We start from the raw sequence: 70,228 nt of genomic DNA on the forward strand, positions 1-70,228 counted from the left end.
GCTTTTAGTTCTTAGAAAATCATACATTCACTTGGTATTCCTACTTCTATTTGGAATAGAAATACTCTCATTTTTCCTTTCAAATTGGCTTTTAAGTATTCTTCCATTTTCATTTGGTTTTGTTTCTTTTCTAAAATTGGGTTAATTGCCTCTCTAAGTGTTTTTCCTTTACAATTTCCATCACCATAATCATCAATCTTCTTTCCAAGCTCACAAAGCATGAACAATTTCATGCTTAACTAAATTTCATCTTAGCTTTAGGTCAGCGTTCTTTTCGGTCGGGAATCGTGACATACAAATTCGTGTTAAAAAAATTGTCCTATCAGTATTCATTTTTTTCCTAAGTATCGGGATAGTCTAATCATCCTTTAAAGTTTAATTCGATTTCAAGTCAAAGTGCACATCGAGTTGGAGTCGTGTTTGCTTAAATTGGAAATTCAAGTCTGCTGTGTTGTATTCGAATTTTCGAGAACAAATCGAGGAAGAGGTGATCGGGTTTAAACGACCCACGCAGTTGAGGCCGTTAATTCGAGTTGGGTTCTTCAGAACGCAAGGCTGCCGGAATCTTGAATCAGGAACACGTGTATCTCAGTTAGATAATCGGTAAGGGTTAGTTTGTAGGTCGTACTGAAACCAGCTACTAGAGGAAGAATTGATGGTTAGGACGTTCTTAACTGCTATAACCAGCTTATCGATTGGAGGAGAAGATTAATTTTTAAGGATCGATTCTCAACACGGAATTGACCGAGTCTAAGGCTAAGACTTATTTTATCTGTTGCAAAATTCTGAATTTATTTTCGAATTTATTTAATTAATTGTTTATACTGTTTCAATTATCTAGTTTCTAAACATTTCAAAAATCCCCGATTTACTTTTATTTCTAATTTTTGCAGGTACGATTGGAGTCGTGGGCACGACTATTGCCACGACCTTCGACACAACAGACAATCTGATCATAAACTATACACGGAAGTTGATTATCGCATCCAATCTTTGTGGACTCGACCCTACTACCACTCTACTACTAATTAGAGTTATTTTATAAGAATTATATTTAGTGGTTTCGACGCCCATCAGATATCCAGAGATCGACATTCCTTTTGATGTCGTCCAGCTATGCTAGTTTCATCAGCATGGCCCTCATAACCTGTTGCCTTTTCTTGTTGTTTCCTTTGTTCAAAGTATTGCCTTTGCCTTGACAATAACAAGAAAAAGGAAAGCATCAAGTAGGAAATAATTTCCACAAAAGTAGGTGGCAGTTTATTGGATTTTATGTTACAGTGCTTGACAGGTAGGAAAATGATTGATAAGTAACAAATAAAAGTAAAAATAGAATAAGGTTGTGTACCTGTTGTGTGTAGAATTCCTTGACTGAGATTGTGGAGAGACAGGAGAGCAAAAAAAATCAGAACCAGCCACTAAACTATCAAAATCTGCACTTAGAATTCAAAACGGAATCCACTATGGGATATGATGGGAATATTCTAAGTAGTGTTTTCTTATTCCCTCAAAAGATATAATCTTTTCACTTTTCGAAATAGTACTTGGCATTTCTATAAAAAATGGAAAACTATTGAAATAATTATATATGCATTATTTAAATTGCTGCAAAACAAGTAATTAAAAATATTTCTGAAAATATTCTTATAATTATTGAATTGGATCCGTCGAGTTTATACAAAGTACGTTTCAGTTATTGTAAACTTTATTGAAAAAACAAAAATTAAAAGTCACATGTTTTCTTTTCATGTATGTATATTTTACTCTTCAAATGGACAGAAGGACCAAATGTCAAAAGAACACGAAGAGACCCTAATCATATGGGAAATGCCGATAAAAAAATCAGATTGACGCAATCAACAAAAGAAGACTTTTCTGACATTATAAAAGAAGAAGACGCGCGAAAAACGCCTGAAAGGACAACAGGCTGTCGGCCAAGGACCATGTAGGACCTCAATTTGAGGCGTGCTTAACGGGCAATTATTAGGTTGTATTATTAGGGTTTTTATTTTACTTTTCTACCCCTCTAAGTTGCCTATATAAGGTAGCATCCAGTTATCAAATAAGCAGAGTAAAAAGTTTCTGAGAATTTTCAAAGTTTATAAAAGAGACCGAAAGGAGGTCTGTATCCTTGGAAGCTCCGGCTTCATTTTACCAAGACGTTTACCCTTAACCATACCACGAAGTTTTAAACTTCATCCATCATAAACACAAAAACAAAGGCCTCACGTCAACTTAAAAGACCATCATCTTCATCAACAAGTGATCGACGAACAAAATCCAGGTTCAGGTACAACTATTTATTTTATGTTTGCATATCATATGGAAAGCATGAAATCCTACAGTATATTGACTGGAAACCTAAAGGGTTTTCAAGATTCTCACTGAAAGAATTTTTGGATCCTCCCTAGGTATAACAATGTCATGTACTGAGAAGATAAATTAGTAAAACACCAAGAAATTCTGGAAGATTTTAATGAAACAAAAAAATAAAATAGAAACCAAAAAGAAAAAAGATAAAACAACAGAAAAATGTCTGACCTTAAAAGAATTAGACGAATTTTTTAGAAATAAAGAATTAATACACAGTAAGGATAACAAAGATAAAGGAAAAGAATTTGTAATAAAGGAAGACGATAAAAAGAAAGAATGGAGAGATGATTATGAAAGTTTAATAATACATTAAACACATTCCAAGAACCCAAAACTTGGTTGCAGATAGGTTAGCCAAACTCAGTTTGAGCTGAAAAACAAGCCTTCAAATTAGGCTCCAGACAAAATAAGTGTTTTGCTACAAGAAGAAAAAGACAATGGATGGTTTAAGTAGTTGATGTATTTCTCTTTTTTCACCAAAAAATACATTAAAATGTCTTTATTATCTAAAAAATAGAAATAGAAACGAATAGTAATACAGAATCGGAAACAAATAGTAATACAGAATCTGATAAACAAATAGAAACAAATAAAGAAACATGCCCTAGAGGAAAGAATAGTACATACATTAAGGTAAAGATACACAATAAAGTAGTAATGGCCTACATAGACACAGCTTTCTATATAGAGAACCATAATGAAATAAAACGAGGAAAAAGAAGAATATTCATAAATTATAAAAAAAAAAAATGAATGATGCTACCATAGGAGACGCCTATATAAGCTTCCTAGAAAAGATTATATTTTAGCATAATTAAAAGGCTGTAACTGGTTTAGTACATTAGATGCTAAGTCTGGATATTGGCAGCTAACACTTCATGAAAACACAATTCCATTAACAGCTTTTAGTTGTCCACCTCAGAAACAATATGAATTTATAGTATTACCCTTTGGACGAAAACAAGCCCCTAGTATATATAAGAGATTTATGGACAAAAATTTAGAAGGATTAGAAAACATAAGTCTAGCTTATAAAGACGATATTATAATCTTTATTAAAGTATCAAGAGAAGAACATCAAGAAAAATTAAAAGTTATACTTTAAAGATGTGTAGATCACGATTGAGTTTATACTCAGAACAAACTCAAGCTATGTTACAGGATTTCTCAATTATAACTCAAGGGGAGCCGTAATCAAGGCAAGCTTATCAGGTGGCAACTCAAAATTAGGAGCTACATGTTTAAAGCCATTTTTATTTCAGGACACAGCCGGATACACTGACGAGGGAATGGCAGCAACAATAAAAGCAATAAAAGCAATTTTGGACCAAAAGTTGAAAGAAAGCCAACTAATTGAGAATCAAATCAAAGGACTAGAGGAAGCGCTGAAAGATCTTGGAGGATCAGCAGTAGACCTACCAAGCCCAGCAGAAGTAGCAACCCAAAGTACCACAACAACACCACTTTGTTCATCATCACTAGTAATTCCATCACACTTTGACTGGCATGAGTACGGGCTAGGATACAGCTGTGTGCCTCACATCCAATGCCCACACAGTTTACGACACGGGCATGTCACTTGGCCATGTGTGCCACAATCACACTTTGATTGGCATGAGCATGGGTTAGGACACAGTGTGCCTCACATTCAATGCTCACACGGCTTACAACATAGGCATGTCACTTGGCCATGTGTGCAACAATCACACTTTGAATGGCATGAGCACAGGCTGGGACATAGCTGTGTGCCTCACATCCAATGCTTACACGGGTTACAACACGGGCATGTCAATTGGCCATGTGTGCCACACGGCCTGGCCACACGGGCGTATGTCCCCTGTACTGTGAAATTTTTTTATGTTTTTCCGTAAATTTTTTTAGTACTTTAGTCCCAACTCACTTTTAATGTTTATTTTAGGCCTTAACTGCTCCTATAAGCTATTATATGAATGTATGTGAATGAATTTCTATATGATGAATGAGAATTAAATATGAAATGTTTTGATTTATTGGGTTAGTGGTGTTACATAAGTTTTAAACCTTAAATTTTGAAAACTCTAATCCCAAATATCAAACTCCAAAATCTCAAATTCCAAATTTTAAAATTAAAACCCTAAACCAAAACCTTATAACTTAAATAAAAAACTTGAGTCGGGATAATCAGAGAATGGGATATACCCAAGCCTGGATATACCTATACGGGATAACATCGAGATATCACTGGAATGGGATATCCTTGAGTGGAATAAGTACGACAAGAAGCTACAAATTCTGAACTGTAATAAGAAAGTGCATGACATCTTGGGAATAGCTTATTTCGAGAGAGTATATGACAGGGATAAAACCGGAGCAAGAATAAGAAAGAGAATTAACAAGAGAATAAGAAAGAGAATTAACTACAGCAGGGCAATTAAAAATCTGTACATGATATCCTTGGAAGCATCAGCTTCATTTTACCAAGAGGTTTACCCTCAACCATATCAAGAAGTTTTAAACTTCATCCATCATAAACACAAAAACAAAAGGCCTCACGCCAACTTAAAAGGCCATCATCTCCATCTTCATCATCTTCTCCAACCATACTTTATTAATTGACACCGTATAATTTATTAAATGATATGGAAGAGAATTTTTTTTTTCTCCACACATTTATTGACTTTTTTATATGTTTTATAGATCAACATACACTTTAAATTCTCCATAAATATATATTACAATTTTTACATTTGTATATTTTTAAAATTATCATATTCTTCATATAATAATATTTTCAATATGAATATAATTAAAATTTTTATTTAATGTCAAATTCTCTTACTATATTTAAATAGTCAATTTGGTTTAAGTAGTATTTTTTTTATTCCCTAAAAAAATAATGTTTTTATTTGTTGAAATAATACTTAGCATTTTTATAAAGAATAGTTAATTATGCTGAATTTATCAATTGACATGCAAGAGAAATCCCCACATATTGGTTCGCCTTTTTTTTTGTCTTTTATATTTTGTAACACTCCTTAACCCCAAACTATCGTCGGAATAGGGTTACGAATAATTACCGGACCTATCAAACAATTTACATAAAATATCTATGTTCAACCCATCTAAACACATTTAAATATGCTCAAAACTTGCTAAATTTAGACATTTTATATATTATCCAATACTTAATTCCAGTCACTTATCATATATTATCAATATGATTCAAATTCATACTAAATTAGTCAAGTCATATTATATACCATTATCAAACTAAATTCTACTTATTTCATCAATACATTAACAATCCAAAACGACACATACATAAAGCATCCTAGGTACATGCCATTACCAACTATTAACATGTTTTACCTCATTGAATTCGAGATCGACCAGGGATGCTGATTCAACGATCTAGCTTTAATTTAACCTGCGCACGGAAACAACCGCACGCTGAGTATGAACTCAGTGGTATTTCTATAATCCGAACACTTAATAAAATGAAAATATAACAAATACTTAAAAATCATATGTCATATACAATTGTATAATTATACAAATCATAGATAAATCATTTTTAACTCATTCGATTTTTATCATCTATTAACCCAATTAACTTTCGAAAATAAATTCACAATCATTTAAATAATAATATTTTCCATTCATATGTCTCATTTATACTTCTGTTCACTATTCAATATCAGTAAATAATTTTCAGTATCGATCAATTTTTTTTCAGTTTCATTCAGTAACAGTCAATCATTCAATAACAATTAGTTGTTTAATAATATGCAGTCACTCTTTAACAACCAATTATTCAGTAATAATCAATTATTCAGTAACAATTTTTTTTTTACAGAGTAGCAGTCAGTTATTCAGTAGCAATAATTATTCAGTACCTTTATTTACCCCTATTAACATGACTCGGACTCGGATGAATACACGGATCCAACCCACACACCGGATAGCATATAGTGTTTCATCGGCTGGAGCTGGAATACACCGTAATGGTAACAGTAATAGTAATAGTAACAGTAACAGTAATAGTAGTGGTACATAGAGTACCTTATCGGAACAAATCTGGAACAGTAACAGTAACAATAACAGTAAGGTACGGAGTACCTCTTCAGAACGAATCCGAAACAGTAACAGTAAGGCGACACTTATAGTGTCTCATCGACACAAAGTCGGAATATCCCTGAATACTTCTAATCCTATGGCATGTCAACTATATCCGACTTAGCCCAATACTGTTAATAGGGTTTCTAATTCATTTTTCAGTTTCCAATAGTTTCACATCTCAACAATCATATATATATATATATATATATATATTCATAATTTGATATAATTCATTTCAGTTTTCAATATCAAATATTCAAGTTTTACAATAATCACATATATTCGTATAAAAATTCAATAAATTTAACTCATACCTAATCAATCCATTTCAATCATATAACACAATAATTCTCACCTCAATTACTATCATAATATTCAATCAAAATTCATCAATAAATAAATAATTTCACTTTTCAATTCTAACCGATATCTATTCTAATTCAAATATTCATCTCAAAGCACTTTCTATACATACTAAGTAATAAATTCAATAATTAAATATTAAGTTCGGATTGTAGAAATACAAACCGTAATTTCTGGACTAACCCTCGTCAATTTTGCCTTTTTCTTGCTTAGCCGAGATTTTCGGCACAATGTTAGCTACGAAAATTAAAACAATTAAAAATTCATCAATATACAATTTCATTTTATTTATTCCAATTTCAACTCAATATTTACATAACTTCTAATTTAATCCCAATTCAAACTAACTTGTTTTCTTTACAATTTTATTATCTATTTTTCACTCAACTATCACTTAAAATCAAATTTCAACTCTCTAATTTCCCATAAATCCCTAATTTCAAATTTCTTTCAATTTAGTCCCTAAAGCATAAAACTTATGAATTACTTTACAATTCAATCCTCATTTCACTTCTAACTTGAATTTCTATCAATTTAATCCCTAATTCATCATTTTATTCAACATGAACCATATTTAGAAATCTAATAACTTTCAAAATATCAACTTAATTTCATCAAAACCTTATTCCATAGTTTCTAAAACATCAAAATTAAGTAAAAAGAGCTAAATTGACTTACCTATTAAACTTCCAAACCTTCAAACTCAAATTCTCCCTTTTTCTTTTCTTTCTCCTTTCTTTCTTTCCTTCTCCTGCTTTTCGTTTGCCTATTCTGTTTCTTTTCTTTGTTTCATTTCTTTTTCTTTCTTTATTTGCTATATATTTATATTTATATATAATAATAATAATAATAATAATAATAATAATAATAATAATAATAATAATAATAATAATAATAATAATAATAATAATATCCATATTAAAAATCTATTTAATAACAAATATTGATTTAATGCTTGTATGCATATATATTATTACACTTGTACTAAATCATTTTTATACACTTGTCTTTCTTTTATTTATTTTATTTATTTCATAAAAAATCTATTTACTTAAATAAAAGCAATTAAATAAAATATACTACAATTGTACAAATATATGTATTACACTTGTATATTTTATTTACCATACATTTGTTTTATTTAATTTATTTCATAATATAATATCAATTTAATAATAACAATAACATTAATATTTTCTTAAATAATAAATAAATACATACATATATTACAAATGTATGTATAATATTTATTACACATGTATTTTATTTTTATCACACACTTGTCACAATTTAATTTATTTATCATATAAATATCTTATAATATAATTATAATAAATTAATTTAATACTATTTATTACTAATAAATATATATTTTATTTTAATGTATGTATATTTTGGGAATCGAAACGGCCATCCCGCCCATTTTGTCGAGATAAATAAGATGCATTCTATCATAACTCGTTCCTGCCAAGAAAAAAAGTGTAGCACCGATAAAGCCATGAGATATTATTTGTAAAATAGCTCCGTTGAGTCCCGTATCAGTTATCGAACCAACTCCTATAATTATGAAACCCATATGAGATACGGAGGAATAGGCTATTCTTTTTTTAAAATTCCGTTGACCAAGAGATATGTCGCCTCACTTATGCTAAATGGCATAAGTACCATTTTGGTCCTTTTTATTTTCTTTTAATCTATAATTAAACTTTCACACTTTATTCAATTTAATTCTTTTATCTAATTATCCTTAATTAAGCTAAATTCACTTAATTAAACTCTAATTAACCACTCAATTAACTTTTTTTTATATTTTTTATAAATATTTACGAATCCTTTTTTCAGGAACGGAGACTCGAAAATACACTTTTCCGATAACCGTAAAATTCGGGTCATTACATATTTAATCTCTAAAATTTTAATATATGTATATATTTTACATTTTTTATATTTATACATTTTAAAAATTTATCATATTCTTAATATAATTGTAATCCAACACTAAGACAGGGCTCAAGGCATTACCGGAACTTTACACTTTCAGTATACTAACTCGGGTCACAAAATTTCATTTGAATTTAAAACTTTTCAATCATGAACATCTCATCCATTGTATAAGCCTTCGAGACCTATAACTTATCAAGAGGCAGTGCGGAACAAATACGGGTACGTTCGATTAACCTTGGGCTCCTCAAAAGAATTTTCCTTAACATAAAGGGACACATGCCCGTGTAGGTGGGCCGTGTGGACTCACACACCCGTGTATCTTGGGGCACGCCCATGCCCTTCAACCGTGGGCAACACTGACTTATCAACACGGCCATGGCACACGCCCATACTGCTTGCCCATAGACGACACTGCCATTTTAACACGGCCATGGCACACGCCCGTGTAGCCTACCCATGTACAACTTTGAGCTAAAATTTTAAGTGCAGGGGACATACGGCTATAGCACACACCTATGGGAGGGAATTGTGTGTCACACACGGCCTAGACACACGCCCGTGTGTCCAACCATGTGGACTTTATTAGGCTATTTTCCAAGCCTTTAGTCACCCCTATTTACTACTTGTGCCTAGTGGTTACCAAGTTTGAGAGAAAACATAATTTTACGCTTGTAAATAATCTTAATGAAAATAGTTGTATGGAAACCTCATATCATTGGTTTCATACATAAATGGTTATTTCCTCTTTAGTGTCATGGGTTCCCATGTTACATTAATCCATCCGAAATTGGCTCATTCATGTAACTCATTGCCAATTGATAGCAACCCATCATTTGTAATTAAAACCATGCATAAAATCGTAAGTCATAGTCTACTTAAATTAAGCCAATTTTCATGGCCATATACAAAGAGATAAACATATTTTTACATGCCTTTACTCGGCAAATCAAATGACACATATAACAAAATACTCAAAAATACTATACATGCCATTGAACAAAATAAATAGAGTCATTATACCAAAGTTTGTTTAGTTGATAGTGTGTTGACTCTCCAATTGTCTTCCAGTCCTTATGAGTCCTCGAGCTCTGTGAGACAGGGAAAGAGAGAGGGGTAAGCATTTTCATGCTTAGTAAGCTCGAATAACCGGAAAGTAAACTTACCGAGCAATTAGCATACATCCATACTTAAATCATGAAATCATCCATTATGAAATGATTTCATATCACATGCACTTAATCAATGAGTTAGTCACATAATCATGTATCATGTAATTTAACTAGATGAGCTCATCATTCAACATTACATTCACATATGTATACCACGTTAATCTCGTTGATTTTCTAGGAAATCTCGATGGAATACCTATTATCTGTCAATTTATACGAATGATCATTTCATTTTTGCACTCCCGTGAACCTCACATCTTATGGCAGGATTACCAGTCTAGGCTAAATCCCCCATCATATGAACTCATAAGGTGATGTCGAGATTACCAGTTTAGGCTAAATCCCTTATAATGATAAACACCTTTAATGAGCTTGGATCTGAATTACCAGTCCAGGCTAAATTCAGACCCTAATCGGATTACCCGTCCGGGCTGAATCCATCATGCACACATATTCTTCAGGAGGCTTGATCATTCAAGGAACACCCGTCCGGGCTAGATTCCTTTTCATACTTGAGATCACGGATTACCCGTCCGGGCTAAATCCTTACCGCAACACATGCAGGATCTTAGTTCACATATCAATGAGTGTTTATCCACCAAATTCCCTTTTTGTCAACCTCAACCGAGACATTTTCCACATGTTATCATCAATATATATTTCTATGATATTTCATGCCAATAATAAATGCAATCGTCAAGTATTCATAATTCATACAATTATGCATATTAAGGGTTTACTTTAAGTTATCCGAACTTACCTGGTCTTCATTTCAGAGATATGTTTCGGTTATTTCGAAACCTTGCATTTACCACGATCGACCTCCGGAATTTGTTTCTCGGGGTCTATAACAACAAAATTAACTCATTAATACCCTACATTATATATTTCAAGTTTAATATCTACCCCCGATCCAAATGACTGTTTTGCCCCTAACCTTTCTAATTTTGTTTTTACGATTTAGTCTCTAGGCTTGTATAATGAAACTCATGCACTTTTTTATCTTACCCAAGCCTAGCCGAACACTTTTCTTTCTTATGTTAGCCCAAATTTTTTATTATTTTCTTATTTCTACCACACATTTACATCTTTTTACAAAATAGTCCCTATAAGGGTTTCTCATGAAAATCAACTAGGAAAAGATGTTTAATTCACATTCATCTTTCATATACCTCCATAATCTATCAAAATACAAACAAATCATGCATGGGTAAATTTTTAAACATGAACCCGATCATGAAATATGGGTAGAAATGGAGAGAGCAAGCTATTGGGATTTCAATAATACAAATAGCATGAAAAACGGGGCTTGGGAGCACTTACTATTGAGCTTGGAAAGCTTGAAACCCTAGCTATGGAGAACCCTAAATTTTTGGCTGGATGAAGGAGAAAAATAGCTGATTTTGGCTTGATTTTTCCCATTTTAATTGTAACACCCCAAACCCAACCCAGACGTTATGGCCGAATCTGACGTGCCACATTAGAGTTGAAAACCCACGTTCCGTTTTAGTGTTTTAAAAACCATATATTTTGTTGAGTTAACAAGGTGTATGGAAGTCGGGCACCGTGTAGGTATCCGAGATAGAGGAGGTGAGCCATGAAGGTCGCTAAGTACCAAGCTCTTTGATTGGATCCAATCCTAGACATGCCCACAACCATAGCCACACTTTGTTATATCGAGTTTAAATTTGTTTAAGTGAACGACTTTGATAAATCGATTAATCGTGGTGTTGAACTCTTTTGAAAACAAGTATCGCTTTTGAAAACACGTCCTAAGTCTAGCCCATTTGAATAATTATCAACCAGTGTTTGAAGTTATTAAAATTAAAATAATCCCGAAAAGAAATAAAAGGAAAGTTAAAATGGCCTTATTACGACCCAAAAATAAATAATAATTAAAGGAATCTAATGAAAACCAAAGCTTATTTAAAAGTCCAAAGACAATCACCGTGGCTACTCTGAATCCCCTCCTACCAAGTCCCCACATCAAGGCTCACCGCAAGGTTAAGGAAAGGGGTGAGTTTGGAAACTCACAGCAACAAGCCCTTTCGAGCCCAAAACAATAATGACTGTTGGGTCTAAGCCCAAAACCAATCTCAAACATGTATTGGGCCATAGCCCTTTTCATATTTCATAATTCATAACACCGGGTCAAGCCTTTTATCAGAAACAGACGCCCAAAGGCCCATTTTATGTCACATGTAATGTCAATGAAAGAATGCAACCCATTTGGGAGGCTACTCAACCCACCATCCGCTACTCTCCACCCGCACCAACCAACACACCATGTGGGATTAACTCGACCCACCCCGCCATAACTCTCCACGGCAAAGATAGTCTTTATCATATAACCGAGGCCTAGCCTCTTTAATAACTGGGCAAAGCCTTTTTTAATAATCGGGGCATAAGCCTTTAATAATCGGGGCATAAGCCCTTTTAATAATCAGGGCATAAGCCCTTTTGCACTTCCTCCATCCATATAAAACCCAACCCAATGCATTTATGAACATCTCGTGCGCATATCATACCTATCATGTGCATATCATACATGTCATGTGCATATCATACATATCATGTTTATCAAAATCCCATGCATTAAGTTCATATATAAACCCTAGGGGTATAATGGTCATTTTTACCTAGGGGCAAAACGGTCATTTTCATATTATAAGGGTAATCTTGTAATTTTACCAAAAATTAGGGTTTTCATGTTCATTAACGGTTACAAACAATTCATGGGTGCAAGCAGTGATTCTGGCCCATTTTTAGCGAAATCGAGTTATTGGGCCAAAAACCCCTAATGGGCCCTACTTAGTCGATTCTGTCATCTAGGCCCATTTAGCCTATATCCATAACAGTATTAACAGTTTTAACATGCAATTTAACAGATTTCCATTTCCTACCAAACTTACCCAAATGGGCCCGAAAGCCTATTGGGCCCTAATTCACCCTCGAGGCCCAACTTACCGTGAACGCCAAAAACACGTCCTTACTGTTTCCATTATTCCGATCATCATCTCATCGATTCTAACTAACTAGTGAGTGTTCGCTGTTCACAAGTCCTCGAAATGCCGTAATTTGGCATTTCGACTTTTAACATTTATCGCTTTAAGTTATGAAAAGGGTTCGTTACACACTGTTTGGCGATATTCCTCGACGAGATCTCCTACGATTTCTCCTATAATCCATCGTTAATAATCAGCTTCCCATAATTGAACCAAACCTCAAATCATCTAATACTAATACTTACACATTCGCCACCATCCATAATGGCCTTAGGAATCTTACCTTTGTCGCGATTGATGACTAGGTCTAGCCACTTCGGTGATCCAAACTACTCCAAGTCGACACTACACCTTGCTGCTCCTTCAATAAATAAACCAAAAATATTAAAAGAAGACCCCATAAGGCCTACACCCACATTCGGCCACCTCCCTAAACTAGAGGGGTTTCGGCTTTTAGCCATAGTTACACTAGGAATTGTTTAGAGTTTGAACACTTACCACAGTCTTCCTCCTCTTGAATTCGGATGCTTAAAAGGTAAAGGAATTGATCGCCAACTATTGAAAAGGAGAGAAAAGGTTGCTGGTCACAAAGAATCGGTACCCACCTATCTTCACTGATTTCAGCTTTTTGCGGTATTTCGGCAGAAGTAGAGATTAAAGAAAGAAATAATAAATGAGTAGAGGAAAGTAATAGGCTGGATTTTGAAAAAGAAAAGGGAGAAAAGATGAGAGGAAGGATGGTAGATTGGGCTAGGGAAGAAAAAGAAAAGAAAAACTAAAATAAAGGAGAAAACGGCACAGCTAAGACCCTAATGCCGAAATTATTAACCTAATACCCTTCTGCCGAATTCCCCTCTCTAACCCCTTCCAAACGGCTAAGCTCTATCCTTCTCTCAAATCCCTAAAATCTCTCCTCTTATCCCTCCTTAATCCATGCGTTTGACTTGATCCACCTCTCCTCTTACTGAAATCCACTTAGGTTCCAACACTTACCCTTCCCGCACATAAAAATAAATACTCTTATTTGCCAACACAGGAATCGATCCTGTGTCTTCCTTATGCTCCACACGCCACCTTTTAGGAGCTTAGTGGCGTCACCCTTGCCACTCTACCAAAGCTCTTTTGTGATACACTTTACCCACAACTTAATATAAGGGCACCTAGCCAGAACCCCTAACTCCAAAGTCCAAAATTTAAAAATTCAACCGGGTTTTGGCTAACTCATAAGCCTTTCATAAGCCCATTTACACACCCAAATTATGAATTCCATAATCACATACCAAATTTTAGAAAATTACTTAAAATATCAGGAATCGCGAAAAACCCGAAAATCAGGATGTTACATTAATTCATTAAAATGGAAAATGACCAAAATGCCCTTATGCCCTTTCTTTAAAATTTCATCTATGCAAGCCCAGTTTTGTCCAAAAATTTAGAATTTGGGCAAATTGCTCTCCAAGACCTTCTAATTCATAATCTCAAGCAATTTCATACAAATTGCTTCTAGAATCCAAGTTTTGCAATTTATTCAATTTAGTTCCTAATTTCCAATTGGACACCTTATATTTAGAATTTCTTCAAGAAACTTTAACACATGCATATACTCATACTCTAGGCCTCATAAAAATCATAAAATAAATATTTTGATGTCGGATTTGTGGTCCCAAAACCACTATTTCGACTAGGGCCAATTTCGGATGTTACAATAATATTATTTTTAATATAAATAAAATTAAAAGTTTTATTTAATGTCACATTCTCTTAGCAAATTTTAATACTCAATATGATTTAAGTAGTATTTTTGTTCCTTAAAAAATATAATGTTTTTATTTGTTGAAATAATACTTAAAATTTTTATAAATAATGGTTACTATTAAAATATTTATATATGATTTTTATTTAATATAATAAATAATTTAAAGTGGTTGGAAAAGAAATTAATTAAAATATATTTGAATTGTTGTCTGTTGTAATGTTTAAAAATTTAATATTTTAACTAATATCTCTATTAAAAATATCAATTCAACTCTTTTAAAAAATTAGACTAAATTTAACTTAAAAAATAATGATCAATTTGAAAAATAAATTAATGTCAATTTTATTATTACCCATATATTTTTAATGTAAATACTTTAAAATTATCTAGCCATTCATAAATATTTTTATTGTTAGAAAATTTAATAAAATATATACCTAAAAATATAAAGGAGAATATAACCTAAAATTTTGAACTATAAGGAGAAATGGATACAATTGTCTATTTAAAACAAGTGATTTAAATTTATTATTTATAATTTTAAAATTGAATTATACTATTTGATTGATTATTAGAGTTTTCTACATATTAAATTGAATCAAACTTGATAAATAGATGATATTTATTAATTAAATAAAATTGGAGCTAATTCAATAACTTTTTCTTGCAAAAGCTATGACTCTTAAACACTCAAAATGAAAATAGTTAACAGATTAACTATTTTGCATAAATAAAAAAGTGGAAATTCAGAGTATAGTGGGCACACTATTATTATTATTATTTGTTAAAGAATATGTTCAAAAAAATTGTTAAGGAAACACCTCTGCCATTCTTCTTTCTTGAAAAGAGTAGAACAAGGTTTAGCCTTTGGAAAAGTTACATACAATCTTTATGGATTGAAGATACAATCTTTCCTTAAATATTACTATCATGATACGAACTATACAGGGATTTATAAGAATTACATGGAAATGTTGTTAATTACATGGTATATGGAAATGGATGATACATGTATATGAAGCATAATTATATGTTGTGCTCATCCATGTTTACTTAGCTTATGTATATGTTTACATGGCTAACTTGTTTGATGTTTATGCATAGGCTTTGGCCAAATTATGGTTGGACTATGCTATGTTACTTACCTAATATGTGATTAAATGGTAAGTTATGTTCTATGTTATACGAACTTACTAAGCTTAAGTGTTTACTCTGTGTTATTCTCCGTGTCTTATAGTGAATCGGAAGCTCATTCGGGTTGGACGCTTGTCAGAGAAAAATCACACTATCCATCGACTCTTTTGGTACATTAGGTTGTTTAATTTTGGTTATAATGGCATGTACAAGTATTTTGGATAATGTTGGCCTATGTGTTTGAATGTTGAAATGGCCATTTGACTTGGTTATGTTTTGATATATTGATGCTATAATGGCATTGTTTGGTATGTATGTGAGTAACCTTATTATGGTTGATGTTTGGCTTGTTTGTTTGATTGTTGTAAGGTGGAATGAAAGCCTAAACATGCACAGGGGATATGTGCCTTATGATATGTTGTATATGTGGTGAATTAGTATCTTATTGTGTATGATTTATATGATTGATTAATACTAGTTATAGAATGGCATTTTGGTACAAAATAGATTGTGTTTTAGTAAGGAAATTTAATGGTATGTATTGATGCAAATTGCTTGGAGGATTGTTGGTTTATGTGGCCAAATTGTGTACATGTTTATATTTTCTTTAATGTTATCATTTGAGTTGCCTTTGGGCATATTGGTTGTATAATATTATACCCTATGTATATGACTTGATTCATGATTTTGGTGCCTTGTTATGGCTTGTGCATATGTTTATTTTTGGTTGTAGGTACATGACAAGCTAGGTGAGAAAAATGGCTAGTAAAATGGCCCATTTTCATCCACACGGGCAGAGACACTGTAACACCCCTTAACCCTTATCCTTCGCCGGAACAGGGTTACGGAGCATTACTGAACATTTCAGGATAAATACGAAAAATCATATAATAATATAACATACATATCATAATGTCCCTTTATTGAGCCCTCGAAGCCCAAATCATGTGTTAGAAATAAATCGGGACTTAATCGGGAGTCTAGAATTTTTTTTTTAAATTTTAAAATTTTTCCTAAGTACAGGGCTCACACGCCCGTGTGGCCCAGGGACATGCCCGTGTGACCCTAAACACTCCTGTGCTTCAGGCCGTGTGGTCAATTTATTTTTTGATAATTAAGTGCAGTTTTCACACGGCCAGGGCACATGCCCGTGTGCTAGGTCATATTTCTCACATGGTTGAGAGACACGCTTTTGTCTCTGCCCATGTGGTATTACTTGAGCATTCTATTTTAAAAATTTTAAGTTGCAGGTGACACACGGCCTAACCACATGCTCGTGTATAAGCCGTGTGTCTCACATGGTCTGGTCACACACTCGTGTGCTAGCCCGCGTGGACTCAAAATGAGCCTTACTCATCAAGTATACCAACCCTGCAAACCTTGAGCAACAAGTAACACGAAAATCAACTATTCAACCAATCCAAAACACATTCAAATACACCTAAAACATGTTAAAACTATTAATCTAAGGACCTAACTATTATACTCTCATAAGTGTTTCACATATATTGTCCAAGTAATTCATTAAAACACCTTTTAAACTAATTCAAATTTTCATACCTTTTAACCCTAATTTTGCCCATTTCATATCTATTAATGCATTAACTTTAACATACCACATTAAACTACATCATAACACATATATTTGTATATAAAAGGAACCATTATCATCATGTAACACCATTACATTTACTTTCCAAAATGACATATATAACATCCTTGGTACATGCCATTACCAAAAAAAAAAAAACATACTTCACCACTTTGAGTTCGGGATCAACTTTGGATGCTGATTCAACAATCTGACTTTGAACTAACCTACGCACGGAAACAAACCATTTGAAGGTTTTTGTCCTTCATGATCATTCTTGACTTATTTATAAGTTTTATCCAAGTTGAAGATGCCTTGAATGACACCCAAAGCTTGAAGGTTCCACTGTTTCACCAAATCTGAATGTATCACCAACATGGGCAAATTTAGCTGGTTTGACATCACTTGATTCACATTACAACTTCTGTTTTAATAAGATCAGGTGAACCATTGAAAATGGCAGAAGTAGCTATTGAAGGTAGGCTTCTTTCCACACAAAAAATTGAGTGAATTTCTAGCAACCTCACTGATTTGCTTCCGTTTCTGGTTTGGTTAATATTTTACCAACGGAGACTCTCATTTGGAATTTGAAGTTGATTAAATCATTTTCCATAGCTTTGAAAGATGCCATGTTGCTTACTTGGAATAAAAAATGTGAAATGACAACCGTGTGAGCTCTTCAAGGTTATAATGTCATACTCAAAACATAATTGCAATTATGGATAGTATTTAATGGTGGCACGGTAGGTTTGCTGATTTACTATCGCGATATTCGATATTCTAACAGTTCGCTTGATTTAATATCGCGGTTGTCATATTTACGGTTCGCTTAATTTTAAGATCTCGACCTTCGATATTCTAACAGTTTGCTCGATTTAATGTTACGGCTATGATTTTTACGGTTCGCTCGATTAAAGATCACAACCTTCGATATTCTAACAGTTTGCTCGATTTAATGTTACGGCTATGGTTTTTACGGTTCGCTCGATTAAAGATTGCGACCTTCGATATTTTAATAGTTCAATTGATCTAATATCGCGACTGTCATTTTTACGGTTCGTTCAACTTAAGATCGCAACCTTCTATATTTTAACAGTTCACTTGACTTAATATTGCGTCTATAATTTTTACGCTTCGCTGATTTAAGATCGCAACTTTCGATATTCTAACAGTTCGCTAATTTCTTCGACAAGGTGAGGGAAAAAAATTCAACTTACAAGAAATACGGTTTGCGATATTCTATAGTACAATTTTTGAATCCTGTACCACACTATCGGACAACAAATTTTCTCAGCAAAGTTTCAAGTTAAAACCTATATAGTAAACCCCCAATGAAACGTTCCATGTATGTAAGTTTGTTTTAGAAGAGTCACTTTATAACTCTTCTTCGACAAGGTGGGAGACAAATTGTTAGACAATTAAAATAAAATAAAATATATTATAACCCGACCCAAAGTTCAACCTGAAGTTTAACTCAAAATCTGACCTAGAAAACCCCTTTTAAATGTAACTCCAGAGACTCTTTGGGAGGGGGGAGGAACTCCAAACCACCATTTTTGGATCTTCTTCTTCTTTGCTTCTTGAAACTTTCTATCCTTCCTCACTTTTATTGATACTATATATCAATAAATATATTGATATAAAATATATTTTATTATTTTTAAATAATAATATGAATTTTTTAGGCGAGCTAAACTTAAATTCTTTTTTAAATTCGACCTCAACCTACTTATAAATACCTTTAAAATATTCTATTGCAATATTAAATTAACCTTAGTAGTATATTTTTCTTTCTTTAAAGAAAGAGGAGAGAATATTATTCTGGACGAAAGAATTACAGGGAAATTAAATTTCATATAAAATCTAACAAAAGAAAACAAAAAAACAATTAAACTTTGGAAGCATTTCAATCACCATATATCTGCCAATTCATTTGCGGCACTGTCGAGTGAAATTGCCATAAAGGTTCAACGACTCTCAAGTTCATTTGCCGCTGGCAAACATTCCACAAAACAATGATAATAAGTGTATGGAAAAATCACAAATTGAGGTAACATGGGTTTAGAATTTGTTGAGCATGGATCGGTTCATTCATAAGAAATCTTCGAAGTGTCATCCGTCTGGTAGCTGCCCAAGCCCCCAACATCAGAAGGTATTATCCCACAGTGGAGGGTTTTGTCCCCTATGCTTGCAAGACTCAATGTGCCATGAGCAGTTGCCTTGAGGGCCTAGTTTAAAAAGTCGAGAGTGCCTCGAATGTATGTGGATGTACGACCATCCACCAAGAGGTGACATGAGTGTCTCATCACTAGGGTTTGAACTCCTCCTCTTGGTTAGTGGCCATACGTCTATATATGGTTGAGGCACTCCTGGTTCTATGAACCAAACCCTCAAGGTGGTTGTTGACGTACGCCACGTTGGCTCTTAGTAGAGCACAGGGGACAAACTCCTCAACCGAGGGACAATACTTTCGGTTGATTGAATCCACTTGATTACTTGGTGGATAACACTTCAAAGACATCTCTCGAAACCCTTAACAAAATCATAATCATCTAAACATATAACAAAAACTTGAAAGAAATGAACATATCATAATGAACACATATTAATGTATAAAGCTGGTCCCATATTTGTGTTTTTAAAATCTATGATATCTCACCGTCTTGATTTTGTTACTATGTTATCCGAACTTTTATTTTTATATTGAAATATTTTATCTAAAACCTATTTAGACATATAAATCTAATAATTAAAGAACTTGGAAAAGAAAAGAAAATTATATTCATTTATGACACATACCTATCCATACTCAATCCAAACTTAATGTATTTTCCACTAATATTATACCAAAACTAAAAATGGCTAAAAGAAACATGAGTAAAGAAATTCTACAATTTCTCTAACCAGCATCCTATTCTTGGTAGTTCATTTAGCCAACCAAAGCAATAAGAAAATTCCATGATCACAATTGTAAGATTTCAATTCTTTTAGTAACAAAAGTGTAGTGGAACTAAGAGTGTAATTTAACGAAGGATAAGTTATAAAAGTTTTAAGTTATCTTAATATTAGGCTAACTCCTTTCGAAATTATCTTCGGTTTTTTGAAAGAGATTAATTTGTTCAATTTCAAAATTGAAAAGGATTGAAAGTATTTTTTTACCAATATTTTTCGAACCAAATCAGATAAAAAATTGTAAAATCAAATTGAAAACATGAAGGGGATTATAATTTATAGAATAAAATTACCTTTAGATGATTGAGGAACAACAACAACATGCATAGCTGCATTGTTGGGAGGAAGATGCAATCGAAGTGGAGAAAGCTTGCCATTCAAAGGGTTACGTGAACAAATCCAAATGTCCTCATTCACCTCCGTTTCCACCTTCAAAACTTTCTTCAATTCCTCAACCCCGCTGCCTTTAAATGTGAAGGTTCGTTCCCCGATTTTCTTATCAACATCACCATTTTCATCAACTACTTCATAACTAATTTTTCTTCCTTCAAATGCCGCGGGTGAACCCTTAGTTGACTCACCACTCTACATATGAAAAAACAAAAACAATTCAATAAAAAAATATTATGTTGTAAGAAAATGCATGGATTGCGATAAACTTGTGTGGATTTCAAATTGATTGACATGAGATTCAGGGTTCCATCCCCATCCCTACGTTTGTAAATCTTTTCTTCTTTTTCTATTGTTTATAAAAAAAATGCATGGATTAAATAAAAAGCATGCATGTTTATGAAACCTCAAGTCTAGGGCCCCTAAGTGAGATTTCTGAAGGTGAGCCAGGATCATCCGAATTTGAGTTATTATCCTCTTCTTTATCCGAACACTGCTCCGAAGTTGTTGTTTCCAAAGGAGGAGGAGGAAGCAGAGCACGTGGCTGATGTATTATAACATCAACAGTCCAAAGAATCCAATCTTGGGTCACCGATCGATGCGGAATATCATGTGTAATGTGACCCCTCCACGGTGGGAGCTTTGCGTTGGCTCGCAAATACCGGCCGTAACGTGTCATGAACCTAACTTGAACGCCTTCCCTGATGGGTTCCCATTCCACCGAAGAATCCAGTCTTCTCGGCAACGTTTGCAGCACTTTTTTCCCTCTCATTCCGATAAGAAGCGGCATGTTCGAAGCCGTCAAGTATTTCCCGAAACAACTTTTGAGACGAATATGGACTGGGCTTGAATCGACGAACTCCACTGCCCACCGTGAGTTCCTCGACGACCCATCTCGGTCTTGTCCAACGGTTTCCTGATCATTTTCAGCAATTAAGTATTTGTCATGGTGGCTACATAAACGAACAACGCTAGCTTTCTGAAAGATTTCCATGGCCACCACTCTAAATTAAATCAACAAAAATCTATTTGTAAGCAAATGCTACAATCCAAAGTTATAATGTGTCATTGATGAAAATAATTATCAAAATTTCTTACCTGAATCTAAGATGATCAAGAACTCACCAAGAATAGATATTGTTTGGAAGAAAGGAAATTGAGGAAGCTTGATGGCCTAACAAGTTTTATATTATTGACGAGGAGACAGGAGAGACCGAAATTTAAGCAGCCAAATTTTAATGGAAAATAGGCATATAAAATTGTTTCTCATGTCTCAAACCTGTCCATTATTTTCGGTATATATCTTTACTATATATATAACGATATGCCATGTCATTTCAATACGTTTAAAACAGCTAATAATACCTTTTGAAGCTTTGAAATCTCATCTTCACTCTACTTTTTTTTTACATTTATTTTGGTTATAATCAATAATAGATAATTCTAATTAGAATTGTTAGCAAAATTATAAAAAAAAAATTGATAGAATCCTACCATTCAAAAGATACCAATGAAGCATTGTTTGACTAACATGATATCTACATGTAAATGTAGAAGAATGTTTACATAATTGTTGAAAACAAACAACTTGCACTTCAGGTAACCTCGATTCTAGATTTAATCGAAGTTTAGTGTTACTATCAAATATTAAACGATCTCAGACAAAAAAGAAAATGCTTTATGTTAGGTTTGTTCATTTTTCTTAAACTTTTATGGGCAAGTGAGATTGACATTCTACGATATGTTTGAATGCGCATTTGTGATGAGGTGAATTTGAAGACTTCTTAACTCAACAATGGAAAAGAATTAAAAATTTTAAAACAAATAAAGAATCTGTCATTTAATTCCACAACATTTAAGCAAAAGTGAAAGAAAAATATAATCAATCAGCCTTTTATAGGCATTTAAATGGAAATGAAAAAATATATAAAAATTAGTTTGAATTTAAATCCTAATTTTCTTTAATAATGTTTAAATAAAAATATTTGAGTAAACTGACTAGTTGATTACCCAAAAATAAATTCGTTCAATTTCATCACCATTGTTAGAACATTTTTTCATTTAACCCACTCACTCATCACTCAATAATAACATCTGACTTAGTACACCGTATCATCAATTTTTACTATTCTGACTCACCACTATTCATCTTCTTTATCACCATCATTATCTTCTTCTTTAACATCAAATTTTGGGAATTTATAAAAGTTTGCCAAGAAATTAACAAAAGAAAATCCGGCAGCTAAAAATCATATTTACATTGATTCATGCTAACCCTAAAATAATTCACCCAAAAAATAAAGGAAAGAAAACAGTGAACTTTCATATATTAACAAAATAAAACCATCACCCCAAAACATGATTATCTCAAGAAACAAATGTCTCCAAGGCTGGCTTTTAAATCCAACCATTGCCCTTCATCAAACTCCACTGTGCTTTCCACCACCTTAACCTCCACCAAAACAAATAACTCTACAATATCCACCACTTCCACCGTCAACACCACCCTCCCTTTCCCCCAATTCGGGAACCTCTTTTCTGCATTTCTTTATTTTATACCCTAATCTCTCCCTAGCCTCCTTAACCTTCTCCATCACCTCATTCAACTCCATTGAAGTAGTATACCTATTTTCCTTCCTATTAACACTCCTTCAAAAATACTTAATAAATCCAACCCCATAAACAAATACATTATGACAAAAGCATTATCTTTGTTACAAACTGTCATTTTTAACTTCCTTCCATATAACAAGCTTTCTTGTTACCTGTTTGATGATGCATACGCATCCAAAGCTTTCTTAATCCGTATGAAGTTTTCATTAATTTTGTAAACCAGTAAAGTGAACAAGGGGGAGAATATGGTAGTTAAACGAAGGCGAATGGAGTGAAGACCGAGAAAGAGTGGTTTCAATTTTTGAGAGAGTCAAGAGACTAGAAAGGAGTGGTATCTACGTTAGTTGTTTGCTTGACTCTTTTATAGTAGGGGACAAACTTAGCTATATGTCCTAAGATCGTTGACATGAATGTATGATTTGATACCTTTGGCAGTGACGGTGATGTGACCTCTTAGGATGAGACATGTTAGGGTGACTGTAACACCTCTCGCTCGACCTGATCATCGAGTCCAAACTATAGGATGCTACATTTTTTTTCCGAAGCAACAACAACCATTTAGGCAATATTTAAACATTCACAAATGCAATCAAGTGTTAATCACGTTCAAATTATGTTAAACAATCGTTTTTGAGTCTAATACAAGCTTACAAAAGCTCTTTTGTTAATCCAAGTTTGAATTAGGACCAAAATGTAAAGTTTTAAAATTTAGGACCGACGTCTCAACTTCATCACTTCCTTTTCATGACAATGGCAACACAATAAGTCACGTCACAAATTTATGTCATTTGATGTCGCAATGTCACTTACTATCAGATGATGTTCCAACAAGGGAGGCTAGTCGTTGAGATGTGACCCCTATTTTTGGCAAAAATGCAAAATTTAGTACCTAATCCAAAGTTTCCAACCAAACCTTTCAATATGTTCACCTAATTACCATTTTCACTTGATTCAAAACATACGAAAACATGCCAAACAAATTCAAACATTCAAATTCAACTTCTTATCAAAACATTCAATACTTATTCATCAATTAGATTTAAACAATTCAATGTCATGAAAAATATACCAACAACAATTCAAATACCAATATTTACTTATGCCATACCATATTGAAACATGCCATTTCACTTTAATTACACACACTTATGTATGTTATACCTATCAAAAGTTTATATGCCTTAAGCATGAACATCAACAATCAAGGATAAGTCTCATATTACAAGCATATTTCAAGGTACCAATTTCCAAATACCTATTCATTTCATTCATTCATTAACCAAGCTACCATTTCCACCTCGATCTATGTCATTCCTCATGCCAAACATAAAGTAATAGATCATTTCTTACTTTAACATAGAACATAACCAATGTTAAACAAGTATCAAATCACCAGGGCATCACATACACAAAATAACTATGTCATATTTGCCAAGTAATAGATACATTCACATGTTAATGTTCACACTAAAACACCTATATACATGCCACAATTCTAGACTACAAAATGATCGCACAACTACAAATTTGATGATAGTGTGAGTTTTGAGATGATTCGACTTGACGAGTTTTGCAAGGTGATGATCTATAAGGAAATGAAAGAAAACAAGGTAAGCATATAGGATTGTAACAACCCAATTTCAGTACTAGAAACGGTGGTTTTAGAACCCCGTTTACTGATGGTTGAGTCCATAAGTTTTCATATTTCATGGTTGCTAGTCTATTATATTGTTATAAGAAATTCTATTTAGATAATTCAGTTGATTTGATAATTGATTTTAGTTTAAGGATTAAATTGTAATGAAGGTAATAGTTAGTCATCCTTGACCTTTAGGCATTAAAAGGTTATATATAGAAACTGTCCACTTTCAATGTTAGTGAATGGTTGATGCATCGATGAACACATCTTATAATGTTAATAAAATAACACTTTGATAAATGTGAGAGTATGTATTTAAGAAGGAAAGAGAATGATTTTCATTCTTATCTTCTTCTTCTGTAAAATCTCACCATATTAGGAGGAAAGAAAATCTTTAAGAATCTCCTTAGCTTTCGGCCTTGCATGGTCAAGGTTTGAATTCGCAAAGAGAAGACCGTAGAAAAGTTCTGAATTATCAGTGGGGTAATTTCACCATTTCTCTAAACTTTTGGGTCAAATTGTAAATAAAATAATATCTCTAGAAATCTTTTGAAATAATTTCTTCAGAGACTTTTCTTTCTACATCTTTCTCTTGAATTCATCTTTGTGAAAAATAATGACCCAGTGCTCTCTTTATACAAGGAGAGTTTTAAAGAGTTCAACTATTGTTAAACTTAATCATTTTAGTATTAAATTAATAGAATATTTATCTATAAGATAAATATTAAATTAAATTTAATATTAAGATAATCAATTTAATATTAAATTAATAAAATACTATCAAGATAAGAATTAAATTAAATTTAATATTAAAATTATTAAAATAATATTTTTGGAATAGTTAATCTGAAATTAAATTATTTGGTAGATTCCCAATAGGAGTGTGACTCCTCCGCTGTTCAACTGTCAAAGGATCATCCGCCAGCCACCGAAATGTCATCATTGCCACAGCCGACATTGTCATGTCAGGTGGTGCCATCGTAGGTGCGACACCCTCATGACACCCTGAGCCGATTCGGATGTTGCCGGTTCTGTCCGGCTAGTGATGACTTGACCAGCTCGATCCTGCCATCGGTTGGACCGTTGACCCAGGTTCACATACTAGGCTCGGTTCGACCAATTTTTGGGTCTCGATCTCGGTTTTAGGTTCTTGAGCCCAATTTTTTATTTTAAGTCTAATTTTCAATTTTAATTACCTATTGGGCCAATTGTCTAACTTGAAAATTAATTTGCAAAATATCATACTTATTTAATTAATTTGATTAATTTAATTTTACTTGATAAAAAATAATTTTCCCAAAAATCACTAAGATTTTCCAAATTAATTTTTTTAAAAATTATTTAATCAAATTCTCTAGTTGAACAATTCTCATGAATCGAATAAATCGACTCAATTAAATTGTTTCCAAAGTCGTAGAACTTTCTTCTGATTCAAATGCAGTCTAATCGAGCTTTTGTTGAGCTAGTGGAAGGACCAATCGGACATATACAATTAGGCTCTAGTAATTACAATTATGTCGAGAAGCATTGTTTCTATAATTCACAATTTATTTAATTATGGATTCAGCCCACTAGAAGTACCATGATTAAAAACTCATTATTATATACTTTTTTACGAAAAAAATAATCCAACTGCTTTGTCCAATAACCTCATCATGTGTGTGTTACCCTCATATGATATCTTTGATTCCTTTGAGTTAAATCTGTTCACTCAATACAATTCTATTTTATCTCATTGTCACCATTGTGCTTTCTTAATGATTAATATGATCACTGCCAAGAAATGACTATGATAAATTGCTTGTTTGAGAACAAGCAACCTGTGACCCATGACCATGTTCCATATTTATCAATCCACATAATGTCAATGAGAGGATATTGTTAACTCTTTAATCAAGCTATGAATTCCATTATTGTTGGTAAAGTCATGCCATACACAAGTCATGTACCAAACATACTATTGAAAAACTGGGTTTGGAAAACACAGTGGGAAATAAATTTAGGGAAAAACTAGAGTTTTAATTTTTTTTTCCAAAATAAGAACTTGGTTGTGATATCTAAATTAATAAACATTTAATCAAAATTGTACATTTTTTATTCGACTAGGATGAACGCTTCGACCGAGTAGTCTTTTTCGTTATCCTCAAGCTCACGTCTGCCGAGTGTGGGCTCACTTCGAATCAGAAAAATTTTCACAAAATTTACCAGTGAGGTAATTTCACAATTTCTCTAAACTTTTGAGCCAAGTATCTTTAGAAATTTTCTGAAATAATTTCTCCAGACAATTTTCTCTCTACAAATTTCTCTTGAATTCAAGTGTGTGAAAAATAATGACTCATGACTCTCTTTATACAGGGAGAGTTTAGAAAGTTCAGCTATGATTAAACTTAATCACTTTAATATTAAATTAATAAAATATTATTAAGAGGAGTATTAAATTAAATTTAATATTAAATCTGTTAAAATAATATTATTTTTGGAATAGTTAATCTGAAATCAAATTCTTTGGTAGAGTCCAGTAGGAATGTAATTCTTTCACTGCTCAACTACCGAAGACCCATTGTCGCTGACCATTTTTCAGCCACTGGAATGCCGCCGCCGCAGTCACCATCACCTCAAGTTAGTTTGGTGTCTATCTATTCAGTCTAGGCCAGTGATGGCCTGACCAGTTCAGTTTGGTTTCACATACCAGGCCTGGTTCGACTAATTTTTGGGTCTTGATCTCGATTTTGGGCTCTTGGGCCCAATTTACGATCTCAGGTCCAATTTTCAAGTTCAATTGCCCATTGGGCCAATTGTTTAACTTGAAAATTAGTTTTCAAAAAGGTCATATTAATTTTAATTAATTCGATTAATTTAACTTTACTTGATAAAAATTAATTTCCCAAAAATCATTTAGATTTTCCAAATTGATTTTTCAAAAAAAATCATTAATCAAATTCTCTAGTTGAATAATTCTTACAACCATTCAAGTTAATTCCACATTGAATAAATTGACCAATTAAATTATTTTCAAACTCATAGAATTTTCTTTTAATTCAAATACAGTCTGATTGAGCTTTTGTTGAGCTAGCGGAAAGACCAATCAGATATATACAATTAGGCTTTAGTAAATGAAATTATGTCGAAAAGCATCGTTCTGATAATTCGCAATTACTTAATCATGGGGTCAGTCTACAAGAAGTACTATGATTAAAAACTCCTTATTGTATTTTTTTTACGAAAACAATTCATCCAACTACTTTGTCCAATGACCTCGTTATGTGTGTTACCCTTATATGATATCTTTGATTCTTTTGAATTAAAATTCATTCACTCAATACAATCCTATTTTATCTCATTGTCACTATTGTGTCTTCTTAATGATTAATATGACCATTGTCAACAAATGACTGTGATAAATTGTTTGTTCGAGAACAAACAACTTGTGGCCACGTTCCATTTTTATTAATCCATACAATGCCAATGAGAGGATATCGTTAACTCTTTAATTGAGCTATGAATTCCACTGGTGCTACTAAAGCCATGTCATACACAAGCCATGTACACAACATACTGGCTATGGGCTCGATCATCTTTAGAGCATAAGTATCCACTTATATCAAAACACATAAGTTATATACGCATTGGTAGTGAATAACTTAGAATTTAGGTAAATCACACCATGAATGTCACAAGTGAATTAATTCAAAAATAGATTCAGAATTAATTCATCTTGGTTCCAGTCCAATGTATCATTCTGCCAATGAATACATCTATGTCTCTACTCATGGAGTCAACTGCTCTGGTAGCTAAGACTAGCAATCTCCTCAATTTGAATTATAGATGACATAATAATCCTTCTAAGTATTTGAATCAAATGCTCACTTTGATTCTTTTATAGGATTATAGACTCGTTTAGATTATCTATTGAAGTAAGTTGTCTTTCTCGCAATGTAAACATTCTTACAGTGCCACTTATCATCAGTTTAAACTTATACAATCAATGAACTAATATTTTCTTGTGACAATTTCACTATCCATGCAAAATATGAAAGTCAGGAATACAAAAGACATAACAGTGAAATGTTAAATTTATTTATTCATCGTTCAAATACATAGAAAATAATTACATGTTTACTACAATATGGACACATTTCCTAACACATATCGGCTATAGGCTTGATCATCTTTAGAGCATTAGCCTCTACTTATATCAAAGTACATGAGTTACATATGCATGGTCAGTAACTAAATCAGGATTTAGGTAAATCACACCATGAACATCAAAAGTGAATTAATTCACAAACGAATTCAGAATTAATTCATCTTGGGTCTAGTCCAATGTATCATTCTTTCAATAAGTACATCTATATCTCTACCCATGGACTCAACTACTCCGATAGGCAAGACTAGTCATCTCCCCAATTGGAATTGTAGACGACATAATAATCATTTTAAGTATTTGAATCAAACGCTCACTTTGATTCTTTTACGGGATTATGGACTCGCTTAGATTATATACTGAAATAAGTTGTCTTTCTTGCAATGCAAACGCTCTTATAGTGCCACTTGTCATCAGTTTGAACTTAGACAATCAATGAGCTAATATTTGCTTGTCACAATTTCACTATGCATGCAAAACATGAAAGACAGAAATACAAAAGCCATAATAGTGAAATATGAAATGAACTTAATTTATTTATTCATCGTTCAATTACATAGAAAAATATTACATGTTTACTACAATATGAGTACATTTCCCAACATTGCAGACTTAATAACATCTCTCAAATGAATGCAGTCATCTGTTGTGTTCCTTCTTTGATGGTGGAAAGCACATACATCTATTGAATTATCCTTGAGAATGTTGGGTCTCAAAGGAGGCGGGGGTTTTAAAATTCCCCAATGCTATATTTGGCTCAAAATTTGTGCAGGAGTCATTAAGTTATGATAGGATTGAAACTAATTATTAGGAGCTCTTTGCTATGCTTGTCGACCTTGTTGATAGTCTCTGTCAGTTTTCATTTACCTCTGGTACCCTTGATATAACGACCTGAAAATTAGTGGTGTTGAAAAAAAATTAGTTTCAGAACCTCATTTTCGTAAACCGATGCCGTAAATATTTTTATTAAATATTTACGGAGTTATTTTATAGGTGAATTGAATTTCGGTCAGATAATTTTATTGAATTAGTGATTAATTTAAGAACGAGACTAAATCGCTTAAATGATAAAAAGTGTGAACTATTAGGAATCTATAATTAAAAATTAATATAAGGACTTTGATGGAAAATAAACATTTAATATGTGAATATATGGCCGGGTAACTAAGTATTATATATGCTTATATTACATAAAACATTAATTAATTTATTTGTAAAATGAAAAAAAAGTAAAACAAATGATAAAAGTAAATGGTAATGGTGTTAGTTTAATGATGGCTTAAAAATAGATGGGTGATAGTGTTAGTTTGCTGATGGCTATTACCATGAGTTATTTTTAGTTATTTTACTTTCCCTTACGAGGGATTGGACGGAAAAAAAATAGTGAGGGGATTCATTTCTTCTATTTGTCTTCCCTTGTTCTTGCTAGTGCTTTCGAAGGGAGGGAGAGACCTCAAAACCGATTGCATGTGGAGATAAATTTTGGTTTTAGCTCGTCTAGGAGCATATTCTTCAAATGATCTGGTAATTTCTCAAAGCTCTTCTCTGGATCATAGTTGCTTTTGAAGGAAATTTTGATGGATGATGGACGGTGAAGCTTGGCTTGAAAGGTTAAATCGCTTAAATGCATGGATTATTAGTGCATAAATTTCTTAAATGTGGTAGAAAGAGCCTTGATATTATTTTTGTTGTAAATGTTTCTCTTTTGTAATACAAAGTTGATTTTGTTAGCTAAAGGAGAGGAAGAGGGCTGTAGCAAGAAGATGTAGGAGCATATTAGAAGCTAGGATTAACTGGGGAAAAATTTCTGTGAGTTTCTCACATCTTTTTCCTTTTCTTTTTCTTAACTGCTCTATTAAAATGTCGAAACTGGTAAGGCTAGTATAAGATGAATGATGAACTGTGTTGCATGCAGATGGTATGTCTGCTGATAAAGTTTTTTTTTCTTTTCCTTTCTTGTGTGGTTCGACTGGTATGGATGGAAATGAATAAATAGTGATGTATTAATTATGTCTGAAACCTATGAATGGGAGTTTTTAATGCTGCCATTAATGCAGCTGGAAGGTAATAGAAGACTAATTTAATGCTGCAGATGTATGACCGAGTGCCATTTGATGTGCCAAATTAATGATGTTTATTTAGTTGCAATTTATGGTGTCTAAACCTGATTGTTAAGGGGTTAAAGCAGTCATTTAGAAAGCTGTTGGATGAGAATAAAAGCAAAGTAAATGCTGCAAAATTTATGTCTAAGTGTTAGTTAATGTGATGGTTAAATGGTGTTCAATAGTTGTATAATTATGTTGTTTGGGGGATTGTTGTACAATTAATTACAACAGGAGAAATGGTTGCAATAATGTTAATTAATGATGTCTGAATTGATGCCAAATTAAGCTGCTGAAGAATGTAATTGGTAATTAATATGTGCTGCATTAATAAGTTAATTGAATGCAAAATAATGTTGTCTAAATGAATGAAAATGTTGTTCGAAAATGCCATTTAAAATGTTTACATGTGAAAATTTAAAGAGTTTAAGAGGATTAAATGGTACAAGTAATGGTGTATGGCAGTTGGAGTTTATTGTGTCCAAATTACCCCAATCTAAGCTGAGTAATTGTGTCTGAACTTGATCTAATGTGCTGTCGTTTATGTTGTTTAAGTGCCTTATCTATGTTGCATTGTTAATGTGTTTATGCTGTACAAATCAGGACATATTGATTATGTTTCTTGCCGGTTAAGTGCTTGTATTGTTGATTAAATACTCTGTGTTAATGTTGTATTTTGCTGTCCAATTAATTTAGACAAATTAAAGATAAATTGTAAGTTGAATTTCATGATTTTTGCCATTGTGAATTACGGATTAATCTAACAAGCTGAAGATGGATTTGTCAAATTGACCTTAAAAATTAAAATACCTTAATTACCTTTTTCTAACCGATGAGATATCCCGTTGCTTGAACCCGGCAATTGGGTCGAATAACGGGGTGTTACACATGAGGATCATTAAAATGATTTCCTTGTTCTTGTTGAGAATAATGGTTACTAGTGTAATAATGAGGAAAAAACTTATTTATAAGGTATGTATTATAATAGTCGGACATAAAATAAAGAATATAGAACACAAATTTAAACTTGAAATTAGAAATATGAGTAATAACTCTTGTAAAATTAATACCTATTTAAAATAAGCAAAAATTATTTTTTCTTTACTAAAAATAAGTCACGAGGGTAACTAAATATTACTAATTAAATTAGTTTATTGCTAATTTATATACTACAAAAAGTAGCATTATCATTAATTTGCATATAGCTGTGTTTGCATAGTGACCTTCGATAAAAACTATCGCAATGTTCTTAAAAGTTCCTTAAGTAGCCCTCAACTGCTTTCTGAATAACCGCTTTTATATCTAGCAATGGAGTCCATTGTTGCTAGTAGGAATTCAATACATGGATTCTTTATTATTAATATATATCTTTTGTTCCAAGTCATATGATGCGGTAGGTTGCATCATACAAATAGTAGGGACAGGATTTTGAGAAGCAAGAAAATTTGGGTTTTTCTTAACCCATTTGTTTATCTTTCTGTAACAGGGCTGAGGGAAAAGTTTTTGTTTTGGTGATTTTGGGGTTTTCTCAAGAGTAGAGCAGATGATTTTGAAGTAGGAAGAGAAGGATGTTTACAAGGTTCTGGTGGAACCTGTGTATTTGGTAAAGATTTGTGAGATGAGTAATCAACAAGGTAAATAAATTTACCATTATCTTCTCCGAGAAGACCAATATCTGGATATCCTTCTATCCATCTCTTATAAAACTTAGATTGAGTGGAATTTTTGTTTTTGTTTTTCTTTCCTGGCTTTGATGCGGTTTTGTCCATGCTATCAATCCAGACGGTCATTCTATCATCTGTACATAGTTCACATGAGCAGTTAAGAACCCAAGAACAATGTCCAGTTACAGGGTCTTTAAACATATACAAAGATTTTCCATCTGCAGAAAAACTTTGTATCAGGCTTCTTTCTGGGCCGGATTCACACAATGGGCAGCAACAATCTGGATCTTCTTGTGTTGGGCATTCAATTAGTTGCATCATCAACTGGGTCGGGAAAATATTAAGATTCTTTGGACTTTGAAGATGACTGTGGTCAAACTTGATCTTAGTTGTTCCATCTCCCTTAGATGTGATCTTACTTGTAGTAGATTGGATTGGTTGGCTATGCTCAAGTAATTGTTCTTAGCTAGTAATCCATTTTTCCGGGAGGAGTTTTATGAGTTCTTTTTTTGGAATCTTCCTTGGAACATGAACACAGTGAGGCTGATCATTTGTGTTTACTTAGATGAATAGAGACTTATCTGTTCCATGCCTTGAAAGATTAAAGGCATGATCTTGAATTCTGTAGACGATCTGGTAATGGAGGGTTGCAGCAATGGCTGATGCTACTTGTGGTGCTCATGCTATTTGAATCTGGAATTTCAAGGCCGTGGGTAGATTGGGATCTGCCAATGCATGGTAAAATTTGGAAATAAATTCACCATTACAAGATCAGAATTCAGAGTTGCTTCAATAGTAGCAATACATGCATTTTGGTATTCCAAATATCTGGAATCCAAGAGCGCAATTCTTGCCACTACAGGCTTTCTAGCTGTGCCATGATAGTTTAGAGCAAGTCGTATAGCTCCAAAATGGATATGAGTATATCCTACATGTTTCCACTCTGCTGGGAATTCTACTGGAATTTCAAGTGTGACAAACTGTTCTAGTGAAGCTGCAGTAATAGGATAAATATCAAACCTTGAGGCTTGAATGTATTCTCTTACTTGTTTAGCAGAACCTTTGATTAGGGTCCTGATAGACTTTACAGGAGAAAAAGTAGATTTTCTATAATCAGCATAAGGATTTACAGTAGGAAGATCAGTAGGATGGACTTTATCTTCTTCATTTAAATACTCTATCTCATAAAGGGAATAAATCGTTTTTGCAAAATGGAATTTAAGAGGAAAGTCTGGTAGGGAAAGAGGAGTTGAAGAGGTTAAAGGTCTTGCTAACATATTTTCAGTCATGATTGAAAGTTTTCTCTAAATCTTTCTATCTTAACAGAAATTTGATAGATGAGTTGTTGGACCTGTGGCTCTGATACCAATAACCGAGAGGATAGTCACAGGAACTGCAAGAAAGAAGAATTTGAAGCAGGTATGCTATACCCAACACAGACCTCTCCTCTTGGGTCATTCAAACAGGCACTGCCTTTTAGCTTCAAATCCTTAATTCAAGAGACTTATACTATCCTCGGCGATATTGTTATCACTGATCAGAATTTCAATATTTCTGTTGCGCAGGATCCATCATATGGCAAGCACAGAGCATACTTTATTGTAACTCTTTTATTAACTCATCTAAAATTTTCTGAGAAGAAGAAGACTTAGAGAAAATGAGAGAATTTAGAAGGCAATGGATGCTAAAACACACTGATATTTTATTGATAGAAGGCTCGATGATTTTACATACTGATTTCTTCTCCTTTTATAGCCAAATGAGGAATAATACAACAAAATAGTAAACAGTAATATTTTACATAAAGCAAACAGTCCTATAGACATTATTTTACAAAGTAAACAGTACTATTAGATATAAAGTAGCTAATTATAGATGACTACTTTCACCTGTTTCTGTTTGAATAGAGGTACTGGACACTATCCATGAAATCATCACTATTTGCTGTCATGTCTGGTTCCTCAAAAGTGCCGCTATCTTCATCCATATCCTCATTTTTATTATTGTCTTGTTCTTCTTGATGCATCTTTAAGAGATTGATTTTACTGCAATACTACGGGTATTCTTGGGACCATTTTGAGGGATTTGGAATGATTTCATAATAGTCATGTATGGCTTTTAAGATTACTTTGTGATAAGGTTTGTTTCTTATAGGCCATATGTCTCTTGGAGCATCAATCTTTGGAGGTGGTCATACTTCAAATGGAATAACCTTGTTGAGTTGGCAGAGGAACTTTTGGATGATCCTATATTGCACATCATGTTTTCTGATATCCTCAACAAGAACTTTATGAATCCAAGCAGTAGGAAAAGATCCTAACTGGGTTGCTCTTCCTCGTTTAACCAAATACTGAGGCTTGTAAAAGATGATGATCATATAATTTCCTTTATTTTCTTGGTAATATTGATCAATCATGTTCAACCATTGTGTTAGAGGATAGAACCAACATAAAAAAGTGAAAACGTTTTGATAGTGTGGTTCAACATTTCCTCTAATGGCGTTTTACCAGAAAATAACAGAGATCAGGAATGAGAAATTGAATGGCTTTGTGGTGGAGATGAGTGAGATACCACAAAGACCATTTTACCTCATCTGGTTGTTCTACAAATTCAAACTTTATAGGGTGAATGAAAGGATAATCAGGATGTACATCAGAACACCCTATCCCGTAATCACATCTAATAGGACGAGACGTTACCGTAAATTAGAATCGGATCGTAACAGTAAAATTTTGAACCTTTTCTTAAATATAAGATCATTTATTTATATAACTAATAGACACAAACAAAGATCGAATTTAAAAATTATAAAAGAAAACTTCCATAAGATGCCATATTCGCATGGCTTATATACAATAGTCAAAATATCATTCTACTTATAGTCTATCCTATACATGCCGTAAGCTAAGTCCAAATCACATGATTACTACAATAGTAGATAGTGTGGCGAAGTGCTGACGATCCGCGAGCTAATAGTAAGAGTCAACGATCTACAAAAATAAACAGAGAAACATAACATTCAAAGTAAGCTTTCATAAGCTTAGTAAGTCTTAAGCAATTTAAATAGTTGAACTTAAAAACAAACCAAATGTTCAAAATCACATAACACTTTCTGAGTACAATACTATTTGGCCGATTATGCACAACACATATCATTTTACTCCGTTTATACTCAAACTCATATAAACATAGTATTTACAAGCCTCCGGATTAACTTTAATTCTTTCAAATTTCACTAGTGTATCATTTCTTACCCACACTTACTTTCAACATTCATAGTTAAATAGCATATCGAAAACTATCTTGTAACTTTGCATAATAACTGAATACACACATATACAAATATACATATGAATTTACAACATCTTTTCATATGCTTCTCAATACACATTCTTAATTCCGTCAGATCAATCTCACATATAATATATATATCACATACCTGAATCACTTAATGTGTAATACGAGTTCAATTTATCATCTTAGCATAGGATCTTGTAGTCATATACTTTATCAAAGTCACTAACACTTGGCCTGCGAGGTATAAAACCCGAACATAACACCGCACGATGCCTACGGACTTTAAACTCGATATAATACCAAAGACTAGGCTCATGGATTTAACCGGATATAATACCAAATGAAGCTGCGGGATTTAACACGGATATAATTCCAAAGATAAAGCTCATGGGTCTTTAAGCTTGGATACACATCAAATATCATGCATATTTGATCATATATTAACACATCTCATTCAACATATCACATTAGTAGTCATTTTCTACATTCGGATATAAGCTCCATATGAACACCATCATTTACATTTCGGTTCAAAAATCATACATAAATATCACATATCCTGTAACACCCCAAACCCGGCCTAGACGATATGACCGGATCCGGTGCGCCACATTGATGCGTTCAAAACGTTCCGTATTACTTAATTTGGAAAACTTAGTTGGGGTTGTAAAAGATACTTTCTAAAGTAGGTTAAAGTGAATAGAAGCTGTGCACCAGGTAGGAAACCAGAAAGAAGAGGAGGTGAGTCCGTTGGACTGCTTAAGTACCAAGCTCCCTTCGGATCCAATCCTAGACATGCACACCACCATTGCCACACCTTAACGACTCGTATAATTTTGATAAAATCGTCTGGTTATGTCTATCTTAAGAAAATGATTAAGTTTGAAAACGTTTGCTTAGCGGAAGTCTTACTTGTAATCGTGTTATTTTGAAATCCCTTAATGTTTTTGAAAGCGCGTCCTAAAGCTAATCCATTTTCCTTAGTTATCATAGTTTTTTCATCATAGTAAAATAAAATAATAAAAGTAAAACAAAACCATAAAAATAATTAAAAGGCCTTATTACACTTAAAACCCAAAACCATAGATGAAATTAAAAGGACGCCCAGTTCACTAGAAAGAAACCAGTTTGTAGAAACATGTGGCGGTCCAAATCCTCACACTCCAAGCCCACTATGGTTGAGGATTACCGCGAGGATGAAAATAAGGAGTGAGTTTTGGAAAACTCGGTGTGTAATTCAACCCAACCATAGCCTAAATCAGTTCAAACCACGAGATGTAATAAGTTGGCCTCAACCCGAATGATATCATAATAAAGCCCGTAGGCCCGTAATGCACTGAGCAGATATATCATGCTTATGCAGAAACCCAACCATATCCAACCACATACACCCCTATACCATCCTTTCACCATATGGGGAGACTACTCGACCCACCCAACCGCTACACGCCACGTAATTATGCAGATGGCGCAGATATGTAAAATGTGACAGAGTCACCAGATACAGATATTTTGTGGCAGTGCCACCAGGACAGATATACGTGGCAGGGCCACCAGAACAGATAATTTGTGGCATAGCCACCAGGACGCTTCCTCCATAATATAACCCATGTCCCCATGCAACAGATGTACATTCATGGCACACATCATACAGATTTAATTCATCATGCTTTTCAGACAAAATTAACCCTGGAGGTATAGAGGTCATTTTGCATACATAGGGGTATAATGCTAATTTTGCATACATAGGGGTATAATGGTAATTTTGCATACATAGGGGTATTCTAGTACATCTAACTATTTCTAAGGTTTTCATGCATATCGTAGCCATTACGTTTAGCCAGAAACACTTACCGAGTGTTCTTACCGAATTGGGCCCGTTGGCCCATTAACCCAGTTTTGGCCCATTAAGCCCAAAATATCAAAACGCACGAAATCGCGCGTGCCACAGTTTTAGCACTTCTGATTACCAGTAATAATTACCCATACGTCTTACAAGCATTTGCACACTCGCAAGTGCCCAAAATATCGATTTTTTGGCATTTCGGCTTTTCGGCTTTTGCCGATCTAGCCTATGAAAGGGTGTCAGTTACACACTTGCTGGATTTCCTCGTCGAGATCTACACCAACGCCTACAATTGAATCACTTACTATTACTCCAAATATCAAAATACAATTGAGTATCTAGTCCTTACCACATTCGTAAACATGCCAAAAACCCTTATTGCTCTTACCTTCATCGCCAAAGATGGTTAACTCCAAAGATCCGATCGTTCCATCTGTCCAAGCCCTTGATCAACCGCCTTTAAATCACGTTATTACCAAAACAAAATAGTTATTACGACCCCTCAGGGTTACAAGTCCAAATCGACAACCTCCCTAACTTTTAGGGATTTCGGCTTTTCCTAAAATATGTAAGAAGACTAAGTTTTGGCGAAGACTTACCACCGATTCCTTAGTGACTGATTCCAATGAGTTTCCCACTCGATCCCAATGTAGATCTAAGCCCTCAGATGATAACAAAAGTCGATATTTCAATGACTTCAGTATTCGGCCAAGTCCCTTTTAATGTGGGGTTTTTCGGCTTTTTTGCAACTTGTGTTTAGAAAGGTAAAACGAGAGGGTTTTGCTATGGTCTTGTCATCAAAATTTGAGGTTTTAGAAGTCTGGTGAATCGGCCACAAACGATGAAGAGAAGAGATGTGGTTTTGGTTATAAGAAATCGGCACAAAAAGAATCAAGCTTTCGGGATTTCAGCTTTTTATGTCCACAGGTTATGAAGGTTTTGAAACGGTTGAAGGGAAAAATGGAGATGAACAAGATGGTAGGAAGGTTCGACAATGGAGGAAAGAAGAAGGAAGATAGATGGAGAGAAGAAGAAAAGAAAAGAAAGGAAGAGAAGGAAGAATGGTCAGAAAAGAAAAAAAAACGGCACAACACTCCCAAATGCCAAATTTATACCTAGCTTTTGACCTAGCCGAAATTTACCCCCTAAAGAAACCCTTGGCCGGCCAACTCTTGCTCCTCAAGAGTCCACTATTCGGCCAACACCATCCTCCTTGATCAGCTCCTAACTCCTCTCCCTTATCCCCTCCTTACTCAATCTCCTGAGCAACTCAAAGTCCTCCTGACAGACTTTTACTTCAGTTCCACTACTTACCTTTTTTGTTCATAAAAATTAATCCCTTGATTTCCTGTCATTGTGACTTGAACCTGGGTCCTCCCCAAGCTTCCACACGCCACTAACATCCTTCCCAGTAGCGTCACATGCCACTTAACCACTTGCTTCCTTGTGATCCATTTTTCACAAATAATTCCTGAAAAGCCCAATTTATCAGAACACCTTTCCCCTACAGATTTAAAATTAATTAAAACTACCGGGTTTTATCCTAAGCTTGGGTCTTCTAGAGGCCCACCAACATAATTAATCCTACACATAACAAACAGAACACAGAATTTTAAATTTTACAACCTTTACAGAATTCCCGGAAATTTGGGGCGTTACATATCCATTTCACCATTCAAACTTAACCCACAGTGACCATTCGACTATAAATCATATACATAAATTATTTATCGCACAACTTAATTCAAGTAGAACCAAAAGGTCACAATTCACCTAATATATACATATTGCTCACCGATTCGCACACAACCTTTCAAATTAGCAATTATAAGTTGGTTCCGCACATAGCCCATTCTTATCGATAATTTACGATAGTTTTACCCTTACTCACATATATGACATAGGCATTTTTACCTATTCTTCTCAATTCACATTCATGATTCAATTCCAATCGATTTAACATGCATAAGTACATATCGCATACCTGACCAACTTAATGTATTGAACGAAATCGATTGTCGATTTAACACAAGGTCTCATAGTTGAACATAAACATGAAACCATTTCTTATATTTTCGATTCATATCAATCATCAAATTCATTTAATTCACATGTACTTAATTAGGTTATTCGTATCTGAATAATTTACTTTATGGAACGAATCCACATATCGTATTAGCCCATAGTCTTAAAGCACCACACTTTTAATAGTTTACCTCATCGAAGTTCACATTTAATCACTTTAGTGCCAAGCCATATTTGGCTACCACAAAGGACTAATAATAATAATTTTATAGACATCATGGTTTCCTTTAGATATTTAATAATCACAAATCGTGATATCTCTACCAACACATATACGGCATAGTTTACTCATTGTAACACTCATTTAGTGCATCAAATTTCCAAATCCAATTCAACATAAGCATAATAGCCATAATCGGGTTATAGCCTTAAATCATTACATATTCGGCACATTAACTAAATAAAATTTACATTCTCTTTGCCATATTAATTTAACTCTTAGGCATATAAAAAGGAATCAAGCTTAAACACTTAAGAACTTACCTCGAATGTTGCCGAACGATTACAACGGCTATTCGATTACTTTCTCTTTTCCCTTATCCGAATTTGTCCCTCTATGCTCTTGAGCTTAAATTCAAAGATTTTAAACTAGTCATTATTCGACTATTCAAGCATCACTTTATAAATATAATATATATATATATATATTCGACTTTCACACTTACTGATCATAGTAAGCTTATAAGAAATCAATAAGCAACTCATTAACAAATTTTTGTCAATGTTTACCACATAATCATAATTTCACTGCAAGCTGTCTTCCTGAGCAACAGTCACTAAATCATTTATAACTGGAGCTACGAAACTCCAAATCAAGTGTCGTTAATTTTTCCTGAAAATAGACTCATATATATTTTATCCATAAAATTTTCAGAATTTCTGGTTTGGCAAATTAATACCAGATTTTTCTTAAATTTTCCCTTGTTTCACTGTTTGACTAATCTGACCACTCTTCACTACGAATCAAAATTCTCATTGTACAGAATTCAAAATATGTTCTCGTTTATTTCATTTTAAACTAGACTTATTAAGGAGTCTAAGAATATAAACTTCATCTTATAACCATTTTTGTACAGTTTATAATGATTTTATAAAAACAGAATAGGGGATCTAGAAGTCATTTTGACCCTATCCCACATCACTTCAAATATCTTATTATCGGAAATTCTTTTGCTTACACGGTTTCTTTTATAAGAAACTAGACTCATTAAGCTTTAATTACATAATTTATTCAGTTTTTAACTCATCTTCCACAATTTATTGTGATTTTCCAAAATCACATTACTGCTGCTGTCCCAAGCAGATTTATTACCAATTCACTCTTTCACACATAACTTGCATTCATATTATTTAACCATGTATATCACCAATCAATTTCATCACAATTTTACTTAAGCATAATCTCAATACAATACATCGTGCTCAAATCATTATTCAAGTTCAAATTCGACCAGCACACATATACATACTAGCAACTAAGTATTAACATTGCATTTCATACTATAACCAAATGTATAGCTCATCGAAATATATTTATTCATGTTCCCTTAACACATATTGGTCAACTAGATCATGCATTATTCTTTGGCACATTTGGTCATTAAAGCAATCACCTATTTAACTTTCAAGCATTTTTATACTAACATTTCTCCCAAGGCCGAATTCATATACAACCTTTAGTACTCATTTAAAGTTTATATTTTAAGTCATTTATATACACAATATTAACCAAATATCCATTTACTAAGCATTTTAACAAATTTTTCTTCAACTATCCACACATTCGGCAATCACATAATCAAACACTAAACCTTAACTTCCAAGCCAAAACAACTAGCAAACTCAACACATCCAACATAAATTTCCATGCTAATGACATCAAAACAACTACTAAGAATTTCAAGCTCCTTGGCCGAATTTCAATCTTCCAAAATAACAAAAATTTGAACCATGAAATATAGAATTCAAACTAACCATTCAATTTATGCATGAATTTCCAAGAGTAGCATTGTACATACCTTAATCTAGCAATCTCCTTAGCCGAAAATTTTAACAACAAAAGGAAATTTCTTCTCCACCCTTTCCTAGTTACTTAATGGAGGAATAAACCAACTTTGGTTTCTCCTCCCACTAACACATTATTTTTATTACCCATACTCTTTTATTCATCTTTAATTCATTTAATACATTTTTTTATTACATATTTCTCACCACTAATAAATATAATAATATTAAACCATGCATATAATGCCCATACTTATGAGCTTGGCCGGCCACTAGCATTAAAAGTGGCAAATTGGCATGCAAACCCACTTATTTGCATCATTCAATAATTAATCACTTAAAATAAGCCACACATATATTCAAAGCTTCTCACATAAGTCCTTTTTATTTAGAAACACATTCAAATTGACAAAAATCAAAGCATTCAAATTTCACACATGCATGATCACATATTTTAGACATAAAATATTATATTCAATTATTTCTGCAACTCGATTTAGCTGTCCCGAAGCCACTTCCCGACTAGGGTCAGAATAGGGCTGTCACAACTCTCCCCCCCTTAGGGATTTTCGTCCCCGAAAATCTTAGTAGTGACTAGGTTAGGATAATGTCCTCTTATTGAATTATGTCCATATAAACATTAGCTCATCAATAACAATTGTAATTCATTACTGCTTTCACATCGATCTATAAAATCACTTTCTTATCTTAAAACAAATACATAAACATTTCTACAAGTATACACATACATCTCATTTTCTTGATTTCATAAGCAATAATCACTTAATTGAATTTATACTTGCATTTCAAACACATATAAATCACATATTAACATGTATAATACATAACATCAATTCACATATTCATAACCCACATTTTCATTCATGTATAAGTCAGAACTCTGGCCGAAAGTATACATATTCTCAAACATCCCAATGAATATCCTTTATAACTTTATCACATCTCAATATTCAACTTAACTCGCTTTCTAAAAAAAGTCAACTTCCACGTGCTGAACATTTAGTTCATTTAGCACATTCAATCATAGTTAACGTTACTCAGATATAAATCGAATAGGCATAAAGCCTAATATAATACATCGGCATGAGATTTATTCTAGCGCATAACTCGTATATCCAAAATTATCAGCATTCATCAAAATTCTTTCAAACTTTCAATGTCGAAACTTAATCAAAATAATTTCTTGAACAAGATTAACAAAATAGTGTCCATTCAAAGAATAGCACATATAACTTCATATACCGAGAATCTCATAGACTAAATCCATAACACATTTTAAACTAAGCACTTAAGTGTACATATAACATAAATCCATTCCTTAACAACATATCCACCATTTTTTTTTCATGTATCCACTTATAACAAAATTACAGCCGAAACAATAATCAATCGTCAATTTATATCTATTAATCCCCAATTCAAACTCAAATACTGCATATCATTATCTAATTAAAATTCAACATCAAACTTCAATTTTACTTCTTAACATTTGTCAATTTAAAGAGCGTCGTACTTGTCTGAGTATGTCATTTACTTAAAGCCATAGTCCAACCATGGTCTTACATGTTATCACATATCGAGTCGATGCCATGTCCTAGACATGGTCTTACACAACATCTCAAATCAATGCCTTCATCCTGCATTTAGGTCTTACATGAATCTCATTTCACACACTTAGTGCCCACTGACCGATCTCGCACACATAGTGCTCGATTGAAGAACTCGCACACACAGTGCCTCAATTACTGATTTTGCACACATAGTGCTCGGTTAAAAGAATTTGCACACACAATGCCTCTAATCATTTGCACACATAATGCCCATATTCATTCGTTATTACACATTGAAATGACTTAACTAAGTCTATAAAACATCATATATGTACACTTTAAACGTATTCTTTCATTTAACTTTGAATTCATATAGTAATGAACACTTAAACCTTGCTCGAATCACCGGCATTAAGCCTGCTAGGCACAAAGACCCGAATACACATCACCGAGTTTCATGCATATTTATTCACATTTTAATACATTTCATATAGCATATCATATTTGTAATTCACTTACTTCGTTTCAATATATACATATCATATACACCTTGACATTATATCATAGACATCATTTACATGTAGGCTCATTCCAAATACATTATTTTCTCTTCAAAGTTCTCATTCACATATTTAAAACATAACATCATATATAACATTAACAAAGCATAAACTACACAGCAATTCCATTTCTAATAGATGACATATATATGTATATATTGCGCCCATTTACATAAAATCTTGAACGAAAATATAACTTCTCATGCATACAATATACATCACTATTATCCTAATATACTTTTCCATATTTATTTCATAACACATTCAGCAAAATTACTTTGCATTTCAATACTTCAAATGTATATCATACTTCTATTCATACCTTTCTCAATTTTGACACATCATAAGCATGTTTCAATCCTCTCAATCCATATGCTACAGCTTGATCGAGATCCAAATTCATTATATTACAAAAAACACATTTTAACTATCAGAAATCATCACACTATCATTTTATCACTTTATGGCATGTATAGCTAGACTCACATACGCTAGGTTAGTCCGAGAATCGACTAAACCATAGCTCTGATACTAATAAAAATATAACACCCCTATCCCGTAACCGTCACCGGAATAGGACGAGACACTACTAGATATTAGGAATTGGATCAGAACAGTAAAATTTTGAACCTTTTCTTAAATATAAGATCATTTTTTTATATAACTAATAGACACAAACAAAGATCGAATTTAAAACTTATAAAAGTAAACTTCCATAAGATGCCATATTCGCATGGCTTATATACAATAGTCAAAATATCATTCTACTTATAGTCTATCCCATACATGCCATAAGCTTAGTCCAAATCATATGATTACTACAATAGTAGATACTGTGACGAAGTGCTGACGATCCCCGAGCTAATAGTAAGAGTCAACGATCTACAAAAATAAACAGAGAAACATAACATTCAAAGTAAGCTTTCATAAGCTTAGTAAGTCTTAAGCAATTTAAATAGTTGAACTTAAAAAAAAACCAAATGTTCGAAATCACATAACACTTTCTGAGTACAATACTATTTGGCTGATTATGCACAACACATATCATTTTACTCCGTTTATACTCAAACTCATATAAACATAGTATTTACAAGCTTCCGGATTAGCTTTAATTCTTTCAAATTTCACTAGTGTATCATTTCTTACCCACACTTACTTTCAGCATTCATAGTTAAATAGCATATTGAAAACTATCTTGTAACCTTGCATAATAACTGAATACACACATATACAAATATACATATGAATTTACAACATCTTTTCATATGCTTCTCAATACACATTCTTAATTCCCGTCAGATCAATGTCACATATAATATATATATCACATACCTGAATCACTTAATGTGTAATACGAGTTCAATTTATCATCTTAGCATAGGATCTCGTAGTCATATACTTTATCAAACTCACTAACACTTAGCCTCATGAGGTATAAAACCCAACATAACACCAAAGACGAAGCCTACGAGACTTTAAACTCGGATATAATACCAAAGACTAGGCTCATGGATTTAACCCGGATATAATACCAAAGACGAAGCTCATGGATTTAACACGGATATAATTCTAGCATTAAGCCTGCGGGTCTTTAAGCCCGAATACACATCAAATATCATGCATATTTGATCATACATTAATACATCTCATTCAACATATCACATTAGTAGTCATTTTCTACATTCGGATATAAGCTCCATATGAATACCATCATTTACATTTCGGTTCAAAAGTCATACATAAATATCACATATCCATTTCACCATTCAAACTTAACCCACAGTGACCATTCGACTATAAATCATATACATAAATTATTTATCGCACAACTTAATTCAAGTAGAACCAAAAGGTCACAATTCACCTAATATATACATATTGCTCACCGATTCGCACACAACCTTTCAAATTAGCAATTATAAGTTAGTTCCGCACATAGTCCATTCTTATCGATAATTTACGATGGTTTTACCCTTACTCACATATATGACATAGGCATTTTTACCTATTCTTTTCAATTCACATTCATGATTCAATTCCAATCGATTTAACATGCATAAGTACATATCGCATACCTGACCAACTTAATGTATTGAACGAAATCGATTGTCGATTTAACACAAGGTCTCATAGTTGAACATAAACATGAAACCATTTCTTATATTTTCGATTCACATCAATCATCAAATTCATTTAATTCACATGTACTTAATTAGGTTATTCAGATTCAATAATTTACTTTACTGAACGAATCCACATATCGTATTAGCCCATAGTCCTAAAGCACCACACTTTTAATAGTTTACCTCATCGAAGTTCAGATTTAATCACTTTAGTGCCAAGCCATATTTGGCTACCACAAAGGACTAATAATAATAATTTTATACACATCATGGTTTCCTTTAGATATTTAATAATCACAAATCGTGATATCTCTATCAACACATATACGGCATAGTTTACTCATTGTAACACTCATTTAGTGCATCAAATTTCCAAATCCAATTCAACTTAAGCATAATAGCCATAATCGGGTTATAGCCTTAAATCATTACATATTCGGCACATTAACTAAATAAAATTTACATTCTCTTTGCCATATTAATTTAACTTTTAGGCATATAAAAAGGAATCAAGCTTAAACACTTAAGAACTTACCTCGAATGTTGTCGAACAATTACAACGGCTATTCGATTACTTTCTCTTTTCCCTTATCCGAATTTGTCCCTCTATGCTCTTGAGCTTAAATTCAAAGATTTTAAACTAGTCGTTATTCGACTATTCAAGCATCACTTTATAAATATAATATATATATATATATTCGACTTTCACACTTACTGATCATAGTAAGCTTATAAGAAATCAATAAGCAACTCATTAACAAATTTTTGTCAATGTTTACCACATAATCATAATTTCACTGCAAGCTGTCTTCCTGAGCAACAGTCACAAAATCATTTATAACTGGAGTTACGAAACTCCAAATCAAGTGTCGTTAATTTTTCCTGAAAATAGACTCATATATATTTTATCCATAAAATTTTCAGAATTTTTGCTTTGGCAAATCAATATCAGATTTTTCTTAAAGTTTTCCCTTGTTTCACTGTTTGACTAATCTGACCACTCTTTACTACGAATCAAAATTCTCATTGTACAGAATTCAAAATATGTTCTCGTTTATTTAATTTTAAACTAGACTTATTAAGGAGTCTAAGCATATAAACTTCATCTTATAACCATTTTTGTACAATTTATAATGATTTTATAAAAACAGAACAAGGGATCTAGAAGTCATTTTGACCCTATCCCACATCACTTCAAATATCTTATTATCGGCGATTCTTTTGCTTACACAGTTTCTTTTATAAGAAACTAAACTCATTAAGATTTAATTACATAATCGATTCAGTTTCTAATTCATCTCCCACAATTTATGGTGATTTTCGAAATTCAAGTTACTGCTGCTGTCCCAAGTAGATTTATTACCAATTCACTCTTTCACACATAACTTGCATTCATATTATTTAAACATGTATATCACCAATCAATTTCATCATAATTTCACTTAAGCATAATCTCAATACAATACATCGTGCTCAAATCATTATTCAAGTTCAAATTCAGCTAGCACACATATACATACTAGCAACTAAGTATTAACATTGCATTTCATACTATAACCGAATGTATAGCTCATCGAAATATATTTATTCATGTTCCCTTAACACATATTGGTCAACTAGATCATGCATTATTCTTTGGCACATTTGGTCATTAAAGCAATCACCTATTAACTTTCAAGCATTTTTATACTAACATTTCTCCCAAGGCCGAATTCATATACAACCTTTAGTACTCATTTAATGTTTATATTTTAAGTAATTTATATACACAACATTAACCAAATATCCATTTACTAAGCATTTTAACAAATTTTTCTTCAACTATCCACACATTCGACAATCACATAATCAAACACTAAACCTTAACTTCCAAGCCAAAACAACTAGCAAACTCAACACATCCAACATAAATTTCCATGCTAATGACATCAAAACAACTACTAAGAATTTCAAGCTCCTTGGCTGAATTTCAATCTTCCAAAATAACAAAATTTGAACCATGAAATAGGTAGAATTCAAACTAACCATTCAATTTATGCATGAATTTCCAAGAGTAGCATTGTACATACCTTAATCTAGCAATCTCCTTAGCCGAAAATTTTAACAACAAAAGGAAATTTCTTCTCCACCCTTTCCTAGTTATGCAATGGAGGAATAAACCAACTTTGGTTTCTCCTCCCACTAACACATTATTTTTATCACCCATACTCTTTTATTCATCTTTAATTCATTTAATACATTTTTTTATTACATATTTCTCACCACTAATAAATATAATAATATTAAACCATGCATATAATGCCATACTTATGAGCTTGGCCGGCCACTAGCATTAAAAGTGGCAAATTGGCATGCAAACCCACTTATTTGCATCATTCAATAATTAATCACTTAAAATAAGCCGCACATATATTCAAAGCTTCTCACATAAGTCCTTTTTATTTAGAAACACATTCAAATTGACAAAAATCAAAGCATTCAAATTCCACACATGCATGATCACATATTTTAGACATAAAATATTATATTCAATTATTTCTGCGACTCGGTTTAGCAGTCCCGAAACCACTTCCCGACTAAGGTCAGAATAGGGCTGTCATATACACCCCATGGTCGTAGGATGAGTCCACCAAAGTTTTTAAAAACTTGGATTTGGAATTCAAAAATCATGTATTTTGTCTTTGAATGAAAGGTTCCTTGTTCAATCAGAGTCAGCATGTAACACTCCTTACCCGAGACTGTTGCCAGAATCGAGCACGAGGCATTACTAAACTTATTCTATCCTTTAAATAGGTTTAAATTGTTTATTTAAGCATTTCGAATGTGCTGCCATTCTGCGTCAGAGTCGCCTAAAATTCATATCTTGAGTTACTTAAACTCGAAATTAAGATCCGTAAATTTTTCCTAAAACTAGACTCATATATCTATCTACTAATTTTTTCATAGATTTTGACTTGGCCAATTAGTACAGTTTATTAGTTAAAGTTTCCCTGTTTCAAAACTCGACTGCACTAACCTCTTGTTACTACGAACCATGTTTCTTCCTGTACAAAATTCATATCACTAAGCCGTTTGTTTCTCTTAAAACTAGACTCAACAAGTATTATAACCATATAAATTATACCTTCTAATTAGTTTTGTACAATTTATGGTGAATTTCAAATTTGAAACAGGGTTCCAGAAATTGCTCTGACCCTGTTTCATTAAAACTCAGATATATCATGAAATATAATACCTTTACCTATTTTTCTTATTCCATAAGAAAATAGACATAATAAGCTTTAATTTCATATATTATTCATCTTCAAACTATGTTTATACAATTTTTAGTGATTTTTCAAAGTTACGTCATTGCTGTTACTTGAATCTGTTTTAGGTTACTTTCACATTTTCATAATTTTCATGTGATAATCACCATTCAATCATACATATTAATAAACATGCATATCATCGGCCATTTTATTAGCTAATCACTAGCAAGTATTTACACATCATTCATTGTTCATATTATACCAAAAGTGGCTAAGTTTCTATACATGCCATACACAAAACAAAACGCCTAATTATACCGAAGTTATTTCTTTGATAGTGTGATCGGCCTCCGACGCTTCCTTCGATCCCCGAGTGGCTAGATAAGTACTATAAGAAGAAGAAAATAAAGAGATTAAGCACTAGGCTTAGTAAGCTTACAAGCAAATAAATCACAACATTCAACATAATGGATAATTATGCATAATATCATCTAACATCATAAATTTCTTTACTTCTCAATTTCTATCTTCTTCTTTATTCCCTTACCTTCTTTCTTACCCGACCTTTCCTTTTCATAAGTATAATCTACTTTTCCTTTTCTGTTAATTCACTGTAATTTAACTCGTATCCTGACCCGCTGAACCACTCGGAATACTAAGGATACTAGGTCGCTCTCTCATCAATATCTCGCCAATGCCATGTCTTTGACATGGACTTACATGAATTATTCCTGCTCCAATGCCATATATAATATGGACTTACATGGCTCAATCCTGTCTCCAAAGCCATATTTCTAATATGGACTTACATGGCTCATTTCGTTCATCTCACAACCCTAATATCCTAACATTCCTAGGGTTCAACCGGCTTTCTAACACTTTTCCTCCTCACTTCACCTTAAATTCGACTTTAAATATTTTCATAACATAAATATATAAATGCTGAAATTGACAATAATAATGTAAAATAAAAGAATATTGCATTTATTTATCAGAACTTACCTCGATACAAAATGTGACTAAACTTTACAATCTAGTCCTTTACTTTTTCTTTTCCCGATCTACTCTCAATTTCGCTCTTCTTGATCTATAATAGAAAATTTAGCTTATTTAATATCAACATTTATCAAAACAACCCTTTACTCAAACTTTGGAAAAATTACATTTTGCCCCTAAACTTTCACATATTTGCACTTTTGCCCCAAGGCTCGTAAATTAAACTTCATCCTATTTTCTTATGTTTTATGACATGCTGATCATTTTTCCTTCTATGGCAACATCAAATTCACACACTAACATGTACTTATGACTATTAGGTATTTTTACCGATTAAGCCTTTTTACTGCTTTTCACTTAAAACCAAGTAGCACAAGTTGTCTAACATAATTTAAAACCTCATATTCCATCATAAAACATCAAAATACACAAATTTCACCTATGGGTATTTTTCCAAATTTGATTCCTAACTTAAATTATTGGTAGCATAAGCTTTATCGAGCTACCGGACTTCAAAACGTAAAGATCATTAAAAACGGGCTTGGAATCACTTACTATGAAGCTTGAAAGTTGAAGAAACCCCAGCTATGGAGAGAGGTAAGGTTCTGCTGGTAACTTGAAGAAGATGATACAATTTTATCATCTTTTTACCTTTTATTAATGTTAATAACCAAATGACCAAAATGCCCTCCTTACTAAACTTTCAAAAATTCCTTCCATGTCCTAATTTTGTCCATGAACTTAAAATTGGTCAAATTACCATTTAAGATCTCCTAATTAATATTCCAAAATAATTTCATACTAAAACTTCTAGAATGCAAGTTTTGCAAATTATTCGATTTAGTCCCTAACCTCAATTTAAGCACTTTATGCATAGAATTTTATCACGAAATTTTCACACAATCATGTAATCATACCATGAACCTCAAAATAATAATAAATTTTTTTACCCTGAATTTGTGGTTTCGCAACCATCGTTCCGCTTAGGCCCTATTTCTAATGTTACATTTCTCCCTTTAGGGATTTTCGTCCCAAAATCTTACCCGTGAAGAGATATGGGTACTGCTGCATAGCCTCTTCGGGTTCCCATGTAGCCTCGCTCACCCCATGTCTATTCCATAGTACTTTCACAAGTACAATACTTTTGTTCCTTAATTGCTTTACCTCTCGAGCTAGAATCTTTACCTGCTTCTTCACCGTAAGTCATGTCTCGGTCAATCTCAACCTCTGCTTGAGAAATCACATGTGACGGATCTGAATGATAACGACGTAGCATAGACACATGAAATACATTATGAATCTTCTAACTCAATCTGTAAAGCTAACCGATATGCTAATGGTCCGACTCTCTCAATCACTTCAAACGGTCTAATAAAACGTGGACTTAGTTTGCCTTTCTTGCCAAATCGAGAACTTTCTTCCACGGGATACTTTCAAAAAACTTTGTCACCAACTTGATATTCGATCTCTTTTCTTTTAAATCAGCATACGACTTCTCGTCGTCTCAAGTCGCTTAAACAATTTCGATAACTTTCACTTTTTCTTCCGCTTTTTAACTAGATCAACCCCAGAATCGCTTTCTTTAAGCTCATCCAATATAAAGGTGTGCGGCATTTACGCCCATACAAAGCTTCATAAGGTGCCATCTTCAAACTTGATGATAACTATTATTGTAGGCAAACTCTACCAATGGTAAGTATTTTTCCCAACTACCTTGAAATTCTAATACACAACATCTAAGCATATCTTCAAGTACCGAATAACTCTCTCGATCGACCATCGATTCGAGGGTGAAAAGTCGACTAAAACTCAACTTCGCACCTAAAGCCTCTTGTAACTTCTTCCGTAACCGTGAAGTAAATCTTGGATCTCGTCTAAATGATCGATAATGGCACTCCATGTAGTCTAACTATCTCTGAAATGTATAACTCGCCAACTTGTCAAGTGAATAATCCATACGGATTGGGATAAAATGAGCCGACTTAGTTAGCTTATCAATCACAACCCATATTGCATCTTTCTTTTCAAGTGTTAACGGCAATCCCGTCACAAAATCCATAGTAACTCGTCCCATTTCCATTCGTGAACTAGCACAGTTGCAATAATCCCGAGGGTACCGATGTTCGGCCTTTACCGCTGACAAATCAAGCATCTAGAAACAAACTCAAATATCTCTTTTCATTCCTACCCACCAATACAATTTCTTCAAATCATTATACATTTTTGTACTTTGCTCGGATGAATAGATAAAGAACTGCTATGTGCTTCCTCAGAAAATCTTTCAATAAGCTCATCATTCTTTGGTACACAAATTCGCCTCTAAACATCAAACAACCATCGTAACCAATCCGTAACTGATTCTATGCCCGACTCACATTGAACTCTTTTAGCTTGTAAGTCATTATCATCTTTCCGAGCTTCACAAATCTCTTCAAGAAATACCGGTTTAGCTCTAAATTCAGCTAAAATAGAACCATCATCCGACATGGCTAAATTGGTATTCAAAGCTCGTAATGTAAATAAAAGTTTCGCTTAAAGCGCCAAGAACTACATTTGCCTTACCGGTGATAATCAATCACTAACTCATAATCTTTAAGCAATTCCAACCATCTTCTTTGCCTCAAATTCAAATCTTTTGAGTCATCATGTATTTCAAGCTTTTATGATCGGTAAATATCCCAGCACCTTTCACCATACAAATAATATCTCCAAATCTTCAATGCAAATACAATAGCAAATAGCTTCAAATCATGTGTCGGATAATTTTTCTCATGTGGCTTCAATTGTCTAGAGGCATAAGCAATTACCTTTCCTTCCTGCATGAGTACACAACCGAGCCCATTCAAGGATGCATCATCAGAATCACAAATTCTTTACCCTTGTTCCTACTGTACTAAGATAGGAGCTCCGTCAACAATGCCTTTAACTTGTCAAAACTTTGTTGGCACTTCTCACCCATTCAAACTTAACATCCTTCCGTAGCGCCTCATCAACGGGTAGCTATCATGGAAAATCCTCCACAAATCGCCTATAATATCCGAAGACCAAGAAAACTTCTAACTTCGATACATTTCTAGGAGGCTTCCAATCAACAATGGTTGAAATCTTACTCAGATCAACCTTAATACCTTCACCGAGACAATATGTCCAAGAAAACCAACTTCTCGTAACTGTAACTCACTTTTGCTGAACTTGGCATACAACCGATTATCTCTCGAATTTGTAAATCGTTTCAAATGCTCGCATGCTCGGCCTCATCATGAGAATAAATCAAAATATCATCAATGAACACAACTACAAACTTATCTAAGTATGGTCTAAAAATTCGGTTCATTAAGTCCATAAAATGGCAGAGCATTAGTCAAGCCAAATGGCATCACAAGGAACTCATAATGACCATACCTAGTCCGGAAAGCGATCTTCAGACATCGACTCTTTAACTCGCAATCGATAGTATCCGGATCTCAAATCTATCTTGGAAAACACAGAGTTCTTCAATTGATCAAACAAATCATCAATTCTAGGCAATGGATACTTGTTCTTTATCGTTACCTTGTTAAGTTGCCGATAATCTATGCACAATCTCATCGATCCGCTTTTTTTTTCACAAATAGCACTGTGCACCCCATGGTGAACTACTGGTCTTACAAAGCCTTTATCTGTTAATTCTCGAATCGAGCTTTCAATTCTTTCAATTCCAATAGAGCCATTCTATAAGGAGCAATAGAAATGGGCGTGGTACCGGAATCAACTCAATACCAAACTCAACTTCTCTAACAGAGGCAAACCCGTAGTTCTTCCTAAACACATCAGAAACTCACATACCACAGCAATCGATTCAATTTTCAATTCGGATCTTTAGTGTTCAACACAAAAGCAAGATAAGCTTCATACCCTTTTCTCAAGTATTTCGAGCGGATATAACAGAAATTATAGGAAATGAACTATCGACTCTTCCGAATTAACCCAAGAATTTCACCATTTTCACACTTCAACTCAATGAATTTCTTTCCACAATTCACTATCACATCATGTGTAGTCAACCAATCCATACCAAGAATCACATCAAACTCATCAAATGGCAATAGCATGAGATCGGCCGGAAAAAGAGCCTCTAATCATTAAAGGACAATTTCTACATACCTTATCTACTAATACATACTTGCCTAATGGATTCGATACTTTAATCACAAATTCAGAGATTCTATAGGCATACTTATACTAGGCATCAATTTCATACAAACATAAGAATGAGTTGAACTCGATCAATCGAGCAATGACATTAATATCATGTAGAGAAAATGTACCGTAATCACATCGGGAGGATGCCTCTTCGCGTACCGAATAGCATAAGTCCTTGCAGGGCTCTAACATCCGGTCTCACAACCAATCTCTAGAGGTACCTCACATTTGCTCCTACTCCCTGTTGCCTCGGTGATCCGCCTCTAGTAGGAGCATTTCCTGATCTAGCACTCGTGTTACCTCTCGGCTAGCCACTGACATTCTCGCACAAAATGATCTCGAGCACCATATTTATAGCAAACATTTTCGCCTCCGACAAGGACCAAAATGAAGTCTACCACACCGTGGACACCTCGATCTAACTCGTCGACATTACCTACACTCGTAGTCGAGGTAGTCCGAGCCTTCGGATCCTTAAATCGCTACCTCTATTCTCGACTAGATTGCCCTCCCAAAAGCTAGATCCGTAGAAAACTCTCTGGCCTCTTGGATGTAGCCTGAAATGATCCGCTCATCTGCTCTTCTTTGTATCTTGTGTCTCTGTCTCAACTTTGCCTTTTCTTTTAATAGCTCCTCCGCTTACATGCTCTCTCAACTAAAATAACGAACTCTTTTATTTCTAGGACACCCACCGACAATGGATATCATCATTTAACCCATCCTCAAACCTTTTACAGGATAGCCTCTGTGGACACACATTCTTGAGCATATTTATCGAGCCCGACAAATTCACGCCATAATCGGTCACCGCATATTGCCTTGTTTCAATTCCGAAATTCCTTTCTCTTCGGTCAATAAACCTCGATCGATGTACTTTTTACGAAATTCTTCCCGAAAGAAATCCCAAGTGACCTCTCTTTCGGTACAACTGATACAAGTGTCTTCCACCAAGAGGAGGTCGAGTCTCTAAGAAGTGATACTACACATTTCATACATTCCTCTATTGTACAAGATAATTCGTCAAAGACTCGATAGTATTTTCTAACCAAAATTTCGCTTTTTCTCGCATCATCATCTTTTGTTGCTCGGAACTCTTCCGCCTTTGTTTCTCGATTCTATCAATCGGTGGTTTTTCTCTTACCACCGCACTGGGATCGGGAAGCTTGAGCTACATGGGTAGCCCGAGAATCATGAGGGGTGGAGGTCTAATCACGGATTCGCATTTAACGAACTCGGCAAACAAATCATTCAAAGCTCTAAGAGAGCTTCGAGTCACTCCTCCCCGATCAACTATTATCGCCTATTCTCGATGGCGCCGCCCTTCCGTGGAAGCAAAGCATTACTTTCTACATCATCATCACCACTCGCCGGATCCATTACTATAAAACAAAATATTTAAAAAAATCGTCAGAGTCGTCACACTATCAAAATACAAGTATGGCATGTATAGCTAGACTTTTCTCACACTAACTGCTCCGAGAACCGACTAAACCTGCTCGATACCAATAAATGTAACACTCCTTACCCGAGACTGCTTCAAATCGAGCATGAGGCATTACTAAACTTATTCTATCCCTTAAATAGGTTTAAATTGTTTATTTAAGCATTTCGAATGTGCTGCCATTCTGCGTCGTAGTCGCCTAAAATTCATATCTTGAGTTCTGAAACTCAAATTAAGATCCGTAAATTTTTCCTGAAACTAGACTCATATATCTATCTACTAATTTTTTCATAGATTTTGACTTGGCCAATTAGTACAGTTTATTAGTTAAATTTTCCCCTGTTTCAAAACTCGACTGCACTAACCTCTTGTTACTACGAACCATGTTTCTTCCTGTACAAAATTCATATCACTAAGCCGTTTGTTTCTATTAAAACTAGACTCAACAAGTATTATAACCACATAAATTATACCTTCTAATTAGTTTTGTACAATTTATGGTGAATTTCCAAATTTGAAACAGGAGTTCCAGAAATTGCTCTGACCCTATTTCATTAAAACTCAGATATATCATGAAATAAAATACCTTTACCTATTTTTCTTATTCCATAAGAAAATAGACATAATAAGCTTTAATTTCATATATTATTAATCTTCAAACTATGTTTATACAATTTTTAGTGATTTTTCAAAGTTACGTCATTGCTGTTACTTGAATCTGTTTTTAGGTTACTTTCACATTTTTCATAATTTTCATGTGATAATCACCATTCAATCATACATATTAATAAACATGCATATCATCGGCCATTTTTATTAGCTAATCACTAGAAAGTATTTGCACATCATTCATTGTTCATATTATACCAAAAGTGGCTAAGTTTCTATACATGCCATACACAAAACAAAACGTCTAATTATACCGAGTTATTTCTTTGATAGTGTGATCGGCTGCGACGCTTCCTTCGATCCCCGAGTGGCTAGATAAGTACTATAAGAAGAAGAAAATAAAGAGATTAAGCAATAGGCTTAGTAAGCTTACAAGCAAATAAATCACAACATTCAACATAATGGATAATTATGCATAATATCATCTAACATCATAAATTTCTTTACTTCTCAATTTCTATCTTCTTCTTTATTCCCTTACCTTCTTTCTTACCCGACCTTTCCTTTTCATAAGTATAATCTACTTTTCCTTTGCTGTTAATTCACTATAATTTAACTCAGATCCTGACCCGCTGAACCACTCGGAATACTAAGGATACTAGGGTCGCTCTTGTCTATCAATATCTCGCCAATGCCATGTCTTTGACATGGACTTACATGAATTATTCCTGCTCCAATGCCATATATAATATGGACTTACATGGCTCAATCCTGTCTCCAAAGCCATATTTCTAATATGGACTTACATGGCTCATTTCGCTTCATCTCACAACCCTAATATCCTAACATTCCTAGGGTTCAACCGGCTTTCTAACACTTTTCCTCTCATCACTTCACCTTAAATTCGACTTTAAATATTTTCATAACATAAATATATAAATGCTGAAATTGACAATAATAATGTAAAATAAAAGAATATTGCATTTATTTATCAAACTTACCTCGATACAAAATGTGACTAAACTTTACAATTTAGTCCTTTACTTTTTCTTTTCCCGATCTACTCTCAATTTCGCTCTTCTTGATCTATAATAGCAAATTTAGCTTATTTAATATCAACATTTATCAAAACAACCCTTTACTCAAACTTTGGCAAAATTACATTTTGCCCCTAAACTTTCACATATTTGCACTTTTGCCCCAAGGCTCGTAAATTAAACTTCATCCTATTTTCTTATGTTTTATGACATGCTGATCATTTTTCCTTCTATGGCAACATCAAATTCACACACTAACATGTACTTATGACTATTAGGTATTTTTACCGATTAAGCCTTTTACTGCTTTTCACTTAAAACCAAGTAGCACAAGTTGTCTAACATAATTTAAAACCTCATATTCCATCATAAAACATCAAAATACACAAATTTCACCTATGGGTATTTTTCCAAATTTGATTCCTAACTTAAATTATTGCTAGCATAAGCTTTATCGAGCTAAGGGACTTCAAAAACGTAAAGATCATTAAAAACGGGGCTTGGAATCACTTACTATGAAGCTTGAAAGTTGAAGAAACCCCAGCTATGGAGAGAGGTAAGGTTCTGCTGGTAACTTGAAGAAGATGATACAATTTTATCATCTTTTTTACCATTTTATTAATGTTAATAACCAAATGACCAAAATGCCCCTCCTTACTAAACTTTCAAAAATTCCTTCCATGTCCTAATTTTGTCCATGAACTTAAAATTGGTCAAATTACCATTTAAGATCTCCTAATTAATATTCCAAAATAATTTCATACTAAAAACTTCTAGAATGCAAGTTTTGCAAATTATTCGATTTAGTCCCTAACCTCAATTTAAGCACTTTATGCATAGAATTTTATCACGAAATTTTCACACAATCATGTAATCATACCATGAACTTCAAAATAATAATAATTTTTTTTTACCCTGAATTTGTGGTTTCGCAACCACTGTTCCGTTTAGGCCCTATTTCGGAATGTTACACAGCACTTCAGGGGAAAACTCTGGATTGAGGTTTGGAGCAATAGGATAAGAAATAGGGAAAGTGAAGGATGAAGAAGATAGTCTATACATCATGATAGGCCTAGGCTGAAAAATTATCCTGTAGGCAAGGATTTCTGGTTTGGGTCCAGAGAGTAAGTTTTTGGGCCTGGAAAGCAGATCAGCAAGGACATTTTGTTTTCCTTTAATGTGTCTGGCATCAAACTTAAACTAAGAAAATCATTCTGCCCATATGATGAGTTGGGGATAAGAGACTATTTTCTGTTTGAATTTAAGCATTTGTGGGAAGGATGACATGTCCATTTCAACAAGAAAATTGTATCCTGCAAGATGAAATTTGAATTTTTCAATACCTCTTTTGACAGCAAGGATTTTCTTGAAAGTGGAATGATAATGGATTTCTGCATCTGTGAATCTTCCACTTTTGTATCCACATAGGTGCCTCTTTTCATTGCTTTCTTCAAGTAGAATTGCTCCCTAATATTTGTAATTGGCATCAGTTTGTAGAATTCTCTTTCCATCAGAAGGAATTTGGAGTGGAGGCAAGTCTTGAGTCAATTCTTTTAACCTTTGTACTGCTCTTGTTTGAGAGGAAGACCATAAAGGAGGATCTTTCTTGAGCATTTTTGTTAGGAGGTTAATGTACTTAGAAAATTTATGGATAAAATTTCTAAGATAATTAACAATCCCTAAAAATTGTTGTACTTATTTGAAAGACAGGTTTTTGGATGGAAACTTTAGAAGTTCTTCAGCAATATGAGGTCCTGGAGAGTATATTCCATCTTTGATTTCCATTCCCAGAAATTCTATCTCTGATTTGTTGATCTGCATCTTTCTTTCTGAAAGCATTATCCTATATTTATGAATAAGGGATTTGAAGTTCTCAAGGAGCTGGGCATGAGATTCTTCATCTTGGCTGTATAGTAAGATATCATCAATATAAACCAAAGCATTTTTCATCAAAAGATGAAAAACCTTTATCATTGCTTTCTGGAAGAGAAAAAGAGCTGTCTTTAATCCAAACGACATTACTTTCCACTGAAAATGTCTGTTAAGAATACAAAATTCTATCTTTGGTCTATCATCATGATGTATTCTTAATTGCAAAAATCCAGTTGTAAGATCAAACTTGAAAAAAACTCTTGCCTTGGCTAAACTTGAAAAAAGCAGATTTTTGTTTGGCAGAGGAAACTTATCATCTTGGAGGAAATAATTAAGAAGTTGATAATTAATTACTAATCTTAATTTTCCTATGATTTGTTCAGATCTTTTTTTGACATAAAAAGTTTCACATGCCCATTGGGAGTCTAATGGCTCAATCAGATCTTGTTGTTGGAGTTCTTGACATTCTTGTTTTGCCAACAATAAATGGTCTGGATTCATTCATTGGTGACTGGCCTTTATTGGGTTAATATCTTCATTTTTCTTGAAAGGAAGATAAATGTAGAATTCTGAATTTTTTCACAAAGAATTTGGACATTTTTTCTGGAATTCTGAATGGGAATCTGTACATGATTGGGTTTTTAATTCCTAAATAATTTGAAGGATTTTTTTCTAATCGGATAGAAAAAAGTTTTGGTATTTTCACAAAAGGTTGGAAAAGATTTTTTGAATCTTACTCTATTTGGGAGAATTCTTAATTTTTAGGCTTTTGTGTAGAGGTCAAAACCTACTATAATATCTTTTCCTGGGATTTTTGAACCAAGTACTGTAGTTTTTACACAACAGCCGTAAAACTTAATAGTAATGGATTTACTAATCAGATGGGTGGTGAAAGGGTGATCAGTAGAAGAATTGAAATACCTTACATGGGGTTTCCACTATTCTGGAAGTAAAACATCTGGGTTCATCATGGTTTCAGCTGCTCCAGTATCTATAAAGGCAATTATAGTAATGGGCTTACTATATTTGTCTAAATAGATTTTGACAGGTACATGAGGAACTGGGACTGTGTCAACAGAGAAATTCTGGACTTTAGCTTGCATCATCTGTATGTCTGAATAATCTGATTCCGACTCTGAAGACCCACTAAAACAAGCAGGAATAGCACAAATTGTTTTGTCTGATGGTTCATCTTCACTAGAGCAGACGGACTTAATATCATCTTATTCTCGTATTTTAATTCCTGCTTGTCTCACCATTTTTGTAATCATATTGGCTTTTTTGTTTTTTGGTCAATTTTTTGAAAAATATCCCTTTTGATTAAAGATCTAGCAACGATCAGATTTTGTCGGCTTTCTTTTCTTCTTAATATATCTCCATTGAGGCCTGACTCTCTTCTTTCTTTTTAAAATATTTCTTGAAAAAGATTGTTTCTTGAAATGCTTCTTATTTTTTGTGCGACAGTCACATAACTGATATTTTGCACATTTGTACTTCAAAGAAGAATCATCGCAGGCTTTATCAATCTTCTTGTCACCATGGAGATAATCTTTGAATATCTTTCTTCTGTTGCAGATATCTTCTAAAGCAATAAAGATTTTTTGTTGAAGTTCTCCAACTGTAATTTGGAGAATGTCTTTATTTTATTTTTGAAGAGCTTGGTTTACTGCAACCTGAATTGGATCTAGAAGTGATGAAAGGATGACTAGCTTGAGATTTGGATTTAAGCCTAAAGCACAAAATAACTTGGTCATTATTTTAAAGTGTTTTGCTAAATCCTTTTTGCTGTATGAACAACATTTTATTTTGTAGAATTTCCTTCTCTTCAGTGTCAACAAATCTTTAGGGTTTCCTACAAAATGTTGGTATATGATTCTAATTGGCTGGGCCAAATTTTGAAGGATTAGAAACTGCATTTGATCATGTTGGGTGATAGCATTCCACTAATCTCTTAACATTCCAGTGATTCTCTGGAAACAAATTTCATGAGAATGTTGTAATTGACATCTTCAGTTAATTTGCGAGTTTCTAACCAAGAGTAGAATTCTTGGATCCTGTCTGGTCATTTTGCTGATGGTAAATCGTCAAGAGTGAAAGTGGTTCTTCCTATGGAAGTCTTTGGTATCTGTCTCTAGGGTGCAGAAGATGATTCTGACATATCTTGCATTTATTCATCACTTGGTTCTTCCACTTTGGTTGTTTAGAAGGCTTTCAGAAGATTTTCATCCTCTGTTTCTGTTTTTTCTGATGAGGATTTTGATACTTCTGGGGTGCTTGTATTTTACTATGAATCAGATTCAGTATCATCTGATTCTTGTTCTCTTTGATCTTTCAAGGCTGAGATCTTTGGGATTGTGGATTTTGTATAATCCTTTAAAAAAGTTGTTAAAGGATTTTTATGCTCCTTCTGGATCATCAGAGACTTTGAAACTTGTTTTGGAGGTGGCGATTTTGGTGGTGATTCTTCTAAAATTGGCCTCTTTCCAAGTTTCTTTTCTGCTTGATAAGCTTCACTTTCACTAGGTATCTTTGCTTCTTCAGTGATCTTTTTCTTTTTGTTTTCTGCTTCTTGCTTCTTAATTTCCAAAAAGATTTCGTACGTACTTGGTTTAGTACGTTTTGGAAATTCTGGAAAAGTGATTCTTACTCCCTCTGTTGAAAGAGAACTGTTTTGCCTAATCGAAGGAAATAATTCAATTGTTTCTGTTCTCTGAGGGGGCTCAGGAATCTTTCCTATTTCTTGAAGAGTTTTGATTTGATCTTTTAACTTCTGGATTTTTTTTTCTCTTTGGGCAAGATGAGAAAAGAAATCCTGTCATGGTGCTGTCGGTTCTCTTGCTACTGCATCTAACCTTTTTTGCAAAAGATGAATAAGATCTCTGACCATCTTGGTATTGTCATCTATCTTTGCTTCAACAGTTGAGATCTTTGTATCAATCATTTTTAAAGCATGATTTTGAGTAACAACATTTTCTATTTGCCAGTTTATAGTGGCTTCTGCAGCACTTATTTTTTATGGTGCACCTGAAATATTTGTCTGAATTTTTGAAGGGATTTTGGGTACATAAGTGTAGTTTTTCTCTGAATACTCTTCAAGAGGTTAAAAGATCAAATCAAGACTCTTCAAGAAATAGGAAAGATTCCTGAGCCCCCTTAGAGAACAAAAACGATTGAATTAATTCCTTCGATCAGGCAAAACAGTTCTCTTTCTATAGAGGGAGTAAGAATCACTTTTCCAGAATTTCCAAAACGTACTAAACCAAGTACGTACGAAATCTTTTTGAAAATTAAGAAGCAAGAAGTATAAAAGAAAAAGAAAAAGACCACTGAAGAAGCAAAGATACCCAGTGAAAGTGAAGCTTATCAAGCAGAAAAGAAACTTGGAAAGAGGCCAATTTTAGAAGAATCACCACCAAAATCGCCGCCTCTAAAACAAGTTTCAAAGTCTCTGATGATCCAGAAAGAACATCAAAATCCTTTAACAACTTTTTTAAAGGATTATACAAAATCCACAATCCCAAAGATCTCAGCCTTGAAAGATCAAAGAGAGTAAGAATCAGATGATACTGAATTTGATTCATGGGAAAATACAAGCACCCCAGAAGTATCAGAATCTTCACCAGAAAAAACAGAAATAGAGGATGAAAATATTCTGAAAGCCTTCCAAACAACTAAAGTGGAAGAAGCAAGCGATGAAAAAATGCAAGATATGTCAGAATCATCTTTTGTACCCCAGAGACAGATACCAAAGACTTCCATAGGAATAACCACTTTCACTCTTGACGATTTACCACCAACAAAATGGCCAGACAGGATCCAAGAATTCCACTCTTGGTTAGAAACTCACAAATTAACTGAAGATAGCAATTACAACATTCTCATGGAATTTGTTTCCAAATTCACTGGAATGTTAAGAGATTTGTGGATTACTATCACCCAACATGATCAAATGCAATTTCTAGTCCTTTAAGATTTGGCCAAACCAATCAGAATCATACACCAACATTTTGTAGGAAACCCTGAAGATTTGTTGACACTGAAGAGAAGGGAATTCTACAAAAGAAAATATTGTTCATACAGCAAAAAGAATTTAGCAAAGCACTTTAAAATAATGACCAAGTTATTTTGTGCTTTAGGCTTAAATCCAAATCTCAAGCCAGTAATCCTTTCATCACTTCTAGATCCAATTTAAGTTGCAGTCAACCAAGCTCTTCAAAAACAAAATAAAGACATTCTCCAAATCACAGTTGGAGAACTTCAACAAAAAGTCTTTATTGCTTTAGAAGATATCTGCGACAGAAGAAAGATATTCAAAGATTATCTCCACGTGACAAGAAGATTGATAAAGCCTGCGATGATTCTTATTTGAAGTACAAATGTGCAAAATATTAGTTATGTGACTGTCGCACAAAAAATAAGAAGCATTTTAAGAAACAATCTTTTTCAAGAAATACTTCAAAAAGAAAGAAGAGAATCAGGCCTCAATGAAGATATCTTAAGAAGAAAAGAAAGCCGACAAAATCTGATCATTGCTACATCTGTAATCAAAAGGGACATTTTTCAAAAAAATTTCCAAAAAACAAAAAAGCCAATAAGATTGTACAAATGATGAGACAATCAGGAATTAAAATATGAGAAGAAGATGATATTGAATTCGTCTGCTCTATTGAAGATGAACCATCAGACAAAATAATTTGTGCTATTCCTGCTTGTCTTAGTGAATTTTCAGAGTCAGAATCAAATTATTCAGACATATAGATGATGCAAGCTAAAGTCCAAAATTTTTCTGTTGACATAGTCTCAATTCCTCATGTACCTGTCAAAATCTATTTAGACAAATATAGTAAGCCCATTCCTATAATTCTCTTTATAGATATTGGAGCAGCTGAAACCACCATGAACCCAGATGTTTTACCTCCAGAATGGTGGAAACCCCATGTAAGGTATTTCAATTCTGCTACTGATCACCCTTTCGCCACCCATCTAATTAGTAAACCCATTACTATTAAGTTTTTCCTAGGCTGTTGTGTAAAAACTACAGTACTTGGTTCAAAACTCCCAGGAAAAGATGTTGTAGTAGGTTTTGACCTCTACACAAAAGCCCAACAATTAAGAATTCTTCCCAATAGAGTAAGATTCAAAAATCTTTTCCAACCTTTTGTGAAAATACCAAAAAATTTTTCTATCCAATCAGAAAAAATCCTTCAAATCATCCAGGAATTAAAAACCCAATTATGTGCAGATTCTCATTCAAAATTCCTGAAAAATTGTCCAAATCCTTTGTGGAAAAATTTAAAATTCTTGATTCATCTTCCTTTCAAGAAAAATAAAGATATTAACCCAACAAAGCCAGTCACCAAGGAATGAATCTAGACCATTTATTATTGGCAGAACAAGAATGTTAAGAACTCCAACAACAAGATCTGATGAGCCATTAGACTCCCAATGGGCATGTGAAGCTTTTTATGTCAACAAAAGATCTGAACAAATCAGAGGAAAATTAAGATTGGTAATTAATTATCAACCTCTTAATTATTTCCTCCAAGATGATAAGTTCCCTCTGCCAAACAGAGATCTGCTTTTTCAAGTTTAGCCAAGGCAAGAGTTTTTTCCAAGTTTGATCTTAAAGTTAGATTTTGGCAATTAAGAATACATCCTGATGATAGACTAAAGAAAGGATTTTGCATTCCTAATAAACATTTTCAGTGGAAAGTAATGCCGTTTGGATTAAAGACAGCTCATTTTCTCTTCCAAAAAGTAATGATAAAGGTTTTTCATCCTTTGATGAAAAATGCTTTGGTTTATATTGATGATATCTTACTATACAGCTAAGATGAAGAATCTCATGCCCAGCTCTATGAGAACTTCAAATCTCTTATTCATAAATATGGGATAATGCTTTCAGAAAGAAAGATGCAGATCAACAAATCAGAGATAGAATTTCTGGGAATGAAAATCAAAGATGGAAGATACTCTCTAGGACCTCATATTGCTGAAGAACTTCTAAAGTTTCCATCCAAAAACCTATCTTTCAAACAGGAACAACAATTTTTAGGGATTGTTAATTATCTTAGAAATTTTATCCCTAAAGTTTTTAAGTACATTAACCCTCTAACAAAAATGCTCAAGAAAAATCCTCCTTTATGGTTTTCTTTTCAAACAAGAGCAGTGCAAAGGTTAAAAGAATTGACTCAAGACTTGCCTCTATTCCAAATTTCTTCTGATGGAAAGAGAATTCTACAAACTAATGACAGTGAAAAATATTGGGGAGTAATTCTACTTGAAGAAAGCAATGGAAAGTGACACCTATGTGGATACAAAAGTGGAAGATTCACAGATGCAGAAATCCATTATCATTCCACTTTCAAGGAAATCCTTACTGTCAAAAGAGGTATTGAAAAATTCAAATTTCATCTTGCAGGATACTATTTTCTTGTTGAAATAAACATGTCATCCTTCCCACAAATGCTTAAACTCAAACAGAAAATAGTCCCTCATCCCCAACTCCTCAGATGGGCAGAATAGTTTTCTCAGTTTAAGTTTGATGCCAGACACATAAAAGGAAAAAAAAATGTCCTTACTGATTTGCTTTCCATGCCCAAAAACTTACTCTCTAGACCCAAACCAAAAATCCTTGCCTACTGAATAATTTTTCAGCCTAGGCCTATCATGATGTATAGACCATCTTTTTCATCCTCCACTTTTCCTACTTCTTATCCTGTTGCTCCAAACCTCAATCTAGAGTTTCCCCCTGAAGTGATGACTCTGATTGAACAAGGAACCTTTCATTCAAAGACAAAAGACATGATGTTTGAATACCAAATCCAAGTTTTTAAAAACTTTGGTGGACTCATCCTACGACCATGGGGTGTACATCCTGATTATCCTTTCATTTACCCTATCAAGTTTGAATTTGTAGAACAACCAGATGAGGTAAAATGGTTCTTGTAGTAACTCACTCATCTCCACCACATAGCCATTCAATTTCTCATTCCTGATCTCCGTTATTTTATGGTAAAAGCCATTAGAGGAAATGTTGAACCACACTATCAAAACTTTTTCACTTTTTTATGTTGGTTCTATCCTCTAACACAATGGTTGAACATAATTGATCAATATTACCAATAAAATAAAGGAAATTATATGATCATCATCTTTTACAAGCCTCAGTATTTGGTTAAACGAGGAAGAGCAACCCAGTTAGGATCTTTTCCTATTGCTTGGATTCATAAAGTTCTTGATGAGGATATCAAAAAACATGATGTGCAATATAGGATCATCCAAATGTTCCTCTGCCAACTCAACAAGGTTATTCCATTTGAAGTATGGCCACCTCTAGAGATTGATGCTCCATGGGACACATGGCCTATAAGATACAAACCTTATCATAAAGAAATCTTAAAAGCCATACAAGACTATTATGAAAACATTTCAAATCCATCAGAATGGTCCCAAGAATAGCCGTGGTATTGCAGTCCTTAAAGATGCATCAAGAAGAACAAGACGATAATAAAAATGAGGATATGGATGAAGATAGCGGCACTTTTGAGGAACCAGACATGACAGCAAATAGTGATGATTTCATGGATAGTGTCCAAGACTTATTCAAATGTAAACAAATTGAAAGTAGTCATCTATAATTAGCTACTTTATATCTAATAGTACTGCTTACTTTGTAAAATAATGTCTATAGGATCGCTTGCTTTATGTAAAATATTATCTGCTTACTATTTTGTTGTATTATTCCTCATTTGGCTATAAAAGGAGAAGAAATCAGTATGTAAAATCATCGAGCCTTCTATCAATAAAATATCAATGTGTTTTAGCATCCATTGCCTTCTAAATTCTCTCATTTTCTCTAAGTTTTCTTCTTCTCAGAAAATTTTAGATAAGTTAACAAAAGAGTTACAATAAAGTATGCTCTGTGCTTGCCATATGATGGATCCTGCACAACAGAAATATTGAAATTCTGATCAGTGATAACAATATCACTGAGGATAGTATAAGTCTCTTGAATTAAAGATTTGAAGCTAAAAGGCAGTGCCTGTTTGAATGACCTAAGAGGAGAGGTCTGTGTTTGGCATAGCATACCTGCTTCAAATTCTTCTTTCTTGCAGTTCCTGTGACTATCCTCCCCGTTATTGGTATCAGAGTCACAGGTCCAACAACTCATCTATCATATTTCTGTTAAGATAGAAAGATTTAGAGAAAACTCTCAATCATGACTAAAAATATGTTAGCAAGACCTTCAACCTCTTCAACTCCTCTTTCTTTACCAGACTTTCCTCTTAAATCCCATTTTGTAAAAAAGATTTATTCCCTTTATGAGATAGAGTATTTAAGTGAAGAAGATAAAGTCCAGCCTACTGATCTTCCTACTGTAAATCCTTATGCTGCTTATAGAAAATCTACTTTTTCTCCTGTAAAGTCTATCAGGACCCTAATCAAAGGTTCTGCTAAACAAGTAAGAGAATACATTCAAGCCTCAAGGTTTGATGTTTATCCTATTACTGCAGCTTCACAAGAACAATTTGTCACACTTGAAATTCCAGCAGAATTCCTAGCAGAGTGGAAACGTGCAGGATATACTCATATCTATTTTGGAGCCATACAACTTGCTCTAAACTATCATGGCACAGCTGGAAAGCCTGTAGTGGCAAGAATTGCGCTCTTGGATTCCAAATATTTGGAATACCAAAATGCATGTATTGCTACTATTGAAGCAACTCTGAATTCTGATCTTGTAATGGTGACTTTATTTCCAAATTTTACCATGCATTGGCAGATCCCAATCTACCCACGGCCTTGAAATTCCAGATTCAAATAGCATGAGCACCACAAGTAGCATCAGCCATTGCTGCAACCCTCCATTACCAGATCGTCTACAGAATTCAAGATCATGCCTTTAATCTTTCAAGGCATGGAACAGATAAGTCTCTATTCATCTCAGTAAACACAAATGATCAGCCTCACTGTGTTCATGTTCCAAGGAAGATTCCAAAGAAAGAACTCATAAAACTCCTACCGGAAAAATGGATTACTAGCTAAGAACAATTACTTGAGCATAGCCAACCAATCCAATCTACTACAAGTAAGATCACATCTAAGGGAGATGGAACAACTGAGATCAAATTTAACTACAATCATCTTCAAAGTCCAAAGAATCTTAATATCTTCCCGATCCCGTTGATGATGCAACCAATTGAATGTCCAACACAACTACATGATCAAGAAGATCCAGATTGTTGCTGCCTATTGTGTGAATCCGGCCTAGAAAGAAGCCTAATACAAAGTTTTTCTGCAGATGGAAAACCTTTGTATATGTTTAATGATCTTGTAACTGGACATTGTCCTTGGGCTCTTAACTGCTCATGTGAGCTATGTGCAGATGATAGAATGACCGCCTAGATTAATAGCATGGATAAAACCGCATCAAAGCCAGGAAAGAAAAAGAAAAACAAAAATTCCACTCAATCTTAGTTTTATAATAGATGAATGGAAGAAGATCCAGATATTGGTCCTCTCGGAGAAGATAATGGTAAATTTATTTACCTTGTTGATTACTCATCTCACAAATCTTTACCAAATACACAAGTTTCACCAGAACCTTGTAAACCTTCTTCTCCTCCTTCTTCAAAATTATCTACTCTACCCCTAAGGAAAACCCCAAAATCACCAAAACAAAAACTTTGCCATCAGCCCTGTTACAAGAAGATAAACAAATGGGTTAAGAAAAACCCAAATTTTATTGCTTCTCAAAATCCTGTCCCTACTGTTTGTATAATGCAACCTACCGCATCATATGACAAGGAATTCCCTCCTCTTGAAGAGTATTCAGAGAAAAACTACACTTATGCACCCAAAATCCCTTCAAAAATTCAGACAGATATTTCAGGTGCACCATAAAAAATAAGTGCTGCATAAGCCACTCTAAACTGGCAAACAGAAAATGTTGTTGCTCAAAATCATGCTTTAAAAAGGATTGATACAAAGATCTCAACTGTTGAAGCAAAGATAGATGACAATACCAAGATGGTCAGAGATCTTATTCATCTTTTGCAAAAAAGGTTAGATGTAGTAGCAAGAGAACCGGCAGCACCAAGACAAGATTTCTTTTCTCATCTTGCCGGATGGAAAACATTGAAATTATTGTCTTTAATTGCTCATTTTTAAAAATTGATAGGGATTAAATTATTTTTGTTTATAGAGTGAAAAGAACGAAAATGTCTTTTCAATAGATTTTATAATATGATTTAGACGTGTTAATGAGCAAATTAAGCTAAGTTTGAGTTGAGCCTATGTATAGTATTAGAAGCATACATATTTACCCAAATCTAACTAGACCTGAATATATATCTCAAAATTTACCCATATTTATCTATACGTAAATATAAGTCTATTTTAAGTCTTCTCAAAT

At 33.5% G+C, this 70,228-nt stretch overlaps 1 protein-coding gene and 2 long non-coding RNA genes across 4 annotated transcripts; 2 read left to right on the plus strand and 1 right to left on the minus strand.

Annotated features, from left to right (window-relative positions):
• Positions 1-2,064: 2,064 nt before the first annotated feature.
• On the plus strand, positions 2,065-3,837 carry LOC108487690 (uncharacterized). Its single transcript, XR_001871710.2, has 2 exons — positions 2,065-2,290; positions 3,636-3,837. It is a non-coding gene; the product is annotated as an uncharacterized LOC108487690 (long non-coding RNA).
• Positions 3,838-19,217: 15,380 nt separating this feature from the next.
• Positions 19,218-22,054, minus strand: LOC108479174 (uncharacterized). Of its 2 annotated transcripts, XM_053031145.1 has the most exons (4): positions 21,874-22,054; positions 21,182-21,779; positions 20,679-20,970; positions 19,218-19,426 (listed from the first exon to the last, which is right to left on the minus strand). In XM_053031145.1, exons 2-4 carry the CDS (start codon positions 21,767-21,769, stop codon positions 19,401-19,403), a joined length of 906 nt encoding a protein of 301 aa, XP_052887105.1. In that variant the 5' UTR covers positions 21,770-21,779; positions 21,874-22,054; the 3' UTR covers positions 19,218-19,400. The 2 variants fall into 2 exon arrangements, with proteins under 2 accessions (XP_052887105.1, XP_052887104.1); XM_053031144.1 differs by lacking the exon at positions 21,874-22,054 and having other exon boundaries at positions 21,182-21,855.
• An 8,393-nt stretch (positions 22,055-30,447) lies between these two features.
• LOC128295615 (uncharacterized) lies at positions 30,448-35,301 on the plus strand. Its single transcript, XR_008286166.1, has 3 exons — positions 30,448-30,980; positions 32,760-32,907; positions 35,092-35,301. It is a non-coding gene; the product is annotated as an uncharacterized LOC128295615 (long non-coding RNA).
• The last annotated feature ends 34,927 nt before the right edge of the window (positions 35,302-70,228 follow it).

The sequence above is a fragment of the Gossypium arboreum genome, chromosome 7 (genome assembly GCF_025698485.1).
Source record: "Gossypium arboreum isolate Shixiya-1 chromosome 7, ASM2569848v2, whole genome shotgun sequence".
Taxonomy (NCBI): domain Eukaryota; kingdom Viridiplantae; phylum Streptophyta; class Magnoliopsida; order Malvales; family Malvaceae; genus Gossypium; species Gossypium arboreum.

Excerpts from the sequence above, each read along its gene's own strand:
- LOC108479174 (XM_053031145.1), bottom strand. The coding sequence starts at position 21,769 with ATGGAAATCTTTCAGAAAGCTAGCGTTGTTCGTTTATGTAGCCACCAT. Across the intron at positions 20,971-21,181 it reads TTAGGGGCCCTAGACTTGAG|AGTGGTGAGTCAACTAAGGG; the intron begins GTTTCATAAACA and ends TTTCATATGTAG. Across the intron at positions 19,427-20,678 it reads TGTTCCTCAATCATCTAAAG|CGGCAAATGAACTTGAGAGT; the intron begins GTAATTTTATTC and ends AATGTTTGCCAG.